This window comes from Vigna umbellata, chromosome 5, assembly GCF_029865625.1.
Source record: "Vigna umbellata cultivar VRB3 chromosome 5, Vumbellata_1.0, whole genome shotgun sequence".
Lineage (NCBI taxonomy): Eukaryota > Viridiplantae > Streptophyta > Magnoliopsida > Fabales > Fabaceae > Vigna > Vigna umbellata.
This window is the reverse complement of record NC_142169.1, coordinates 22,143,959-22,216,047: the sequence shown is the minus strand read 5'-3', so window position 1 is coordinate 22,216,047 and position 72,089 is coordinate 22,143,959. Positions and strand designations below refer to the sequence as shown.

At 29.7% G+C, this 72,089-nt stretch overlaps 5 protein-coding genes across 11 annotated transcripts in view; 3 read left to right on the top strand and 2 right to left on the bottom strand.

Moving 5' to 3' along the window:
- LOC124838494 (DET1 complexing ubiquitin ligase) overlaps positions 1-2,646 on the bottom strand; it is a 3,327-nt gene extending 681 nt beyond the window's left edge. Inside the window, exons 1-5 of one of the 5 annotated variants that reach the window (XM_088115034.1) lie at positions 2,507-2,646; positions 2,016-2,176; positions 1,849-1,948; positions 437-497; positions 32-93 (exon numbers count right to left, since the gene is read on the bottom strand). In XM_088115034.1, the coding sequence (XP_087971160.1) occupies positions 32-93; positions 437-497; positions 1,849-1,932 (207 nt within the window). In that variant the 5' untranslated portion in view covers positions 1,933-1,948; positions 2,016-2,176; positions 2,507-2,646. Of the gene's footprint in view, positions 1-31; positions 94-436; positions 498-1,848; positions 2,177-2,506 lie in introns of all 5 variants that reach the window. The other 4 variants (XM_088115033.1, XM_088115035.1, XM_088115032.1 and 1 more) reach the window with 4 other exon arrangements.
- Positions 2,647-11,598: 8,952 nt separating this feature from the next.
- Positions 11,599-14,877, top strand: LOC124838495 (transcription initiation factor IIB-like). The gene is made up of 7 exons (XM_047314112.2): positions 11,599-12,085; positions 12,180-12,204; positions 13,212-13,341; positions 13,431-13,561; positions 13,682-13,770; positions 14,336-14,412; positions 14,625-14,877. Exons 1-7 carry the CDS (start codon positions 11,733-11,735, stop codon positions 14,756-14,758), a joined length of 939 nt encoding a protein of 312 aa, XP_047170068.1. The 5' UTR covers positions 11,599-11,732; the 3' UTR covers positions 14,759-14,877.
- Positions 14,878-38,312: 23,435 nt separating this feature from the next.
- LOC124838501 (zeatin O-glucosyltransferase-like) lies at positions 38,313-40,232 on the top strand. The gene has a single exon (XM_088114753.1). The coding sequence runs from the start codon at positions 38,499-38,501 to the stop codon at positions 39,948-39,950; it is 1,452 nt and encodes a 483-aa protein (XP_087970879.1). The 5' UTR covers positions 38,313-38,498; the 3' UTR covers positions 39,951-40,232.
- Positions 40,233-51,486: 11,254 nt separating this feature from the next.
- On the bottom strand, positions 51,487-56,957 carry LOC124838498 (uncharacterized). Of its 3 annotated transcripts, XM_088091758.1 has the most exons (6): positions 56,401-56,806; positions 53,504-53,638; positions 53,265-53,396; positions 52,674-53,060; positions 52,361-52,419; positions 51,487-52,041 (listed from the first exon to the last, which is right to left on the bottom strand). In XM_088091758.1, the coding sequence occupies exons 2-6, from the start codon at positions 53,626-53,628 to the stop codon at positions 51,977-51,979; spliced, it is 768 nt and encodes a 255-aa protein (XP_087947884.1). In that variant the 5' UTR covers positions 53,629-53,638; positions 56,401-56,806; the 3' UTR covers positions 51,487-51,976. The 3 variants fall into 3 exon arrangements, with proteins under 3 accessions (XP_087947884.1, XP_087947883.1, XP_047170070.1); XM_088091757.1 differs by lacking the exons at positions 52,361-52,419; positions 56,401-56,806 and adding an exon at positions 56,813-56,957; XM_047314114.2 differs by lacking the exon at positions 52,361-52,419 and having other exon boundaries at positions 56,401-56,802.
- Positions 56,958-57,752: 795 nt separating this feature from the next.
- Positions 57,753-60,288, top strand: LOC124838500 (Mitochondrial glycoprotein family protein). Its single transcript, XM_047314118.2, has 3 exons — positions 57,753-57,996; positions 58,151-58,482; positions 59,887-60,288. Exons 1-3 carry the CDS (start codon positions 57,844-57,846, stop codon positions 60,083-60,085), a joined length of 684 nt encoding a protein of 227 aa, XP_047170074.1. The 5' UTR covers positions 57,753-57,843; the 3' UTR covers positions 60,086-60,288.
- Positions 60,289-72,089: the final 11,801 nt, after the last annotated feature.

Below are 72,089 nucleotides of genomic sequence, written 5' to 3'. Positions count from 1 at the left end.
ATATTGGAATTAACTTTTAAGAGTTACTAACCTTCTCCTCAGCATGCTGATAGATATGTCTCAGTAGGATATTTTTGGCCTCAGTACTTATCACTGTCAGAACAAATTTCAGCAACAAGTTAACAAACCCTCAGTTACCAAACATCAGTAATAATTCTACCCAAAATAAAAGAGAGACAGAAAATGAGGGATGCAAAAAAAGAAAAAATAAAAACCAGCAACAAATGTTTTTCATGTTTCTTACCTTTCTATATAAGCAAAATTTAGTGTGTGGCAAACAGAGAAAATAAAATTAAAGTAATGGGTTTAAAGCACCTAATTTGGATCCTCCTCCAAAATCATGACTAAAGGAAAATACATTTTTCAAACAGATTATTGATCAGATAAAAACAGAGCAAAGCATTGGCCCAGAAGTAGAAAAAGTTCTAGTGACTACCTTGATCAGGTGGTGGAAGGGTTCTGCTGTGAGTAGGATGGTAAGTGGCCGGTGCCATTTTCTGCATGACAATAGAAGTTTACTCTTCAGAGAGCAAATGAAAATATATGATTAGGTGATCCATAGTACACTTCAGAAAAGAAAAGAGTAACGAGATGCAAAACGGGGCATGTTTAGTTTTCAGCTGAGAGATCCCCAACGTTTATTCAAAAAGTAAAACTGAGAAAATCTCTTGCTCGATTTTCAGTTGATATCATTGCAAACTGAGTTTTGCCTCTAGTTTGAAATGGAAGATAGAGAAAGCCGTTTTACAAACTAAGTCCGTAACATAAAGTTCGTTCAGTGTGTAACATAAGGTTCATTCAAACTTAAGTTTCAAACTTCAGTCGAAGTATGCACAAAGAAGTTGTTGGCCCTAAAACTGTTTCTTTTATCCATGGCTTGATTAGAAAAAAGGAAATGAATAGTGGAATCATACTTTTATGCTTCAGCATAGGTATTAAATGAATCTAATGGTCTCCTTCATCTTTAATAGATAAATTTAATGAGTAATGCTTATTTATTTGTAATTTTGTGGATTAGCGATTCTAATAATCAATGGAAAAGAAAAGTACAACTACATTCAGCAAAAGGTATTGTAAAACAACTAAATTTGTATCAGGCTAATGGAAACTAATATATGTCTGAAAGCTGGAAAGATTTTCTTATAATATAAAGGAAAAATTACGTATAAAACTAGCCTTTCCAACTATTTAGAAAAAAAGTAAAGCAATTATTTTGAAAGAAGAATTAATTGCCACAATATTGAACAAGAAAACCAAACTTAACAGTATTATGTTTAGAGTGAAAAAAAACAACAAAAGGAAACAGAAAATCATCCCATGCTTGAAAAGTTTAAAACTTCGAAATTTATGAGTGCTTCAACCTTAGGTGAAGGACAAATTGCACAATGCCATCCTATTATGAATTAGTAATAACAATCATAACATCAAGAAATACTGTCATTTGTGATAAAAAGGAACAAACGAAAAAATGTAATGATTGCAAACACATGCTCTTCTACACTACAACTTCTCTACCATGTACCAACTTAAAACTTTAACGAACAATCTTAAAATGAAAATATAGGATTGAAATAAGCAAGTATGTCAACTAGAAGAAAATCTTATCTTGATGGCTAACAACCAAATTTTGTCCTCAAGAGACAAGTAGGTTGAGAATAAAAAACAGGGCAATTCTCTCTTCCCTAAGCATCCAACCCAAATAAACCCAAATAAATGTCTATAGATGAGACCGTAGTAAACGGAAAACTCAGAACTACAATCAGATTTCTCAGCAAGTGATAAAGCATACATTTGCATGATTGAAGAGTCATTACCAAGATTATCAATTTCTTAGACTACACAACTTACAGAAGAACTTGAAGGATCGGAAGGTCGAAGCTGACTGAAGTTGTGAGGGTCATAGGATGGCCAATTACCCAGTACAGACTCCATAGAGTGATGGTTGCTGCTACAAATTTCAGAGAGATTAAGGCGTGAAAAAAAAGAAAATGGATGAGGAAGGCAATGACACACACAACACAAATTCCCACTCGAGAAACAGCTGTTGTGGACTGAACTTCACTTCACATTTGTGCACTCATTGCAAAGGACACCACACCACTCCACACCACCTGTCCTAACTCTAAACCCAATTATTCATTCCCGCTTGCACAGGATTATATTTGTGGCTGGTAAACTGCAATTTACGAAAAAGGGGTAAGTGAATTCCAATTAAGGAAAAAGGAGAAAAATCCCTAAAAACATCAATCCAGTGCATGAAGAATAAAATTCACCAAAACTCTGAACTATCAGATTATCAATCAATACAGACTTTTAGGCTCACTAATGAACTCGTCAAAATGAAAACACACATCCAAGAACACTGAAAGCCAAAAATTGAAGATCCAGTGTTGTTTGAACGAATCAGATATTGGAAAACAGTAACAAGATAAGAAGTGAAAGCGTTAGAAATAATCCGAGTCCAAAGACAGTAGAAATATTGGTGAGTGTCTAAGCATTACATTACCCTATGAAATTCTGAATAGGGATTTCAGATCTATGGTGAATGTGGTAAAGTTATGTTATGGTTGAGAAGTGAAAGAAAAGGGTAAGGTGGGCAAAATGAAAAGCTGAAAATTGCAGCCACCATTAACGACTGATCATTAATTAAAGTAACTCATGAGTTCCTTCATATAAACCACTCATACCTAATTTTATTACAGATTTTTTAAATAACTTCACACAACAATTATTTTATAATTTTGTATTTAAATTTGATTATGAAAGATAATAATATTTATTAATATAAATTAATTTTTTTTATAAAAATATTAATTAAATGCTTTTGGTCAAAAACTGAATTAATGTAAAAGCTGAAAATTTGATGTTGCATAAAACTGAATTTCCAGTGTTATGCATTCCTGTGTTAAATACTATTTTGGTTTAATCCTGGTTCTAACTTTTGGAGGTTTGGTTCAAAATGGTCTCACCTTAAAAAGTTCAGTAAGACTCCATATTTTGTTTAAAAATGTTCAATTCGATCATTTTCATGGACGTCGTTAAAAACTTAACAGTATTGATGCCACTGTAGCCAAATCTGAGTGATGTGTTATGTTGGATGATTACGTGACACTGTGAAGTGAAGTGAGTTGGTGAAAATATTTTAAAAAAATAAAACGACTTAATTTGGGTGGTAGGTTTAAGTGTGGGTTAAAACAAAATTACCCTTATCTAAGACTGATTTAGGCATTTCTGGGTAAAACATTGTGCTGCAAGTGGTTTTGGCTGGTGATTCCTTCAAAATGAAATTGGAACAGCGTACGTGCGCGCGTGAGATAAGTGGTCCTAATCAAGGCTAATAAGTTGATGTTGTTGTATTTGGGATTAGGGTTTAATTATATTTTGTTTGATTGACGATGATTCTGTCACCGAAACTTGCTTCTCCTTCTTGTGAAAAATCAACCAGAAACAGAGAAGAAAGGGAAGACAAAGAATGATATCTCCCCCTTCCTACAAAGCCACAACAGAACCAGAAACGAAAAAGAAGAGTGTCTCCCCGTAGCGAGCTTCTCTCGCACATGACCGAAGAACACCCTCCCAAGTTGGGTTTGTTCGAGACAAGAAAAGGATTTGGGAAAAAAGTTGTTATTAGAGTTCTTTAGGTGTGAAACAAGCATTTGGGAATTAAATTTAGGGTTCAAACCTAATGCATCCAATTAGAATTCAGAAATGAATAGAAATTGATAACTAAAAGTGATTAAAAGGAAATCCCAATCCTAATTAATTATAATTAAAAGAAATACCCAAATCCCCAACCCTAATTATCTAGAACCACTTGCAGCACAATGTTTTATCCAGAAATCCCCAAATCAGTCTTATATAAAGGTAATTTTGGTTTAACCCACACTTAAACCTATCACCCAAATTAAGTCATTTTATTTTTTTAAAATATTTCCACCAACTCACTTCACTTCCCAGTGCCATGTAATCATCCAACATAACACCTCACTCAGATTTGGCCACAGTGACATCAACACCGTTAAGTTTTTAACGGCGTCCACGAAAATAACCGAATTTAACATTTTTAAACAAAATATGAGACCTTACTGAACTTTTTCAAAAGGTATGACCATTTTGAACCAAACCCCCCAAAGTTGAGACTAAATGATGTATTAAACCTATTTTAAATTAAAAATAACGCTGTTACAAAGAAATGCATAACACTGGAAATTAAATAGTATTTAAAAATACATTGTATTCCATAAAATTGATTTTAATTATTCATTTTCTATATGTATTAGCATTTTTAAACACTAACAAACGTGCATAATATTTCATTATTGATCAACACACCTTCATGATACAATAACTTAGCTTAAAAAGAGCTAAATGAGAAGAAAATAGAAAGATAACTGCCTATAGACAGAAAAACATAAAAATTGGAATAGTCAACACTTTTATCGACATTGAGATATTATGTCTAACACAACTTCAAGTTGGGTGGTGTACCTAAATGAGACTTATTTAATAATCAAATATATTTAAACTTTATTCTAGTATATATAAATCGTATTTATCAAATTTAGTATAAATATAATCAATTTTTAGTCTATGTAAAGATTTTAAATATTTGTTTTTGTATTTGAGTAATACTAAATTGTTAATGATTTATGAAAACGACATAAAAGACAACTTAACAATCCAAAAGACTCCTATTTAACAACAAATTCGGAATATTGTTCCATATAAATCTCTTTTAGTAAATCATCATTAAAAAATGCATGGTTGACATACAATTGATAAAGAGATCTTTGTTGAAGAGTTATCATGACTATAAATAATCTAATAGAAGTCATCTAGAAAAAAAAAATATATGGACGAGTCAAACATACCAGTGACAGAAGAGTGGACAAAAGAGACAACAATAATCCTGAAAGAAGAAAAAGGTGTGACATTAACGCTTTGAATCACTACTAGAAAGATACCATGCGTAAGAACTATGATGGAAATAAAAGATAACATATCTATCTCAAATATCTAATAATCTAACATATCTAACAATACCTAACTTGGATACATTTGATTCAAAAAGGTGCAGAAAATAAGACTTTAGTAAAGACATAAGCAAGCTCATGTTTTGAAGGAATATGAGAGAAAAGAATAAGGCCTTCAACGATCTTTGTACGTATGAGATGATAATCCATTTCTATGTACTTGGATCTTTCATGGAAGGGGAGATTTTCGGCCATTTGAATTGCTGATTGATTATCACATTGGATAAAGAAAGGCAGAAGAATATTCAGAGAAAGATCATCAACAATATATTTTAGCCATTGTAACTCACATGCAATTGTGGTTAAAGCTCGATATTCTGCCTCTGTGGAGCTTCTTGAAACAATGTTTTGCTTCTTGAAACAATGTTTTGCTTCTTAGATTCCAGGAAATTAAAGAATTATCATAGAAGATGCAGTATCTAGAAACATATTTCAGAATAACTTTGCAAATTTCCTAGTCTGAATTTGTGAATGCTTGGATTTTGTTAGAATTTTGAATTGGATATAAAAGACCTTTATTTGATGCATTTTTGAGATATTTTAGAATCTAGGAAGTAGCTTATGTTGGGCCTTTTGTGTTAGATACAACGGTTTACCAATTAGTTTGCGAAAGTTGGTGGAACTAGTGAGTAAGTCTCCTTCTTTGACTCTAAATCTACTGAGTAATCACCCTTCATGTTGTTCACTTTGGAGTCTCTATTTCATCATCCTTTTGTCCTTAAAAGACGCCTTAAAGTGTGGAATGAATATGCCCAGTGACATAGTTAGAATTTATTATTTTTTGTCTGAGGTATTATCTACTTTCCATCATGGTTTTGTTCTTAGAAGGTATCACATGAGAGTGGAAGGAGAAAAAATATTTAAATTGTCTTTAGTTTTGATTCCTAAACGATGTAAAACTATCAAACTTAATAGCAACCAAGAGCTAACATGTCTGCAACCAGTTAGGCTAAATTCGGAAAGAATGTCAAGACAATATTAACGTTGATTGATGACCAGATCACGCTGGGATCTTGCAACCTTAAATCCAAAAAAATACTTCAACTCACCTAGATCTTTAATATGAAACTGATCATTGAGATAAAATTTGATTTGATTAATCATGCAAAGGTTGTTTATAGTGATGACTATGTTATCGACATAGACCAATAAAGTTGTTGTGAAGGATGAATCAGTTAAAGAGTAATCAGCCATACTCTGGATGAAACCAAACTGAAAGACATAAGAGGTGAGTTTTGCATTATATTGTGACAGCTTACTTGTCTAAGACCATACAAGGACTTGTGTAATTTGCAAACAAGCTTTGGAGATGGAATGTAGAGCTAGTGAAGGTTTCATGAACACTTCTTGATTTAGTTCACCTTGTAAGAAGACATTATCAACATCAAGTTGATATAAAATCTAGCCGCCAAAGGACGTAGCAAGGAGAAAGAAGAAAACAAACGGTGGTTAAGTTAACCACATGTGAGAGTAGAAGCATAGGTCAAACAACTAAAAACATGTGGGCTAAAATAGGAGTATTATCATGTACTAATTCGTACGAAGATTCGAGATTGAGAAAAGGAGTAGGAAACTTGTTGATGCTAGGCACTGCATGTTTGAGAGTAAAAGGCCAAAAAGAGGTTGGTAAATTTGATTGAATAAACAATACACTACTAACATTTAATAGATATTGATGCTTGAGTTCAATAACATTGTTTTGTTGAGGAGTCTCAAACACAAGTCATGAAAAATACCTTTATTTGAGTAAAAATGAGTTAGGAGGAGCTCTTTGCCATTATCGGATTTGATTTTCTTGAGTTTGAAAGAAAACTGGTTTTCAATTAACTGAATTAAAGAGGGGAAAATGTTTTTAACATCATATTTTGTTTTTAAAGGGTGAATATAAGTGAAACGTGAAAAATAATCTACAATAGTCAAGAAAAACTTAAAACAATCAAAGATGCAAACAATCAAAGACAATGTCATTATTTTTAGAAAATAAATGTTTTAACATTTTTGTTTGAATTGTGACCTAGTCTTAAATGCCATAGCATGAATCTTTCAATATGCATTACAGAGGAAATGAATTTTTGAACTGCAGTATTGGAATAAGATCCACATGATTTCCAGTCATCAATAATCTGGAAGTTGGATTTCTGCATGATTAAACAGGTTAAATCATAGAAGACAATCATGCAGTCAGTGGTAGAAAGAAGTTTAGGAATAGAAACGAGATAGGCTACAAAACATCAGCGAATCTTTATTATCCCAAACAAATTTAATCCGCAAGTATATGCAGGGTGGGTGATTTTTTTGCCAATCCTAAATATACAACTCTTTCAACGGTAAAGCACCTTATTAAATTATCCACTATCCACGAATCTTATTATCCGCAAATATCAATTACTCCAAACAAATTTAATCCGCAAGTAAATGCGGGGCGGGTGATTTTTTTACTCTTTGAACGGTGAGGCACTTTATTAGTACAATCTAACCTTTCTTTGTCGAGGTTTCAATTACTTTTAATTATATTTTATATTTAATTTTTTTTCTCTGTCAAGAAGATTACCCAATTAAAAATCATTACAAAATAGAAAAATATATGTAGTTAAAAAACCTGTCTAAGTAGTTTGTAAAGTATGTAAAATTGATTAACTTTTTTGTTAAGTAGTTATGTTTTTGTTTCCGAGTCTTTAGTAAAGGCTATCCTCTCCACTACTCTCTTTTCTTAATATTCGAATGAAAATGCTAAATAAATTGTTAAAATATTTATAGTTTTAAAACTCAATTCAATAAAAAATAAATTGAATTTAGTTTAAAAAATTCAATAGAAAATACTTTTATTTATCTATTATTGCAGCATACATGTTTTAAACTAATGCATTACTTTTTCTATTTTTTTTATCATAATTTTCAATGCATTTTTTATGTGTTTTTTTAATAAAGCATGACAAAAAGTTTTTATTTTGACTTTTTTAACTCATGTCTTTATGACATTGGTAAACAAGAGTAACTATTATTAATATTAAAAGTAGAAATAAGTCAGGTTACTTGTAACATATAATATAATCATATATAATATATCTGGATTTATAATATTTTATATAAATTAAAAAAAATCTTATAAAAATTTATAATAATACAAATATATATATATATATATATATATATATATATATATATATATATATATATATATATATATATATGAATATACAACTTGCAAATGTATAGTCTCAAGTGGTTAAATTCTCCCATATGTATCATCATTATTATGTAACATACTATTATAGTAAATAGACAACCATAGACAACAAAAAAAATATAAAGATGGGCTTATTTTGTTTCTATAAACTTCTTTTTGATGCATTTCATTACAATTATTTTTTAATTAGATATTCATAATTTAATTCATCATTCACAAATCAATCACCCAATACACAACCTAATATCATTCAATTACAATTAATCATTTTTTATGATATTGACATGATTTATACTTAAAATTTTGAAATAACATGTATTGAACTAAATATGCATGAAGTCTTGTACGTTTCATGTAATATATCTACGATGGTTTAAACAAAATAATTGTTGTGCCTCTACTTGACACACATATAGTGGATTTGAAAAAAATAACTATTATGCCTTCATTTGATACATCAATACCATGACAAAGTTAATTATTTCATTACTTTATGTCACAAGACTATTTTATATCAACTTAACAAGACTTTTTTTAACTCTCACCACCTAAACTATATTCTCTATATTATAATGACTTCATAATCGAGACTCTTACTTAATACATATCTTTACATTAGATAATGCAAGAATTCTCCTTAAAATTAATCACATTCATACAACATAAGTTAACCATACTTTTCAATTACAGTTTTTATCTAAAATAAGAAAATCATCATTAGATATCCTAACATTAGACAATGCAACAATTCTTTTTAAAATTAATCAATTCATACAACACAAGTTAACCTTACTTTTCAATCACAATTTCAATCTAAAATAAGGAAATCATCACCATCAACATTAAAAACTCATTCTTTCATTCTCACTCATTCTTACTCATTCTCATCAAACTAAGAAAAACTTTTAGAGAAATCTCTAACCTTAACTAAAAAATTCACCAAATTTATCATCATTCCTTTCCATGTTTTACTATACTCTAACATTTAAAACCATATTTAATTTAATCAACATTGTAACATCTCATCAGTCATCACAAACTCGCTCAACACCCCCAACAAAAAAAGGGTGTACTACGGAAACAAAACAGAAAACTATTGCCCATTGGTGCTCAATGCTACTTTACATGCACCCAATGGTACTAGTCAACACCCAAAGACTCAAGCCTAGCACCCAACTCTTAGTGCTCACTAAAATTTAATTTACTAGTAATATATAGCTGCTCTGAGACATCATCCCATGTGAAATACTAAAATTTGATATACATATCAAATTAATCCATCTATCAGAACTATTTTACTTTCTTCTTTTAAAAAAATAGGGTTAAATATGTTTTTCGTCCCTTAAGTATCACACGATTTTGGGTTTAGTCCTTACTCAAAACTTTTGTTCCTTTTAGTTTTTTTAGTTTTAAAACTCGTATTTTTAGTCCTTAAAAAGCAACGAGGTTAGATTTCCTGTGAGGTGGCTAATGGCGAGCCACGTCAGATGTCACTTTCCCTGATAACTTTGTGTCACGTTGTTTTTTTTTCTTTTTCTCTCTTTTACTACTCTTTTTGCTAAGAACCCTAATTATTTTCAAACATAAAAAACCCCTAATCTGATTTCATAAATGATTGAAGACATGTTCGCGTAAAAGTGCTTGATGCGTGATTTGCGCGAAGTTGAACGGAGAAGACAAAGAAGCGTTAAGAGATGGAGGTTGCTTCGCACAGGTTGTTGCAGGCGTAATGGCTTGGACGAAGGTTGAAGGAGATGAGGGAGGCGTTTAATGCTTCCATGGTGCGATTAAGACGAAGGAGGTTCTCTGAATGGTGGCGCAAAGGAGGAAGATGTCTCGCGAGTTAGGGTTTCACGATTTGGATTGTTGATTTCTGGAATTTGTTATTCAGGTGCGAAGGTGCGAAGAGGTTGATGACGTGCGATTTCACGAGTGTAATTTGGGGTTTTATGATTTCTTTGCATTCGATTGGATTTTTCTTTTGTAGATTTCCATGGTGATTTCAATTTAGTGAAGGAGATTAGTGTAGGGAGATCGTTGTGATTACCCTTTTGTAGGAGTTGTTCATGGTGGACTCATGGTGATGACCATGGAAGTAATTGAATCGCGAGGGAATTAAGAAGGGGCAAAAATTGAATCGTGGGTTGAACTGATGTATGCAGAATTTGAACTTGTGCCTTTTTTAGTATCTGAACCTGATGAGTTTGTTGTTATTTGGTGGGAGAGGGAGAGATGGGTGTTGCTGCTATTGTCGGACTTTTGATTTTTGCTAAGAACCCTAATTATTTTCAAACATAAAAAAGCTCTAATCTGATTTCAAAAAATAAAAGCAACGTGACACACAAATGGTATCAGATTGACTTGTCGTTAGCCACCTCACAATGAAATCTAACACCATTATTTTTTAAGGACTAAAAATACGAGCTTTAAAAATAAAAGGACTAAAAGGAACATCTTTTTTACTTGCTTCTTTTAAAAAAATAACCTAATTTAATGAAAATCTTCCCCCTCTCTATATATATTTTCTACTTACAAAGAAATAAAATTTTAATTAGAATAAGAATTTTATATAAAACTATTGTATTAAAAGTAGAAAAAGTAGATAAAAAAAGTCTTAAAAATTAATGAAATAATAAGATTAAAAACGTAAATTAAGATTACAAATGTTTACAAATACTTCAAGAAGAATACTAATATATACACCGTATTAAATACCACATCGTTTTTCCCAAATGCCTTAAAAGATATTTATAAATGATGCAGGCAGCAATAAAAATTACACTTGTAATCTCCAACGCACTTTATAAAATATTTTCAATAAAAAATCTTAAAGGTATATAATTAAACCATTTTTTAAGTATATTAATATATTTTTGCTAACAATGAAATAAAATATTAATTAAAGTAAATAAAGTGAAAATATTATAAAATTATTATATTAGAAAAAAATAGACATAAAATCTTAAAAATAAAATACTATAATAATCCTCCTAGAAAATAAATTAAAACTTCATATTTGACTTCCATTAAAAAAGTTATTCAATATTACTACCATGAAGAGATAAACTCATGTTAACAAATATTTTGAGAAAAACATTTAATACACCATATTAAATACTATATTGTTTTGAGCAAACTGCCTTAAAAGATGGTTATAAAAATATATAGGAAATAATAAAATGACGTTTGTAATAAATGTATTGACGACATCATTAATTAACTCATAATTATTATACTATTTAATAAAGCTTACGAAGCTTATTGGCACTAATTAATTACACTATTTAACTTAATCCAATATGTGGAAAAGAGAAAGAAAGATCCAACTCAGCACGAAAATCCCATGACTTTCCTAAACCACTCTTCTTCAACAACATAACGACATAAATGCTCAATTTATTCAATTTATTTCTCTCTTTCTTTAAATCTTTGCAAGCTCTCTTCTGCAAATGCACTTCTTCTTCCTCTCAAACCTCAAAACCCCAATCCTAAAACCCTAGCGAGACAAAGCCATGTCTGACGTCTTCTGCACTGACTGCAAGAGGCAGACGGAGGTCGTCTTCGACCACTCGGCGGGGGACACCGTCTGTTCCGAGTGCGGTCTCGTCTTGGAGTCTCACTCCATTGACGAAACCTCCGAGTGGCGAACCTTCGCCAACGAGTCCGGCGACAACGACCCCGTGCGTGTTGGCGGGCCCACCAACCCGCTTCTCACTGACGGCGGCCTCTCCACCGTCATAGCCAAGCCGAACGGCGCCTCTGGCGAGTTCCTCACCTCCTCACTCGGCCGCTGGCAGAACCGCGGCTCCAACCCCGACCGCGGACTCATCGTCGCCTTCAAAAGCATCGCCACCATGTCCGATAGGTCATGCACTACGCATTATTTATTTATTTGTTTAAATTAGTTGAGAATGGTTTTTTTGTCGTATTGGCTGACGTGGCTGGCGGTGGAATTTCAGGTTGGGACTTGTTGCAACTATCAAGGTATTGCACATTATGTTCTTGATAACTTTCTTTAGTAGCTATAAACCGTTACCTTTCTTAAACCATGATCAAGAATGTGTTTGAATGTAAAATAATTCGGTTGAAAGGAGTCAAATCTAATTTTTCTGCTGAATTGTGAATCAACTTGTTTGGATTTCTTGTTGTGGAGATGCCATGGCGGCCATTCCTTCAGAAATCATCCACCACGGCATTTGCAATGGTGGCCATGGGACCGCCATTGAACAAGGTTCTTGGTAGTGTCATTCATACCCATTGGAGTAATGGATCACTTTACTTATTGTTGCAATTCGTTTGTGGCGATGCACTGGTATTTCCATTTAACGAAACGGGACTCAAGGTCATAACCATCTTCAAAATTTTGGAAACTTTTTAATCATAAAAATTGGACCCTTTATGTTAAAAATAACAGCACAATTTAACATTTGAAAGTATTACTATATATAATTTTTTTTTTCACAAAATAAAGCAAAAGTTGTGAACTTCTACCATTTGAAGCCCTTTACATCTCTCTGGCCAGAATCCAGTCTTGAAAGGTCCCACCTGCATGGGAGACATGTTCTTCTGTTACTCCTAATTTAGTCGACTTTAAATTCCTGACTTCAACAAAAGGTTAAATGCTGGACAATTGTTTAATTTTTGGAATTAAAAATGTGAATAGAGCATTTTACGGAATATCAATTGAAATTCCCTAAAAATTAGGTTACTCTCATCGAAACACGTATAAAAGTTTCTTATGTATACGAATGTGGTGAGACAAGCATGAAATTATGAGTGGTGATTTCATTTTTACTCAAAGTAAGAGGGTCGAACCATGTTTATTAATGGCAACCGATTACGTTGAATTTGACACAACAATGTTTATATTCTTTGCATTATATCAACTGCTCCTTGAAGCAGTTATTAGTTTATCTTGAGTTAAACATTGAAATTTATGGAAAATTAGTTTTTGTTCCCCTCTTATGTTATTTTTTGCATTTGATTTGAAGGATCGGGCTAATGAGATATATAAACGAGTTGAGGACCAGAAGTCTAGTAGGGGAAGAAATCAGGATGCATTATTGGCTGCTTGCCTCTACATAGCTTGTCGACAAGAGGACAAGCCTCGCACTGTAAAGGGTGCAACCTTATGTTTCTTTTGACCTTTGATGCTTCCTGATTTATCTTTTCCTAAAGTTACCTTACATGAACCTATGGATTTGAAATAGAAATTTGCTCTGTTGCCAATGGAGCTTCCAAGAAGGACATTGGCCGAGCGAAAGAATACGTAGTGAAACAACTGGGTTTGGAGAAGGGCCAATCTGTAGAGATGGGAACAATACACGCTGGGGACTTTATGGTGAGGTTTTTTAATTGTTGAAGGTTGCTTATGTTGCACGGCTAGCCAATTTAATCATTGGGTTAGCTGACGAATAAATTTTTGTTTGTTCCACTGACATTATTTCTCCTCAATCATTAGAGGCGTTTTTGTTCTAATCTCGGTATGAATAATCAAGCTGTTAAAGCCGCTCAGGAAGCTGTTCAGAAATCAGAAGAATTTGATATAAGGTCAATTTTATTTTGTCTTGTATTTTCTTTAGAGAATGATATAGTTCAGTGTTAAGGTTAGCTGCCATGTTATTTACCTTTTCATACTATTACATTATTGTTGATTATGAATTCAATAAATACCTTGGTGTCACTACTATTGAGGAATTTCAGGTGGAAAAAGTTGGCAATACTGTGACAAAAATGAACCAACCACACTAGCATAAGATTAGCGCTTTATAATTATAAGTGCTCAAGGGTTACGAGACTGGACGGGGGATATGGTTAAGGGTAGTATGCAATAGCTTTGAATTTGAACTCTTTCTCCTTTAACTAGGCAAATGATGAGTTTGTGGGTCATGAACTAATGTTAGACATATATAGGCTTGCTTTATTGTATTACACGCTTGCGTGACTCAATTTGAATTTAAAGGACAAATCATTTGCGCTGTCCTCTCACCACGAATCCATTTTAGTGTTTATTGCTTTCTTCAGCCTGTTTGATTGCACCACGAATGCATTTCCTTTTTTCATAATTTTTTTATTTATCTTGTGATAGATACTAATAGCATCTCTTAATCTGCAGGAGAAGCCCCATATCAATTGCTGCAGCAGTTATATACATTATAACTCAGCTTTCCGATGATAAAAAACCCCTCAAAGGTCAGTGCCACTTCTCCTAGGGTGAATGAAATAAGAACATTTCGACTGGTTAAATTGTCTACTCTATTTCTTATGTGATAAATTTGGAATTAAATTCGATTTCAAATAAGTTTCTAAAAGAGTATTCAAATGTATGAAGGTCTTAGTGATCATAAGAATTAGCCGCTGCGCTATTATGATATATTTGTATCTGACCTACTGTGTTAGTGCAGATATATCAGTTGCTACAGGAGTTGCAGAAGGAACCATTAGGAACTCGTACAAGGATCTTCATCCTTATGTTTTCAAAATAATACCAAATTGGTATGCAAAGGAAGAGTATTTGAAGAACTTATGCAGCCCTTAGAGAAAAAAAAAAAATTAACGACCACATTTAACAACTTAGATGCCTTTGGAATGTTCTGTCCTTATGTACTGACTGTTTTATAGTTTTAACTCAATGAAAATGCCTCTTTTTTTATGTTATTTTTACTTTTGCGTGGCATTTTTCTTATATTGTGTTTGGATGAGGTAGTTTAAAAGGATAATTAATTTATTTGAAGAATTAATTTTTTTTACACTAAAATGACTTTTTTAGATAAAGTAATTAAAAGAAATTGAAATTTAAGAAAATTTGAAAAGTATTTTAAATGAATAAAATAAAAAAGTTTCAAATACACTAAAATAATAAAAGAAATATGAAATTCTACTCCTATTCACTCTTTTTACTTTTCTCATGAAGGTTCAGTTGTGTCGGCTATCAGTGAAAACTAAAAGATAATTTAGGTCGGTCAAGATTAAAGGTGAGGTTTAGATTGAAGTTTGAGTTGAGTAAGGAAAAATTGAAGTTCTTGATAGGTTGGTTGAGGCCATAAGTCTTGATGGGTCGACCAAGTTGAATGTAGAGGTGAGTTCACTCGAGATGACAATCTAGACGTAACAAATCAGGTTAAAGACGGTTTGACCTGGGTTAAAGGACGAGACAAGTCAATTTGGGTAAGGATAAGATGGTTCAAGTCAAGTTGATGGTCGAGTCAATTTAGCTCGGATTAAAGGTTGTCCCGGGTTGAAGATCGTTTTTATTCAACCTAGGCTAGAGGTTGAGTTCATTTGCATCAAATTGAATGTTGAGTTGATTTGGACTACGCCGAACGTAGAGTCAATTCAATCATTTCAAAGGTCGACCTTGTTCGGCCTAGGTTGAAGTTCAAGCCAATTTGAATCGAACTAAAGATCGAGAATATTCTACCCAAACCGAAGGTTGTGTTGATTCCACCAAGGTTGAAGGTAAAAAAGATTTGGGGCGAAGGTCAAGACGAATCGACTTGGGCTATAGGTTAAGTTAAGTCATCCTTGTTTGAAGTACAAGTCGATTCACCCCAAGCTGAAGGTCGAACTAATTTGGCCTAGACTAAAGGTCAAACTAAATCAGCCAAAGATAAAGGTTCAAGCAATTAAGGTCGGATTGAATATCAACTCGATTTCAGGCCAAAAGTTGAGACGATTCAGCCCAAGCAAAATGTTAAGCTAATTCTAGTAAGGCTGAAGTTCGAGCCGATTCAGTATAAGCTTATTCAGCCCGAGCCAAATATTTAACAATTTTTTCTCGAGCCAAAAGACATGCCGATTCATACTGAATCAAAGGTCGAAGTGATTTGGCCCAAGTCAAGGGTCGAGTTGAATAATTTCAAGCCCAAGGGTTGAGTTGGTTCTTCTTAAGCTGAAGGTTGAGCTGATTAGACCTAAACCAAAGGTTAAACCAATTCAGTATAGGTTGAAGCTTTTACTAATTCGGTCGGGATTGAAGGTTAAGGCGAATCAGCTAGTGCCAAAGTTCAAACAAATTTGAGTCGAACTGAAAGTCGTGCCAATTGTGCTTGGGAGGTCGTGACGATTTAGTTCAGGTTGAAGGTTAAGACGAATCGACCTAGACTTAAGGTCGAGCTTATTCGGCCTGAGCAAAAGGTCAATCCAATTTTGGCAAGGCCAAAGGTTGAGCTGATTTCGCCAATGTCGAAGGTTGACCCAATTCGTGTTTAATAGAAGGTTAAGCTGATTTTATCTCAGGCTGACAGTCGAGAGGACTCGTCCCGAGCCATAGGTCAAGCCGATTTGGCCAAAGCTTAAGGTCTAGCTAATTCGACTGAGGTCAAATGTTGATCTGATTTGGTACGATATGAATGACGAGATGAGTTGGCCCTAAACGAAGGTTGAGATGTGTTTATTGGGTCGAAGGGCGTGATGAATCAATCCAGCTTGTAAGTTGCGATGACTAGGCTTGGATTGATTTTTAATAAGTAGACTTTAAGCCTAACTCAACCTTACAAAATCAACTTGTAATGTTAGGTTTTCACTCACTTATATATTGTGAATTGACATTATCTTTAGTCGATGTGAAACTTCCAACACACCCTCCTCACGTTGAGACATATATGTATCGTGCGCGAGATTAGAAGTTAACGGGTGGTCTGATAGCTTGTGGAAGGATAGACCTAACAAACATCAAATTCCGCTAGTATAGACTCTAACTCGTGGTTATAATACCATGCTAAGAAATGAATGTTAAGCTTAACTCAACCTTACAAAATCAACTTGTAAGTTGATGTTTGCACTCAATTATCTATTGTGAATTGATTTTATCTCTAGTCGATGTGAAACTTCCAATAATGACAATCTATACAAGTCAGCTCGAGTTGAAGGTGAAGTCGAGTCATCCTAGGTTAAAGGTCGAGAAGACTCATCCTAAGTTGTAAAAAAACTTGTCCCAAGCCCACGATCAAGACAACTAGAGATTAGTCAACTTAAGCTAAAAGTTAGGCTAAGTTGTCTTTGGCTGAAGGTTAAACTCAGTTATAGAAATGTTCTTATGGAATCAAATATACTCTCTAGACACTTTAAGCTCCAACTGTAAGGGTCTTCGTCCTTTCGAGGGTACTCATCCTCTCCATTTCAAATAGGGATTGTGTCTGTAGAAGACATTCTAATGCTCAAGTTAAGCAAGTGCGTTAGATGGTAATAAAAGTTGTAATAATTGAACATCATTAATTTACCTCGTGTATTGTGATATTTATACCATTTTTATGGGCTTCTTACCTAGGTTGGTCTGATTCATGCAACTAATCACCTTGATTAGTCTTTAGTTAATTAAGGTGCTTAATTATACATTAATCAAAACCTTAAGTCAACTTAGTCAACGTTTTATAGATGTCGGTTCTAATTGGTCGCCATGTATGTAGACAAACTACCTTGATGCTAGGTCATAACACGAGAGTCGAGTATACCTAGGCATGAGTAGCCAAGGGGTACTTAAATGTGTAAGGAATACTTTCTGGTTAATCGATATGTAATCGACCAAACTTTCCTGTGACCATATCTGATAAAGAATCTTCAAGTGGTACGAATTTGAGGACAAATATTCTCTTTAAGAAGGAGAGTATGTTTAAAGACTATCTCTTGAACATATATGATAAGAACTTTTCAAAGGATCTATGGTAAGGTCAAAGATCAAAACTTGTCTCCTTGAATCTTATAATGATCCATGAAGGAGGGAACTTAAAGAACATAAAGATCATGAGCACAATCGAAAAATAATTTAGGAAATTAAATAAATGTTAATTTTATTTTAATTTTACAAAATGTTAAATTTGTTGGACAAACCAATTTGTGTTTGATGGACGAGCGAGCCTCGTTGGGCGAGCAAGTCTCGCTAGGCGAAAGTATGTGTTTGTAATTTTTCTTTTCTATTATTTTTATGTGTTTTGGGTTTTGGACTTTATTTTATCATTTTTAGGTTTTCTTAAACTTATGTGCCTATATATAGAGATATCAAAAGTTGATGTAGACACTTTTGAGTCATATTATATGCATTTGCATTCTTTAAGGGAGGATTCTCTTGGTTCTTAGATTAGAACTTTGATTCCTATAAAAAATTAACATCTTTATAGCGAATATTCATTTGACTTATCAATTATCTAGATTGTGGTGTTCCTATCCTTGTCTTATTTCTTATTTTTCTCTGATTTGTTTTTATTGTGTCTTTTTAGGATTCAAACTAAAAAGCGATTGTGCTTTTTCCTAGACAGAATCGTATCAATACCATAAGGATTGAGTGTACTATATGTCCTTAGACACATATCATACATTAGCCGGCCCCTACTCGTTGCATTTGCCGATATAGTGTTGTCGTGTAGTTGTTCAAAGAAAGTTTGAATTTCTTTGGTTAGCTGATCTTATGGGTATATTAGCCCCTAACCTCAAGAAGCAAAGTGAGGAAGAGGTTATAATCATGAAGTGTCAAGTCTGATGAGATGGAGAAGATAAGAAGTTTTTAGGCTGCACAAAAAATGACACGATATTGAGAAGGTGACAAGTCGCAACCCATAGCCTTAAGATATATGGAGATCTAATGGTTGAAATAAGAGGTTGGAAGGTTTTTGGCTGCAAAATCAATGACAAGTGCTCTGGTCGCGACGCTATAAGTGATAAATATTGTTCTCTTCCAAGAGACTTTGCAACACTCGACAACTTTCACAATTCATAAATCAATTAGACACAAAAATCAAAAAACACAAGAAACTCTTTTTTGTATTTTTATCAAACAGTTGGTGAGGAAGGAAATGTAACATAAATTGTTTACAATTTGTTGAGACTAGAGTTCAACCACTTCATTTTCATGCATTAGTAATCATCTCAATTCCATATTCATGTCAAAATCAATTCACAAGCATACTCAAATCCTATCCTTAGTGACTTTGAGCCTATGATAACTTATCAAGTTTCAATCATCTAAATCCTCAACAAGCAACCATGCATTAAGTTCAAGATTCTAAGATTACTAAAGAATCAAGTTCTATTCCTAAATACAAACATCTATTAGGCATTCAATTTCAAGTTAGATTATAAAGATATTTCCCAACACCTCAAGAATCACAAATCAAATATAGGAACAATCCACTTCAATCATGAAACATGGAAATTGAATAGTAAGATGAATGGGAAAAACATATATCATTAATAACACAAACGTACACAAGAGTTCCATGTTTTACAACTAATCTCAACAAATAAGAATAATCCTCCATGGTGGAGAACTTAGGGTTCTATGAATTGAAGAGATAGGGAAGAAATGGAAACCAAAGATAAGATGCAAGCCCATTTCCAAGGTTCTTGTAAGCTTCTCCATGCTTCAATTGTGCCTCCCATCACCTCAACACCTTTAATTCGTAGCTCTTCTCCCTCATCAACCCTAAGAAGGGGAAAATACCATGGATGAATATTGAGGACCCAAGGAGGTGTGAGAGAACTTTCCAGAATCCCAACAACCTCTAAAGGCCTCTCTCAATACCCTATTTTGACATGTCAACGATGAGCAGCTCATTGTCATATCAGTACCGCTCAATGTCATATTAGTTAAAACGTGAAATGGACTCTCATTCAAATCACCGCTCAGTGCCATTTTACACCGCTTAACGCCATTGTTGCAGGATTAGGTACCTGAATGATGTACTCGACTTGTTCCAAAGTTACACATTTGAATAAAGACCGACTATAGCCAATTCCTAATAGCTCGTTGCTAACTGATGTATAGTGGGTAACTTTCCTCTCCTATCTTTTGTCTTCCCCCTAAAGGGGAACTCTAGTCTTAAGGTAGGCAATGAAAGGTATCATCTAAGCTTTCTATTTGTGTTACACTTGCCTGCATTATTCCACCCTTTCAGTGGATGGTGAAAATAACACATGTTGCAACAATGACCTTTATCATTCCTTCTTCTTAGTGCTTGTTAATTGAGAAAGAACATTGGCCCTCATCTTGTCTCCTTTAGAAACATGTTCAAGCTTCACTTCGATAAAGTCTTCTATTATGGTTTTAACTAGGTGGTAGTACTGGAGCAATATGACGTCCTTCACTTGATATTTTTCTTTTAAACAACCTAGTGTAAGTCGGGACTCTGTGCGATAGATTACTCTGTTAGCTCCTACTTCTTTGGCTAAATTAAGTATGACTATGATGGCCTCATACTGGGTCTTAGTGTTAGTCATTTTAAAGTTAAAGTGCAACAACTTCCTTATCAACATCTTCAATGACCGCTATATAAACCAATATGGGTTGAGTCGTGTTTGACTTTTACAGGATTGATGAAGACATCAAAATTTGCTTAGTTTGGTCAAATTGATCTTGACATTAGTTGTCCTAAACAAATTATGTAGACTTCTTTAACAGCCCATCTTGTTCGTCAACCTTGGAAGGAAACACAATATGGTTGTTAGCCTTATATAATTTTATAATTTCAAAATTTCATAATTTTATATATTATTTTTTAATTTTATATTTTTATAATTTTTTGTTTTATAATTTATTAATTTAATATTTTCTAACTTTGGAATTTTATATTTTATAATTTTATAATTTTATTTTCAAAATTTTAAATTTTGTAGTTTTAATTAGCTTTTAAAGAATTTGGTTAAATACTATAAATCTTTGAGTCATTATCAATGTCTATTCTAGAAAAGTATTGTGTAACTCGATGACATAATTAATAGAAAAATCTAACTACAAGATTCGATTGAAAAATTTTAAAATTTTGAAAACTTAAAAGAAGATTTTTTAAATTTATCGCACTCAACACTTAATTAAACTTTTTTATTTATATCTTTCTTAAACCTTTGTTACTTACTTATATCATTTGTTAGTAGACACATATTTTAGATATTCGAACGCACGAGTAGTCACTTCATACGCATAAATGCATCATGTGCATACTTTGTTCCATGCTACTCGGATTGAAATCATAACATCAGAATAATATTGATAAATAACTTTTGGTAAAAATAATATATTTAAATTAAATATAATTATAATATAAAATTATTAAAGTTTCTTTTTTCAGTTTTTAGGCAGTGTAAATGAAATTTTCTTGTTATATCATTTTTAACACTATCACTTATTCTTAATTTTATTTTTGAAGAAAAAGTTTAAAGAATAATACATCTCATGACGGAGGTTGAGATTATCTTCATCACTTTTAAGTTTTACCTGGTGATAATACGTATCTCTAATTTTCATTCTTGAAATGAAAAAGAAAAAATAAGAAATTCCTAAATCTTTATTTACGTCTCTCTCATTTCTCATTCTTTTTAACACTTTTTTTTATCTCTCTCACTTCAACATTTTCTCTGTCATCCTTACAGTAGTCTTAACTGAAACAAAAAAAAAAAAGAAATACTCACATAACCCTAATTCATCTTCCTCACTTATCCAATTAGTTTCTCTCTCATATTCATCCTCTCTCGTCTTCATCATCTCTCACATCCACACACAACAACCAACGACACCACAATTTGTTGTTCTTGCTCTATTTGTTCATTTATTTTCCACTTTAATAACAAAATAATTGATGATGTAGATTTCTGATTGAATGATTGTGTTATATATCTTTTCCCTTCTCATTGTTATTAAATTTGTAAAAAACTAAAGTCTACAATAATTTTAATAATTTCAAAACTAAAAAAAAAACAAGAAATCCCTTACGAAAAGACGTTAGCATCAACCCATAATAGTTGCAAAAAATTTAGTTTCTTCATACCAATTTTGATAAAATCATAGAAATGAAAGGAGTAGAAGTTAAACTATGAGCGTGATGGTAACACAGGTCCCCCAAGCCCGAGCCTATCATGGCAGACGAAAAGATTTGTAATGGGCCTTATGTTGTTCAATCTCTTTTAAAGTAGCCACGACCCTAGCCGCTCGTTTGGTTGGCCTCTAGACGATTCGGTTGAACGATTAACGATTTTCAAAATTTTAAGGATGCCAATCGAAATTCACAAAGTCTTGTTCCAACCAAAATTCGCAGAGTTTGATGCAGTGAGTTGTTAAATATGGCTTGATCCAACAGTTGAGGATGAATGATGGAGAGGTCCCATTTTGCTATAAATACAAGTGTACCTCGCTTGTCATTTTCACCTTTGCCTTCAACTTTTCTTTACCAATCGATTGTCCAAGTCTTCTTTGTCTTTCAAGTAAATATGTTGACTATTGATTTGTCATGATCTTAAGAGTTTGTGGGGAGGGACGACTGAGGGTATGCTGATGACACATTATCATCATCGGTGCCATTATCGGTTTCTTCTTCGATTTTAGAATCAATCGAGCAAGAGTCAAATTCAGTTGACAATGTAAATACTAATAAGGTTGTTTAAGCTGTTTTTCTTGAGCTAATTTTGGCATTAAAAATTGATGTGGCCAATTAGCACCTCCCGATATGATGTCAATATTTTTTTTTTACATTAAAGGCCAAAAATAATAAACATCAAAGCCCATTTTTATACCAGTAAAAGAGTCCAAATGTTATCCTTTACTCCAAATCTCTTATATTAGTTCATCCAATATCTTTCAGAGAACGTCTACAAAAAGATGTTTTGATATTAAAGTATGTTCGATGTTTGACATTTCAGATATTAATGTCATAATAAATGTAATCACCTACCTCTTTATATCTCAAACCTATATTTATAGTTTTGGAAATAAGTCTTTGATTAACAATTAATGACATAATTCTAACCAATAAGTTGTAATGATTCTTTGCTTTAAATTAATTTACATTAGAGTTAATTTCCTTGCCAACGTCCATACAGTACATTATATATTATAACATTATATATTATAAATTAAAAAAAAATGTATATTAAAAGTTACAATTATATAAAAGAAAGTTGTAGCAGTAATAAATTTAGTATAATATTGGAATTATTACACGTGTAATAAATATAGGACGGGACCATATCAATTGACAATAGGTATCAATTGAAGTTGCTTTTTGTACGAAATAAATTGCATGTATGGTTGTTCTTTAGATGTCTAGTCTCTAATTGAATAGCTTAAGAGCAAAGAGTGCATAATGACAATGATGTTCTAATTCTCGACATATAGGATTGAAAGGATTCTTTAAACTCTTGCTAGGGCTGTGTGAACCATTAATATTTATTTTCCTGAATTCACCTATCAATTATTTCCCATCACCCACATATAATGTTCCAAATCTAGCTAACACTTAGCACCTTTCAATACCTATAATATTAATCTAGAATAATATCAAAATATCATTTAAAACTTAAGGTTAAATATAATATTATATATATATATATATATATATATATATATATATATATTATCTTTATTAGTGTATGTAGATATTTTTTTAGTGATAGTATGAAGAAGGAGTTACCAAATTTTAGACATATCGTAAATATATTTAATGTTGAAATAATACTTGTTAAGTTTTAAAATGCGAGTTTGAGTCTCTAATTGGATAAAAACAGTTAAGAATGTGTAAAAGAATTTATAAATTAATTATTTTAAAGATTTTTTTTATTAAATATGATATATTAATGTTTGATTTATTCATGATTTATCGTATTACATTCGTAAATATTTTTATTATAAAAAGGTTAACCACAACTATAATAATAATAATATTTTTACTATTATAATAATAATAATAATTATTATTATTATTATTAGTGTGGTGATGCTGAAGCATAATTTTTATCCAAATTTTCGTGCTAGAATGGAATCTCCCACTCTAGTAGGAATTTGTCAATTCAATCATATGCGGATAGGTAACATGATGAGCTTTATTGCTTCTCAAAAATACTATAAATCTATGTAAAGAAAATATTCTATGATCATAAAAGTATAAATGCTAAAGGTGTATTCAATTACGATTTTTTAAAATAAAAAATCAAAAGAACTCTTTATAAATAATATAAATGAGTTTTGAATCGATGTATTTTGAATTTTTAAGGAAGAATATAAACTTGGGTAATATTTAGTTCTTACTTTTATAACATATAAAAATATTGTTGGTTCTTTAAAATGAATTTTAATAATAGCATTTTTTAATCAGTAAAATATTATAAATAAGTATTTTAATCCACACAATATAGTATCTCCTAAAGCCTCTTTCTTTTTGCTATTGGTTCAAGCTTTTCATTCTTCTGTCAAACATTATCCATCATTATCCTTTCACCAAACATTCATGTGCATGTGTAGCACCAGAATGACATGAAGGTAAAATTGAAAAAAATAAATAAATAGTATCTTATATTAGTCATAACAATTGAAAAATTAAAATGGTTCTGTTTTCCTTATCTTTTACTTTTATTTGCTAGAATTTGACTAAAATAAAACATTTTTTATTGATGTTTTAAAAAAAATACAGTATTGTATTTAACTTTAAGTCTAAAAAGGTTTGAAAAGATATATCAAAAGTTAAAGAAAAAGGTGAACGTGCAACTAACTAACGTACATGTGGGGAATAGCCAAGTGGAGACATCTGCAACACTGCAAATGAAAAGCAACACTTTTACTTCACAATATAAAGGACACACGTGCCTTGTAAATAAGGGATCACAACGCTCGGGGTTTGGATACGAATAATACTTATTATTCAGTCCGCTTACGTGGGTATTGTTTAAAAAGCATCCACAAATATTTTAAAACTAAGTAGATATATACAAAAGAAAATATTTTATACATTTTAAAAATAAAATTTAAATAAAATTACAAAATATATGTATATATATAATATAATATAAATTAAATTAAATATAAATTAAAATTTAATTTTAATTAAATTTAATATAATTTTATTTTATTTTATTTTAATTAAATTTAATTAAAAAATATATAAATTTTTATTTTATTTTTGCGGATAACGGGTACCTGCAAATCGGATAATATATTATTCGTATCCAACCCGTTTAAAAGCGGGTATTAAAATATCCATTATCCGTTATCTACAAATAATAAATATTCGAAAATAATAATTATTCACTGCAGATTTTATCCACGCATACCAGTGTTCGCGAATTTTAATAAAACTGTCAATGTTACTTGGATGGAGTGCAAAATTCTGCAAAAGTGCAAAATTCTGCAAAAGTATATAAGAGAAGTAATGAAAGTGAATAAAGGTTGCACAATTTTCAAGTAGATTTTAAATAAAAATCCCACAAAACTTGGAAAAATTGCTCCATTAACACTTTTGTATGCCAAAATTATTCTTAATTATTTGAATGTATTATAAATGATGGATTAAAATCTGAAAAGAAGACCATACGAGGAACTGGAGTGGACCACAATAGGTTGTACTTGTATTGTTTGATTGGATAATGGATAAAACGAATGCTCAATTTTCACATTTCAACTCCTTTACACATGGACAATCATAATTTCTGGACCATATCAAAAGTATGTTCAAAAGTTTGTCCAACATTTCGTGCAATTAAGTTATTCTTATCTTATCTCATTCTTTTTTGCTAAATATTTTAACAAACAAAATGAATGGATGAAATCTGAAAGAAAACGAAAGATATTGGTTAGGGTTGCTTTTACTTTTCAATATAGAAGAAAAAAGAAGGAAAAAATAAAATTATATATAAATGTATGTATAAACAAGAGAAACAAGTCATGAATAATAAGATGTAGATTTCACTATATTGGGCTTCTTTATTCACACGAAGGTTTGATTAAATTAGAGAATATAAAGAGTAATTTTGAAGGAGTGGAAAAACAAGGTAATGAAGAAAAAGTAAAAAAAAAATATGAAAGTGTTTGGATTGGAAGAAAGTGAAAAAAAAATTAGTGGAAAGTGAAATGAAAGTTTGTAATGGTTAGGATTGACGTGATAGAAGAAAATATATAAAAATAATTAAAATGATATTTATATTAGAATATATTAAAATAAATTATCAACATTTAAATAAATTAGTTTTATTTTATGAATGATTTTAATATTTTTATTTTAATTATAAAATTATAAAACTAAAAACTATAAAATTATAAAATAATAAAATTATAAAATAACGATATAGTAAATTATAAAATTATAAATTTATAACTATCTAATGCAATAAAATAGTCATATCACTTAGTTATCAGCCACATCATTCAATTAGTAACCATATTACAAATTTAGTAGAAAAAATACATAACAAAAATTTTATATCAGTTATTTTCAACCTATTACATTAGTTAAATAATTGATGTAGATGCTAACAATGTAGAAAGTACAAAACCTATTACTTCGGTTAATAATAAATGTAAAATATATCTTTATTATATCAATTATTACTATAAATCAATGTCAAATAATAGTGATAAATTTCACACAAATTTTTCATACATAACATTAATTTCTAGTCATAATTGATGTAGTATTTTTTTTATGAGATACTAGATTAAATGTCCATAGAATCAATGTTATATATGTGGTCTGTAGAAAATATAACATCGGTTATGACTATAATCAATGTTATATGTTGATTTTTTTAATAAAATTTACATTTTACATAAAACTCAACCTTCAATCAGTTGTGTTTTTGTACCAAATTCAAAAGAAAAATTAACAAAATTTAATAAATTAAAACACAATACCAACCAACTATATTACAAAACAATGTCTAAATATCACATGAATTAAAACACAAGACCAGACAACTATATGATAAAGTAATGAATAACTATCCTTCAAAACATTCTTCTTGATAACAAGTTAGATGTTTCTCATTCTTATCAAAAATTGGGCTACCCTTTATTTATTTCTTTAATTATGTCAATGTCCAATGTGCTCTAATTTTTGTTAATAATATCATATGAAACATTTGTAATTGATTTTATGTATCTATTTATATTGACTTAATACCTACTCTAAGAGTCAATAATACCAACACGAGTTATGACTCACATCGAATGCATAACATAATAATCACGTTCATAACTTCCATATTGTCTATTTTACTAAAATATGAAATTAAAATGTAAAACAAAAAGATTTTAATAGTTTGATTGGAGTACTAAATGTATATTTTATCAACGTAAATTATGTGACCAGGAAGTGGATTTACCATCTAAGATATTGCATACATTAGCACTAAAAAAATCATTATTAGTAATTACTATACGTTATATGATGTAAAATAATAATGCACATTTGAACTAAAACATACCTTGTACCACAACTTTCATGTCTACAATTGGCTTTTTATGTAATAAATAACCACACCATATTATTATTAGTCGAACAAATAAGCATCAGTAGTCAATGAGACCTAATATATATGAATTTCTTGGTGGTGTTAGTTTACTTACGCATCATAAAAAAGCACCATTTAAATCTTCTTTTGGGATTGTTGAATAAACAAATGAATTAATAACAACTAACATAAAAAAAATGTATATAATCTTTAAGTATTCAATTTAATAGTAATAAGTTTAGAAAATATTAAGAATGATACATCATAAATCATTTAATATTGTAAACAATTTATTGTTAGTTTTGATAAAAATTAAAAAGTAAGAAACTACTTAAATATGTTTATATGAGAAATATTATATGTGTGAGAGAAAAATATACATCAAGATTTTGTACAACAAAATTAAATGACTATCTTATATACTTTAAAAATATATTTAGTCAGTCTAAAAAAATTAAATATATTTAGTTAGTCAAGGATTTTAACAGCCTATATTGCTGCGTAATTTTTCTATATAAACAAACAATCAAGTTTATTGAATTTTTTTATAAAATATATTTAGTCTGATTAAAATGTTTGTATATAGTTATTTGACAAATAAAAAATACTTAGATTTGCAACAAATTATGAGTTAATTATATTTTTTCTTGTATTCAAAATGAATATTTTTTTCTAAAAAAAATTCATGGGTTGACCCTAACTCATAGGACTTTTGTAGATATTTTGGTCTTGTGAACTTTTTCTATGGAGGATTTTTTGGTCCTGTAAATTTTTCTGATCTAACATCATTGGTCAATGTCAAACTGTATTAAGAAAGCCAAATTTATGGGTCTAATAACCACTAAATACATTAGCTACCACCAAAGTACTTACATTTAGACATAACATTAACTTAACAAAGGTAAGTGATTATAATACATATGTAACCATTGAGCATCCTTTCATGGGCTAACTTCATCTACATATAAAACTACAAATACAAAGGCAAAAGTCATGGATAACTTACGAGCAATTTGTTGCTTTCTTAGCATGGCATGGGGGAATCTTACTGTCTCAGGAAGGAAAAGGGAAAGCCCATCAAGATCTAGAGAATATAGAGAAGTTAATGTCACTCATGCTAATGGAGATGATGACATGAGATATCCGTGAGAAAACATTGAATTTGTGATAGACATTAAGCATTATGAATATATTGGTGGAGTTTAAGGGACTTTTGGAACAAGATGGATACTTGGTTTATGTTTTGTGTTTCATTTATTGCTTTTAATATTTTTTTTTGAACTATTTAGTTTGATTTGATACTATTTGGTTTTTATTTTAGTAGTCTTTTTAGTTTTAACTTAGTACTCTCTTTAGTTCTTTTGTTTGATTTTAGTTCATCTTGAATGGTTTGAAAAGAAGTAAACTTTTAACTTTTGTTTGATTCTAGATTAGATTTTAAGCAAATTAAGTAAGTCAAAATTGAATATCAATACCACCCTATGAAATAAGACTTGATAGACAAATTTAATATAAGTGGAAGTATCAATTTAAAATACAATAAAATTATCATTGTTAACATGAGATATTAGAAACAACACAAAAATTAGAAACAAAGCAACACAAAAATTAAAAGTGAAAAGAAGTATTATTCATCTTTGAAAAACCTGATCCATATTAAAGGAAGATGTTGATTTACTACTTAACCAAAATGAGTGGAATTTTATCGATGTTTGTGTGTTAATAAATTTCACTAAAATTAAAATTATTGAATTTGTTTTTGTTGAAACTTTATTACCCTATTAAATAGACCACTACAATGATATATTTTGATAGTTCAAATTGCAACATATTAGAAAATCAAATTATACTATTCATAATACGTGTAAATTTCACTAGATGATTAAGAATAGAGTATGTCTTTCACTATTTATTTAAGTATAATATTTAGTAAGTATAATCTTTATTTTCTCCTACATAGTTTAAGAATAAACTTTTAAAGGTGAGAATAGAGATGATAAAAAAAAATTCCATACATATTTATAGTTTAATAATGAATCTATAGATGTTAAAATAAGGATGACAAAAAAATATGTATACGTGGATATTCGTAAATAAAATCCACGAAAGATAATTAGTATTTCTGAATATTTATTATTTACGAGTTACGAATAGCAGATATTAATATCCGCTTATAAACAGATCAGGTACAGATATTATTCTATCCGTATATATGAGTATCTACTACCTGCAAAAAATAAATAAAAATATATATTTTATTAAATTTAATTTAATTAAAATAAAAATTAATTTATATTTTGTTAGGTTAAATTTAATTAAAACTAAAGTTTAATTTATATTATATTTTATACATTTCTTTTATAATTTTATTTAAATTTTATTTTAAAAATTTATAAAAATGTATTTTTTAAAATATTTTTAAGTATTTACGGGTAATTATAGATTTTAAAATATCTGTAAATGTTTTTTAAACAGGTATTCACATGAATAGCAGAACGGATGAATTTTTTTTATTGGTCGATTAACGGATAAACGTTATTTGTATCGACCCATTATCATTAAGTGAGATTCAAACACTTGAAAAAATTATCATACTATCATTTTGTTTGTGTAAATGTATAGAAAGACGTGATTTGTCAATAGTTACAAATTTTACAGTGTGTGTATGAAACTAAAAAAAATAGTAAATTTCGGGATTTATGTAAAAGGTATCATAACAAGAGATGAAGATAATATCTACGAGGTCATTCAAAACATGAGTTATAATGTATTATCATATCATCCTTTCAGTTGTGTAAATGAATGAAAAAAATGTTTTTGTCAATGGTTACAAATTGTACACTTATACAAGAAGCAAGAGGAAAAAGTAGTAAATTTTGAGACTTATGTAAAAGGTATTAGCAATTTTTTTCTTTTTACAACCAGTAGGTACTACTAACTGGAGAAGGAAATAATAAAGTACTCATGATGAAAAAATTGCGAGCCACGAGTATGATTTTTTTCCCTTTTATCAAATCAAGCAGATTTCTCCTAAAAGGAATAGATGGTATTATTATATTTAACCATGTGATTTTGACTTATTCAGAAATATTATGTTTAAGTGGTTCACATGATAAATGTACACAATTAGTTATACATATCTAGAGATTGCAGATTTGAATAGTTGTTGAGTTGGTCTCTAAAAAATTTAAAAAATGTTGATTTTTGTCAATAATTTTATTACTAGATGAACGAATTCCCACGTTATATCTTTGACATTTTTCTATTTCTTAAATATCTTTCTAAATGAGGTGCAAATCAATATAATACTAATCAACTTGAAATATATTAAAAAGAAAATATATTCATAAAAACTTTTAATGAACTCTCTAAGGTGAAGTTGGCAAAGTTAGATTACAAAATTCGATATAGACTTAATTCGACATATGAAGAAGCTACACATGATCTGTCTATCAATGGGTACTAAAAATGATTTTGACACGATTTAAAAACAAAATTATAAAAGTAAAGTATACTTTCTTAACTTTATTAAATTTAATTTTAATTTTATAGTTAATATATAAATTATAATATGTGTTTTTTTTCAAAATATAATATTATTAATATTTAAATATCATTATTATTTCATAAAATGAAGTAAATTAACCTAGGTCCATTAATTTAAATACTTGATTAATTTAAATCACAATTTTTCCATCACTCCTTTTCAGAAGCAAATAATTGGATGGAGCATATTTTATATTTTGACAGTTGTCAAGAAACTTATAAATGAATCAAAATTCACGTGAGGGTCTTCTCTCCTTTTCCAAACCCTTAAATTTGGATGTGTTACAGAGAAAGTATTAATAACATATTCTGATTCTCACAATTTTATTTTCGTTTGATCGAGAGTTTATTTATATTAAATATAGCCGAAAAATGAATATGAGGTAATTTTTTTTATGGAAAATTTAATGTTAATTGGATAAACATAAATATTGTAGTATAAAAATATTAAATAAAAATTTATAAATTTTGATAATAAAAAACATATAAAATATTAATACAATTATTTAATATATTAATTATACCAACATGTATATTTACATAACAATTGAAACTACTAAAGTTGTTCAAAACTAAAGAGCTTCTAACAAAATGTCTAAACTTATAAGTCTTCATCTTCCGGCAAAGATATATCAACACCTAACTCTTTCTCTACTCATACCAAGATGTGATAATTGCAAAAGAGAAATAACCTTCAAAAGAAAATAAAAGCAGGATAAACTAATTTTTAAAGAAAAACTTCATAAAACAAATTAAGCATATCACATATTAGTCTAACATTTATAAAGTACTATAATTCATATAAACATACATACAGTTGACTCTAAACTCAATTATCCGGATATATGTTTTGACATAGGGCTTTATTATAGATGTGCACTATTAATAGTATTTATGCTCTGTAGAGTCATAAACACAAAGGGTTATTACTCTACTACTCACGAGGTTAATCTTTCATGCTTAAAACTAAAAGTTCACGGTAAAGACCTCTTGCAATTCTCTCCCCCACCATATTAATCTCTATATGAGTTAAATGGACAGTATATCAGGATACCTACTTTCTAAATTGTCATATGTCAAGCATACATTAAACATCACAAAAAAAATAGAACTTCTCCTTGAAATTCTCCCAAGAACCATATCACATGTAAGCATATAAAAGGTTCTCATATACATTCATGTAGTCATTATACTCAACAACAAAAATTATGAATGATACTAGTCAATATCAAACACCCAAAGGAATAAGCCAAAACAATTATATAAATTGATGCTTAGGGTGGCTCTTAGTGCGAAACCTCTCGCACAAAGGTGATGCTCAACAATATTGTCACCCAACGCTAGACCTTTTGCAAAAGGAGGTGTTCAATGACAACTCTAACACTTAGCATCATTCTTCTCACGAAATGACTTGCCCAGTGACACCATTTTTTCGCTCAATGACTTGGAATTAAAAATGGTTCAGACTTGTAGTGAAAATCGGTGCTCAACGGTGCCTTGTCACCATTTAATGCCAGACCATTCGCAAAACTGCAGTAGGAAAAGTGGGTACTCAACGGTTTGGAGAAAAATTGCTTACAGACTTGCACAATCAATCTTATGCTCAACGCCACACTAGTACTACTCACCACCATATCAAAAACAGTAAAATTTTCTGTGATTTGGGGAACCAGAGACCTGTTGAGATGATCAAATTCACATTTTTGACTTATTAGTTCAAAAATAGTTTTCAAGGTCAGAATGCATAGCAAGTTAATCAAATGGTCAAGTTCTCAGTTCCCTAAATTACCACAGTTTAAACACAAAACAACATTCAATTCAATTAACTAACCATATCATTCAATTCAGCACAAACAACAATCATATTCAACATACCAATTTCAATAAGCAATATTCAACTCACACACATTAAAACATCTAGCTTCCGTCACCTGATAGATAACCAAACAACTTTAAGGGTCCTATGACAACTCAACAAGCACAAGAAACTTTATCTACTCCTACGAACAACAGAAACATGATTAGGGCATATTGTTAGGACTAGTAAGTAAAGAGTCTTATAGAAGACTCAAGTCTCACACACAAGTTAGAACCGCTCACATGCATAGAAAAACTCACAGACAAAGGAAAAAAGTAGAAACAAACTTGCACTTTTGTAGAAATTGATCTAATAGAGTTGAAGATCTCACCTCAAGGATTACTCAAGCAGTCTTTGATAGAATTTCTAAAATAAATAACTCTAGTAAAAAGAAGTTTAAATAGATGGTGTGATTTTAAATCAATACTCATTTATAAAAAAATCTATTTATACTTTTAAACTTTTAAATCAATACGATTTTGTATATCCTTTACAAGTATAAATGTTTTTTTTATTTTTTATATTAAATATAGAAACAAAAATAAATATGTTATATATGTCTCGTTTCTATCTTAAATTATTGAAATACTTTTAATATCTTACGTAATCTATAAAATTTAGTATTGGTATTAGCTTTTCTTTAATCACAACTTGTTTTAAGAATAATCAATATTTATTTCTTTATACAATCATTTTAATTTTATTAATTTATTATTTGATAATTATATCATTATAACTTTTTTTATATTTAACATTAAGGAAAAAGAAGATGTGTATTTTCTAACCTTGATAATATCGTGTTTTTTTTATAAATTTTATTTTTATAAAAACTATTTTTTAATAAATATCTAGTATAGTAGAAGACGAAACAAAAAGTTCATTCTCATTAGATATTAATGTAAAATTCCAATTTTAGTATCTTATAACTAATAAAATAAGGTGCTATAAAATTGATAAAACAAAATAGATAGTCACAAACTATAAATATATTATATTAATACAGTTATCGAAAAATAAACTATACTAATAAAACATATATTTGAACCAACTAAAGAACACTATTACACAACTATGAAGAAATATTCTACAACATCATTATTCTCTATTAGAGATGCGTCAACTCCTATCCCTCACGTGTGATCATCATAAAAAAAACAAACAACATACAACAGACAACAAGGTAAGCTAAGTGCAGAAGAGTTTTCATAAACAATGAAATCACATTAGATAAAACCTAAACATGAATTAAATGCAATAAAGAATATACATAAACAACTGACACTAAAATCAATTATCCGGATATATGTCTTTGACATTGGGTTTCATGGTAGCTGTTCACTTGCAGTAGTATTTGTACTCTATAGAGTCATAAACAAAGAGGTTATCACCCCACTACTCACAAGGTTAGTCCCCTTCGCACTTAGGACCAAACTAGTGTCCTAGACTATGACCTCCTACGATTCTTACCACATACCTCATTCTACTCTATTTAAGTGTGAATAATTATTAGAGTTCAGGATACCTCCTTGTTGAACCTCTAATGTCAATGCATACACAAAATACATCACCATAAAGAATTGCTTCTTGAAATTCTCACAACACCATTACCACATGTATCCACAACCATGTTCTCATTCATAATACATATTAAACATACATCATATCCATAGTAATCCATTTTAAACAAAACAAAGCAATTAGAAAATCAAAACTTACACTTTGGCACTCATAAGTGGCCCTTAACGTAAAACCTCTCACAAAAGAGAGCACTTAATGAAGAGCCTGGCACTCAACACCAAACCTTTTGGAGAAGGTGACACTCAACGGTAGTCGTGGTGCTCAACGTTATTCTTCTCACAAAACGTCTCGCTCAGTGACATCATTTTGTTGCTTAATGACCTAGAATTAAATTGTTCGACACCTATAGTGAAAAGTGGCGTTCAAGGTTGTTTTGTCATCGCTTAGCGTCAGAGCATTCAGAAATCGGTGCTTAGCGCCAGAGCATTCGACTAACACTTAGTGGTCTGGAGTCAAAGTGTTCTCAGACCTGCACAAGGAATCGACACATAGTGTCATATGGTAATCGCTTAATGTTATACCAGAATGCAGTATAATCAATTATATTATTTGTGGAAAAAAAGAACCTTTTCAGAGGATCAAATTTGTAATCTTTACTTAATGCTTGGTTCAAAAATAGTTTTCAATGTAAAATGCATACCAATTTACTCAAATGATCAGATCCTAAGTTCTTCAATTTAACACCAATTAAGACAAAGCAAACAACACAAAAACATAGTAAGATTTCAGCAACTCAAACATCAAATCACAATTCAACATATACACATCAACCAAATGTGCATTTTACCATATTTATCACATCTATAACTTTAAAACAAAGCAATTAATTTTTCTTACCACATAGATGATCAAACAACTCGATATACTTAAGAATGCCCTCTAAAGCGCAAGAAGCTTTATCTACCCTTATGAACAACAAAAACGCGATCAAGACATACCATTAGAACCAGTGATTAGCAAAGACTCTTAAAGATGACATAGACGTCACATGCAACTCTAAATAGTTCGCATGTAAAGGAAGACAAAATAGACCATAAAGAGGAGTAGAAAACCAACTTACTCTATGAGAGAAACTGATCATATGGAAGTGATGAACTCGCCTTAAAGATCACTCTAATGGTCTCGGATTTTCAAACTGACAAGCAGATAATGATAACCCTTAAAGAGAAGTCAAAGAACACTATAAAAATTGTTTGTAAAAGTATTGTGCCTTTTAAAATATGAAACTCATTCATAAAAGATCATTTATATTACAATATTTTAATATTAAAATAATTGAATCTCATTATTTTAAACAAGTATTAGTTTTCAAATGTTATTTACGATGATATATAGGATGAAAATAAATTTTTATTTTTGAAAGAATCAAACTTAAATATGAGGATGAGAATAAATTTTTATTTCATAGATAAAAATAAAATAGTCAAACTCATACCCATCCTCATTATTAATATTAAATTCCCTTTATTATATTTATTTCAACGTCACATTGAAAGGCAACATAATGCATAAATTTTTTTAATTTCTTGATAATTTTAGGACTAAGAATGGCCACATGCAATTAATTGTATTCTAGCTTGTGGAGTTTACCATGGAAAAAAAAATCTAACAAAAGTACATATTAAAAATTACATCTTAATTAGTACTTTATTTTTCCAAACTAAAATACTTCATTTTTATTTTCTCCTTAAATCGAACAACTAATATTACTACTTTTATTAAAGGGTTAAATATGTTTTTAGTTCCTAAACTATTGGTCGTTTCTGGTTTTTGTCCCTCTTTCAAAGTAAGGTACAATTTGGTCCTCATTCTTTTCGAAACGTTCGTTTTAGTCCTCGGAATTTTTGGTTTTAATCCTCATTTGTTGCTAAATGAGGACCAAATTTTTAAACAGTGTTTAGTTTTCGAGGACTAAAACGAACGTTTCGAAAAGAATGAGGACCAAATTGTACCTTACTTTGAAAGAGGGACGAAAACCAGAAACGACCAATAGTTTAGGAACTAAAAACATATTTAACCCTTTATTAAATTATATATATGTGTGTGTCTATTTGTTATCTGTTCCAAAATGGTATAAAACTTGAAATCTCATTGGTTCATCAAATAAACAGTACAAATAGATACATCTGATTCTAAAGCCATAAACATTTGTCCCAAAAGGTACATGAGAAAGCACATGGGACTTAGTCACAACCAACAAAGGTGAAAAGATATGGAAAGGCATCTTTAAATGTGATTAAACTCGAGGTGTATGGAATACAGATGGTCCAACTCAAAATATCAAATAAAAATTTACTCTTAAACTCTGTAAAATAAATTACATATTATACAAGGACTAAAATAAAAATTATCATATCTTATAAAGACTAAAGAGGAGATTTTAAATTTTACAATATGAAAAGTAAAATAATTAAGCACCAAAAAATCACAAGCCCATTTTAGGAGAATTTTTTTTAATAAAGAACAGATTAAAGTTTATTTAAGTAATCTGTTAGATTATAAGAACAAAATTATTAATAATATTAATAAAGGTTTTGTATGAATAATTCTGTAGAAAATGAAAAAGAAAGAAATGTAATTAATGTGAAATTGTTATGTGGGGTTGGTATTTGAAGTAACCCACTGTACCATTCCAAAAAAGAAAGTATCCAACTACCAATTGGGACATAAATTAATATGGGATGAGTCAGATACAGCTTACACCACTGTTGGGCATTATTATTACAATGGACCATAACCAAGTAAAAAATAAAAACGAGAGAACGAGGTTGTTCTTTATTACTATTTATTGTTTTTTTATGTTCACCCTTATCAAAGATGGTAATGGAGGCTGGCGCACTCGAGTTAGACTCGACTCACACTTTGTCCATAAGATAGGATTGATATGCTGAAGATACTAGTCTGTTTCGCATTCGAATTGTTCTGACTCGTGGCTCTATCCGCATACTTACATTTAAATTTTTTCTTAACTAATGTCAAATTTTATATTTTACAAAATTTCTTTTTGTTTTTCACTTATATGTATCGGTTGAATAGTTTTTGTAAATTTTATATTTGATTCAGGAGTCATAACAAAACAAAATGGTTAAAACTTTATATTATTACATTCTCATCAAACTTAAAAAATTATATATAAAGTGATTGAGACCGATAAGTAAATGTATTGTTACAAGACAAGGAGAAATCATGAATGAAACTCTATGTTGTGCTTCGTGAGAGAAAAAAAGAATGCAAAAAAAAACAAGAAACACATAACAAAGAATGAGTGAGTGAGACGCATTTGGAGAAAAAATTAGAGTTTTGAAAAAATTAGACATAACAAAAAAAAAAAAAATATATATATATATATATATATATATATATATATATATATATATATATATATATATATATATATATATATATATTGGTAAATTTTCTTTGTTTAAATATAATCAATGTTAAATAATTTTATAGGTTTTTTCAGTTCACTTTAAGAAATAATTGTAAAGTAGCAAAGGTAGTTATACCGGTATCAGGTTGGTCTCACCATCAAAGATAATGCACATCTATTTATTAGTTAATGTGACTATGAGATATTCTATGTATAGATGTGGTCATAATTAATATTGTGGTTTGATATATAAGTTATGGTTGATTTTGACTTCTTACAAGAAACGATTCATTCTAATTTCCTCAACTAATTAATTTTCCTTTTTGAATTTTGAAGTGTAATACTGTTATGAAAAGTAAACGAGTGAGAAAGGATATCTACAAACAAGATAATAATTTTCAAACTTTCATTTAATACAATTAGACATATATAAAGATAGAATCATTGAATAAATTAAAATTAGTTTTTAAAATTAAAAATAAAACATCATCTTCACTTTAAAAATTTTAGCTCACACCCAAAAATCCATCAATCACTTTATTACAACGAAATGCGGGACGCGTGTTCAGGCTTGGAATCTAACCCATATATGGTAAGGAATTTGTATGGAAAAAAGTGGTGGCCAACATTGGGTTTTGCTCTCTATAAATAGCAAAGAGAAACTAGGTGCTAAGAAGCATTGAAAACAGTTTTTATTTAGTTACCTACTTTACCACCTCTTCTATGGTTTCTTCTAGCTTTGAAAGTTCTCCCATGGCTTCCAACTACACAAGCAACAAAAAAAAGCACAACAATGGCATCTTCCATCCACCCACCCCAGTGGTGATGGTGGTGGTCCCTTTCCCTGCACAGGGCCACCTGAACCAGCTCCTCCACCTCTCTCGCCTCATCTTGGCTCACAACATCCCTCTCCACTTCGTCGGTTCTCCCACACACAACCGCCAAGCCATGGTTCGAGCTCAAGGCTGGGATCCAAACTCCTTTCCCCACATTCACATTCACGACTTCAATGTTCCTCCTTTTCCCTCCCCTCCCCCGAACCCCAATGCCCCAACCAAATTCCCTTCCCACCTTCTTCCCTCCTTTCAGGCCTCCGCAAGCCTCCGTGGACCTGTTTTTTCACTCTTGCAGTCTCTCTCCCTTGTGGCCAAGAGGGTCGTCGTCATCTACGACTCTCTCATGGCTTCCGTGGTGCAAGATGCCATCCATGTCTCCAACTGCGAGACCTACACTTTCCACAGCGTCTCCGCCTTCACCATGTTCTTGTACTTTTGGGACGTAATGGGGAAGCCTCCGGTGAAAAAAATGTCCCACCTAGTCCCCGAAGTTCCCACCCTTGAAGGCTGCTTCACCACCCAGTTCCTTGATTTCATCACCTCTCAGTATGTGTTCCACAAGTTCAGCAAAGGGATCATATACAACACCACAAGGGCACTTGAGGGACCTTACATGGAGCTGATCGAGAGGATCATCAGCAGCAAGAACCACTGGGCTCTGGGGCCATTCAACCCCTTGTCCATTGAGAAGAGTGAAAAAAGGCAGCACTTTTGCATTGAGTGGCTTGACAAACAAGAGGAGAGGTCAGTGATGTATGTTTCCTTTGGGACAACAACAAGCTTCTCCCAGGAACAAATCAATGAGGTTGCAACTGGGTTGGAGAAGAGCAAGCAAAAGTTCATTTGGGTGTTGAGGGATGCTGACAAGGGAGATGTTTTCAAGCATGGTGGTGATGAACTTGTTCTCCCAAAGGGGTTTGAAGAGAGAGTGAAAGGCATTGGGTTGGTGGTGAGAGAGTGGGCACCCCAATTGGAGATCCTTAGCCACACTTCAACTGGGGGGTTCATGAGTCACTGTGGATGGAACTCTTGCATGGAGAGCATTTCCATGGGGGTGCCAATAGCAGCATGGCCTATGCACTCTGACCAACCTAGGAATAGAGTTTTGGTGACTGATGTGCTTAAGGTTGGAGTGGTGGTGAAGGAATGGGACCACAGAGATGAGTTGGTGACAGCATCAGCTGTTGAGAATGCCGTAAGAAAATTGATGGCAACAAAGGAGGGTAATGAGATGAGACAAAGGGCAATAGACCTCAAAAATGTCATCCTCAAATCCAGGGATGAAGGAGGAGTTTCTCGGATGGAATTTGATGATTTCATTGCTCACGTCACTCGATAGGTGTTCTTTTCATCCAAATCCACTCTATCTTACGTCTTCACACTCTTTCATAAATAGCGAGAAATAAGTATATATTGGGAGTAGTTGGAGCATTTAGAATAGAATAATAACATTTTCACATAAACATCATTTTCCTCGAAAATATATATCGTGTGAATGCAAAGATAGGATTCCTACCTTTGTATTTCCGAACTACTGTTTTCTCGTGTCTAGATTTGTATTGACACCGAGATTAATTACATTTATAAAATATCAATATCAGCATGTTTGCTTTTAGTTTTACATGAGTGTGTGTCAGGAAGAGCTTGATTCTGGAATTATCAATGTGAGAGTTTGAAATAAGGTTATGTTTGTATATTGTGATTGAGACTTTGTTAAATGTTGAATGTTACCGGTATTATATAGACTTGAAATATGAGCAGAAGAATGACTTTTTAGCAGAGAAGAAACCACGTGAAATACATGAATTGTATTACAAGCATTGCTCACGTACAATGAACTACTGAAAGAATAGTACAGATGAAAACACATGAAAATAAATCATTATGACAGGTTTTGGTGGGAGTTTGAAAAATTGACCATATGCCCTTCAATTAGTCTATTTTTGAATGACATGCCTTTTGCATCAGTTTACAAGAGTTGAAGGGCATATAATCTATCCAGAAATCTATCTTTAGTGTTGTATCGGTATGGAAGTCGAAAATCACACCTTGAAAAATTTAGTTGTCACTTCTTTTAATTTCGTTTCACTTTTTTTTTTTTATGTTTTATCGAGTTTATTTGATAGAGTTTAAATTCGAGCGGTAAATACTTACTAAAGACACTCTTACGTTCAAGTTAGTTTTAAGTTATTGATTAGTTATCGAAGTTAAGTTTTAAATGTCCAATAAATGCAACAATTTATTTCTTTATCTTACTTCTGTATTTATAAGTTTTAAAGTGGACTTTTTATTAGGATTGACCCAATCGTGACTCAATATCATCTAAATATGTTTTTACCTTATTAATCAAGAAATGAGATCCTTGGACCGAATAATCAAATGATTAGTGTTTGATTGTTTGATTTACCTAGTTATGGCTTTTTTTGGAATTGACTTCCTATATAGTTGATCGACTAATAGGCGTAAAACAGTTTTTCTAGTGTCTTATCATCTATTTACGTTATTTTATAGGCTTAATACTCTATTTTGTCCCCAGTTTCGCTGGACAATGTCAAATTAGTCCATCCTTTAAAACGTGCGTCAATTACGTCCCTACTTAATAAAATTTATATCAATGAAATCCCTTCCGTTAAATTCGTACAAACGGCGTTAATAGAAGAGTGAGAAAAATAATTAACGCCGTTTGTACGGATTTAACGGAAGGGATTTCATTGATATAAATTTTATTAAGTAGGGACGTAATTGACGCACGTTTTAAATGATGGACTAATTTGACATTGTCGAGCGAAACTGGGGACAAAATAGGGTATTAAACCTATTTTATATTAGGTAACTATGGCTTTTTTTCTTTCGTGGTGTGGAAATCTTTCTTTTTTTTCACTAAAATTATAGTTTCTTTTTATCGATTTAAGTTAATTTAAAAATATATAGATGAATTTAGATAAATAGTTATTGAACTGACCAACTTACACTGACTTGTTTTTGTTTTACAGATTCAAGTAATAGTTTTTGTTTGAAATTGTCACTTAAGTTCTTAAAGGAAAAAGTGAATTCACTTCTCGATTTAAAAAAAACTTCTTTCTTTTTGTAATGTACTTTTAAAAAAGTTAAGTTTATCCTGTGTAAACTAATTCTAATTATATAAATTTAAGTTATTGATGTAATTACTTAAAAGCACCAAATTTATATATATTTTTCAATTGTAGTGTTATTTTTAAATGTATTGTTTAGATATTTAATTATTTTAAGATGTATTTATTTGTTTTTTAGATGATAATTTTTTTTTAATCTGGGCTTAGGTTGATTATTTTATCATGATGAGTTTTGTTAATGTAATTTAAAAAACAGACCAAAAGTAAAATAAATTATGGCAAATATTTAAAATTACGTTAAATAACGTAAGTGTAGATAATATTTTAGAATAAATCAAATTGAAAATAGTGAATAAAATAATTATTAATATATAAATTCCAGTTATTTATGTCATTAACTAAATTATTTATGTAATTTATTAATTTAAAGTATTCAATGTGTTAATGTTTCATGTAAATCTTTTTTTAAGGGTGTTATTGTTTCATGCAAATCTTTTTCTTTGTATCTTACTTAGTGATGTTTATATAATAACTCGTAAGTCAATGGTTGGACGCACGTAAGGTACATGGAGTGTTTTCCAAGTACATCCTTGGTTGGACACCTATAAGGTACTTAAAGTATTTTTCAAGTAAGTTTATGGTTGGACATTCATGCTCGAATTTATTGAATAGTCACATATGTTAATGCTTATGCTCAAATTTACCGAGTAGTTACATATTTAGGCATTGGACACAAATTTACTTAGTAGTCGCAAGTTTGGACGTTATTTATGTACTTATGAAACATGTGGAATTTATACATGTAGTGTGCCTTGTTAAAACCTTGTCCTATAAAACCTATTTTAGGAAAATTTTGAACGAAGGAAAGGAGTATACACTTTTTTGCATCGTTATGCTATAAAATAGTAAAGTAAAAGTTAAATGCTTAAGTTATCAAGGGCCTCATCCCGTGTTATATTCAGCTCAATAGTGTGTGTTTTGGAATATTTCTCATGCCACATACATCATCTCATACATCACACATAAAATTCGTCTTTGTTTTGAGATATTTTTTATGCCACAGGTCTCATCCCGGACTTCTCATATAAAATTTACCTCGATCAATTTATTATCTATATGTGTAGAGTTCCTACATTTTTGTGGTCTGAATTTGCCTTGCATAAAATATTACCAGTGGACTAATCCAATTTGGACATAGAGTATAATTGTTGATCATCTATATAATCATCGTCATGTTTTATTTCTCATATGAGAAACAATTTGCGTATGTGGTCAGCATTATCATGCTTCTTGATCTGAATTCTGAGTGTAGACTTTTGGTAGTTGAGTTAAGTCTTTAATTTTGACCAAGAATCTAGATCGATGTCATCTTAGTCCTCCCTATGTAGTGTTGTTATCTCTAGTCAAAGGTATTGCTCATTGTCTTTGCTTGATACCAGAAGTTGCAAAGCCTTTGATGAAGGGGCATTATGAGGAATTTCAAGTTTATCTATTCTTGCTTCTCTAAGCTTAAGCTTGTTCTTTTACTCACATGTTGTAACGTTGTGCAACTCTTTGGTTTGCTACCTTTCTCACATTCGAGACTCTTCTCATCTTTCATGTATAAGTTTAGATCAAGTTAGCAGTCCTCCTTGTTGCGTTCCTCGTCAAAGTGTTGTCTTATCAAACATTAGCCGCGAGTAATTCCATTTTCTTATAAGGAAGGTTTTGGTTAAGCTTTGGGCTTTTAATGAAGGATTTTGTAAGTTCATAATGGTACCATCTAAATTTCCATCTACAAGACATAAACGTTTCTAGAGGAAAATATTGTTGAAAGTGTATTAAGTAGACTCTTAGAAAAAAGAGATGGATCATAAATAAACAAACTTAAGAACATTATCTTTCATAGCTAGATAATCAACTATTAGATAAATAATTATTATATCAAAATATCTTAGGAATATAAGAGAATATCATAATAAGTTAGATAATCCATTATTATATCATAATATCTTGGGAATATATTAGAATATCATAAGTTAGATAATCAATTATTATATCATAAATATATTGGAAATATTAGAGAATATTAGTTTTTGTCAAAGCTATGTGTTGTTTTTCATGCTTTATGAAATAATTATCGGATGATTTTTGAGCTTATGTGTTGCTTTTAATGCTTTTAAAATAATTCTTGGATGAATTTTCATTTGAGCTTATGAGTTGTTTTTAAGACTTCCTCATCCCAATTGGAAGTGAGATGGGAGCATTGTTGGGAGTCACCAGGGAGAATCTAACGGTGATGTGGCAGTATTGGATGCAAGGATGGCTCTAACCAATTGCAAAAACGATTTCACTTTCATCCTTTGGACCAAAGTGCTCCTTGACTCGCTTCTTTTTAATGTGACCATCATTGAAACTTTTAGCACTTATTGAGGCAAGTGTTATCAAAGCAAAGGAAACAATTGTTTTGAAACTACTATCCACAAATTTTGAATAAAATGTTAATAATAAATTTTCAATGTAGAAAAGAGATGGAATGTATAGATAACACTCCTAAAAGATATTAAAAAGTTTTGATTATAAATGCTTATGATGGTATAGTAAGATTATTGTCAATAGCAATGCATAAAATGCAGAGGCGAAATAAAGTTTTATCTCAGTCTATGGTGATTGTTAAATGTTTTATTACCAAAATTTGATCAAGTTTGATCTAGGTGGGTGACTTGATTGCTTATGAGTATTTGAGCTTCAAGTCTCTAAAAGAGGGAAGTCCACTTGTAAAGACTTTGACTCTCAAGTCAATAAAAAGTATGGGAGAGTATAAAAGTACAAAATGAATATTAAGTTAAAGTACTCCATGTACTATCATGTATTTATTGGCTCTCTAAGTTTCTAATATGTAAAGAATGATAATAAATAAGATAAATTCAAAGTATAACAATAAATAAATAAATATAATAACTGGATTTAGTGTATTATAACTTAAGTTCGATCTATATTATCATAAATATCATTTTCTCTAATTTTAGGAATATTCATATTTTATAGATATTTTTCTCTTAATATCTTATTCAATGAATCATTTTGATCAAACAATAATATTATATTTTTTTAATTAGGTATATTATTAATAAGTAAATTCTAGCTATTAACATATAAATTCCACTTATTAATGTCATCAATTAAATTATTCATGTAATTAATTAATTTAAAAGTAGTCAACACTGTATACATTTATTTTATTGTATTGTCATTGTCATGTTGGAAATGAAATCTGGAATTGAAATAAATCATGGCACAAATCTAAATTAATTTTACACTAAAAATGTAAAATATTATAATATACATAGACCTTCATTTCATGTTATTATATAAATGTGCTTTATAGTTGGCATTTTTTATTTTATTGTGTTTTCATTATCATGTAAATTGGAAATGAAATATGGAATTGAAATAAATCATGGCACAAATTTAAATTAATTTTACATTAAAAATGTAAAATATTATAAATAGGACCTTCATTCCATGTTTATAAATGTGGTTTATAGTTGGCATTTTTTATTTTACTGTTTTCACAAATTAGTATTATGAACGTGAGTTATAGTTGACCTTCTTGGTTGTTGTCTTGGAATATTAGATCTAGGATTTAAATTTCGTACCAATTAGTTTAATTTTTATAGGTGCGTCATTTAACTTTTATCATATAGCTATTGTTTATCGACCAAGTTGATTTATTCAGTTTTTAATATTAAATTTAATTTGGAATTTTTTCGATCAATTGTATCTTTATATTGTATTTTTTTTCTTTTCAAATGTTGTTTTTATAAGGTAATTATAGTAAAACTTTTCCGTCTTCAAAATTGAGTTTCTATGATAGCACCTCTTGTTTCTATTAGATTTGGATTAACTATTTGAACATAATATTGATATACCAGGAAAACGAACATGATCAACAGGAAAAGTTTTACTCTTTAAAATTATAACACTAAAAAAAATTACTAATTATTGATGAATAAAATTTGTTTGTAAAAACAATAATTTATTAATAATTTAAGTTTATTGATAAATTATCAATAACAACAAATTTTGCGATAAAATATTTGTTGATAAACTGTATTGATAGATTAGAACATTCAGTGATAATTATTGATAAATTTTGACTCTCAGTAATATTATTTAGTAAATATAGTGATTGAGTCTTCTTTTTTATTCTATTTTTTCTTTCTCTTCTTCTATTTTTTCTTTCTTCCTATTTTCTTCCTTCTCCTCTTACCTCTCCTTTTTCCTCTCTTCATTTTCTTCTTCCTCCCACTTCCTTCTCCACTCCTCTTCCATCTTTTCATTGTAATCGTGTTCACATGTTATTTGTTGTTGCACTTTCGTCACCTATTCTTCTATTCATCTTCTTTTTTTTTTCTCTTCATTCTCTTCTTTTTCTTTTCTTTCACTAATTTTCACTTAATTTATAAAATAAACTCATTAGACTTAGTGAAAAATTTAACACTCATTTTACTAAGTGAAACATATGTTAGTAAAAAGAATTATAAATTACATTTAAATTTTAAAACACAACACATTATTATCATCGATGACACACAAATTTGATCAAAACTTAAACAAAAAAGTTTTGACATTATTTTGTCAATAAACAAATTCATCCGTAATAATAATTATAAGTTATAGATGAAATTAACTAATAAAAATATTATTTTGTATATATTATAATTTATTAGTAATTAAAATTATAAAATTCAATAATAAAATTTGTCATTAAATTTTATTTTACCGATAATTTTATTTTTCTTAATAAATTTCATAACTAACTGTAGAAATTCTTGTAATATAAGATTTAGAAATCTATGAATACATTTTTTTTATTTCTCTTTTTCCACAGCCATAATTATTCCAATTATATTTTTAATTATTTCTTAGAGATATGCGCCATGGAGAGTATAAATATCTAATTTATCCATGCAAATAATGTATTATAAAAAAGTATTTTTCAGTTGTGAATTATTCTTTATTTTTTCTTTTTTCTCTCATCTCTTTCATTTATCTTTATGAATTGAAATTGGATTTATTTGTCCAATATTGTTTAAGGAAAGTATTGTTCTTTCAATATTCTGTCTGGACTGACTATTCAGAACAACCCATTTTTGAATAAAAAAAAAATATAATTATTCTCCTATTGTTAAAGTTACTGATTCTAAGCCATGCCCGTCTTTAGCTACTTTTTCATATATCATATTCAGTTTTCTGTTTGATTAAGTTTCTCTTATTTGAGGTATACTTTCTTTTATTCAAATCTGTCACTTATCCTTACGAAGATATGTAGATTGTTGGATAACTCGGAATCGTGTGTCACTAACCTTCAATCCAAATATGTGGTTGTGTCCTACGCTTATTTTATTCATTTTTCTTAAGTTACTTTTCAAAAAGTCAAATAAAATCCAATACGTGATTATGTGCAGTTTATACAATGAGTGTTCTTTTTTAAAAAGTTATATAATCTAAAAAATCGTCTTTTAAAATTAACAGTGTATTTAAAATAGTAAAACTTGACTATTTTAATAATAAAAAGTTTAAAATGTAAATAAAACTTTTATAAATGAATTTTATTATTTTAAAAAATTTAAAAATATTCATTCTTTTTTATAAATTTTTTTCTTAAAACTTTTTTTCTTCTCTTTAGATTTTTTGATATCTTGCCTATTTATTTAAACATTAGAGATGTTTGTGTGATCTTTATATAGTCAATTCTCAATTTCTGATTAATTAATTTCTTAATTTAAGTAAGTTTGTTTTTTTTGTCTCTTTTATAAATTCAAGTTGGTTCTTCCTATGCATGTGGACAAAATCTTGCTTGTGTGCTTCTTTAGAATCATTTATAAGATTCTTTATTGATCAATCGTTCTAATGACATACATTGATTCATGTTTATGTTGTTCCTTGGGACAAATAAGGTTTCTTATGCATTTCAAGGTGTTATTATTGTCTTGAGTTGTTTGAACTGTTATTAAAGATAAGGGAAGCTTGTTGCTTTAGTGTGTGAGTTTGAGAAATCTAATGTTTTTTCATGTTGATTGAATCTAATTGGTATGTATGCTTGAATTGAATTGTATAGTTTTGAGGATTTATTCATATTTGATTGTTGTTAGGGTTTGTGTGACTGAGAGAACTTATGATCTCAATAATTAAGCAAATTGGTATAAGTTTTTAATGTGTAAAAATTGTTTTGAACTAATTCACTAAGAAATGGGTGCCATTGATTGGGTCCTAGTTCACTTAAAATCACAAAATATGTTTGTTATTAGTTGATATAGTGTTGAAAGATGTTGTACGGGCATTGAGCGCTAGCTTCCTCTATGAACATTTTAGCTCCAGGACGTTGAGCGCCAAAAAGTGTCATTGAGTGGTCAATTTTGTAAATGCTTTGGTGTTTAGCGATGATAATTTTAATGTATCATTGACATATGGTATTAAATACAAGGATATTCTGACACTCCAATAACCATTCATACTCAAGTAGAATTGAATGTGTTATGTCGAGAAGAATAGTAGAAGGTTCAAGTATATCAATTTTGTTTGTTCCTAAATGCAAAGGAGATTAACTTTGTGTGTGGTTGGGTGATAACCTTGAAGCTATGACTCTAAAGAGCCTAGAAACCAACACATGTGTAAACCTCTCGTGAGTTTTGATGTCAAGGGCATGTATTCAGATAATTAAGTTTAGTGTCAATTGTTGTGTGAAATTGTATAATTGATGGTATCTTATTTATGTTTAGCTAGTATTTGATATAGTTAAATATCTTATATATAATAAATTTTTTGTTCATTAACTTACTATGTATCTTTTGCTTTTTGTTGTTTTTTTGCGATAATCACTTTATGGTGTGAATAGATAGTGAGGTAAATGATAGTACTTTTTTTGTGGAAGGCAAAAATGCAACGAAATAGTTTTATAATTTTATATAAATTTGGTATAAAAGTATTTCTATATTGAAAAACTCAAATTATTGTAATTGGTGTGTATATATGTTATATTATTATAATGGATAAATATATTAATATGATATACCTTTCTAATTATCTGTTTTATTTTATTAATTTTATAATATTTTATTTAATAGTTTTATACTATTAAATAGATATTACATTCTAAATTATATATCATGAAAATAAATTTAACTCAGTGTTAAAAATTTAAATCTATTTATATATTATAATTTAAGTATACTATTAAACAAGGTAAGGTTTCTCACATGCCTTTTTATATTATTAAATATTTTTTATGTAGAATTAGAGAATATTGACTTTTAATAAACTATAATGTCGTAAAATATAGTTTAGAAAATTATATTTTAAATTTAATTTAACCTAAAAAATTGATATAAATAAAATAAAATTTATACTTTTATATATATATATATATATATATATATATTATAATTTGGTAATATTTTTGACATAATAAGACAATAAAAATCGTCAAAACTTGTTAGATGCATGATTTTGTCAAAATTGAATCCAAGACACAATCATCTAATATAATGTGATTAAGACGTCTCATTCTTTCCGAAAATAGATTTTCTTTTTATCTTTTTATTTTTCAGCCTTTAACTAAATAATTAATGTTTCAAATTAAAAAATTTTACAAGAATAATTATAACTTAATTTATAATTATTCATAATATAAAAGAAAATATTATAATACATTTGTACTCTTAAATAAAATAATATTAAATTTTTAATGTTTTAAACTAAATTTTTATTTGAACTAAAAGAAAAAGGCGATGGATAAAAACGAATTGAAAATAATAATCTTTTCCATAAAATTATTGACGGATAAGCTCATCGAAGTCAATTTGCTTTATCATCCTTATCTACAACTTTCAAGAACCCAACTACTTGAAGGTGATTACAAAGAACAGCACAATTTAGTTGTTATCCTCATGCAACTATTTGTTTTCTTTTTTTTAATTATACTGATATCACAAAACCTTTTAATTTAAAATAGTTAAAAAATTATTAAAAAAAAGACAAAATTTGTAGGAACTCCGCGAGTAATTTAATGTGTACATGAAATGAAACCATTAACAAGATTCACAGTTGAATCACAAATAAAATAAAAGGTAGCAATACATTCATAAACTTTCATAAAGACTTCTAGAATGTTGACATTGGTGGTGATTTCTTCGAAAATCCACTGATCTTGAAAAATCAGCCTCAACACTGAAGCGCTTTTGAGTATCTTGTCTATGGAATTATCTTGACCTTCTTCAAGACTAAATCTTATTTTTCTGATCGGGTTTTCTTTTTGTATTTTTAATTTTTCTTTCTGTATTTCTAAATTTTTTAACTGACCTTAGACTGTATGATTGGGTAAAAAAAAATCTCTTTTTATATTTACTCAACTCTTTTTTTTTTCAAACCTTTTTCCTAATCCACCCTACTCCATACATTCCACGCAAGCTTGTGCCACGAACAAGAAGAAGAAAGATACACATTTACATTTATTAAATTTATATATTTGGGATAAAGAGTGTATTTATATGTGTTTTGTTGTATTGGATGTCAAAATTTGTAGCTGAACATGAATAGAAACCAAATTTAAGAATTTAGGATTACAGATTTGGGAATATAGGATTGAATAAATTTTCAAATCTAGTTATAGGGTACTAGATTTAGGTTGAATACGAATTTTGAAATTTAGTTAATTTTTAAAAAAAATTATTTTTAATAGCTTATGATTTTGTTATTTTTTTTAATTTTATTTATTTTTTATGTTATAGAAATGGTAAGTGCTTCTACATATCGGGTTGATAATTCCACACAAGGTAAAGCTAGAAGGAGACTCTAATCATCTACTATAGAATAGGTTATGATGTTAAAGCTAGATAAACTACAACTTTAGTTGGTCCTGATGTTTAGAGGATGTTATATTGAACAACACACGGATGTTGTTCATTGAGAAGATGAAGGGGTTGGATATCCTAAAGGTCCAGTAGACACTAGATGAAGGGGTTAGTAATGCTTTTATTTTCTTTATGTTTAATGACTTGTTTAAATTTTATATTCAATTTTTTTTTTTATGTTTAATCGACACTGAACCCCTTTGTTTTATTGTTGTTTAACTCAGATGTAAGAAATTTTGGACAGAAATGTGTTCACATTTTATGGATTTATCTACACCATTAAGTTTGTTTATATACAATGCTGAATTTGAATTTAAGTTTGCAAATAGAACATGAAAACATGGTAAAAACCAGAAACTTTACTTGAACTGATTAATAAGTTGTTTTGCAGAGATTATTTACAGGCAATGATATATAACAGACATTTAGTGTATATAAGATGGAAACAACAAAACAATATCTTTTATCTATTTGAAAATTCCTCATAAAATTCTCTTTAAAAAACTTCACTCGGTGAATAATATAAACTTTTGCTAAACTGCAGAAACATTTATGTATAAATTAGGAGAATAATAATAAGCATATATAGGTGGTATAAATATCTGTCATGTATTATTGTACTCAATACTTAAAAGACATCAATTATTCATATACAAATTAATTTTTTTTCATATTAAAAAAGAACTCATGAACTGGTCCTAACCCACCAAGTTTGTTGGTATTTTGAGTCTGTAAACTTTTTTAACGTAGGATTTTTTTTGTCCTTTGAACTTTTTTTATCCTAACTCATGTAAGTTAGGACCAAAGCTCATGTAGGTTAGGATCTAATTAAAAGGTCTCCTCAACCATATGGATTTCTCTAATAGTGTACATAGCATATGGATTTCAATAATTCAAAAACCACTGTAGCAAGCCCATAGAATTTTCTACAAGTTCAAATAGAAATTATAATAATCAATTGAGTGATGTATAAAATATCCTATTTGATAGTCTAATCACATGTACTCTTGTAATTTTACATCATCTATCTAACAGAGAACTTTCCTTGTCCTCTATAGCCCATATGTAAACAGAGGCGTGTATGGCTAAGCCCATGCTTTAGATTCTGGCTATGGTCAACAATAGCATGCTCTCCCTGCAGAATCATAATCAATTTGACTAGAGTCAGGCATTAGTTGTGATCACTAAGCCCATTCTACATTGGATCCTATAATAAGCTATAACTTTACAACAAACCCATTCTCTTGTTACACCCCTTAGTTTCCTTTGCCCCCAGCTCAGAGTAGAAGCGTTGGTACCAGAACTTCAGGGTAGAACAGAAAGATCCACCTTGTCAAAGGAAAAGAAACTGACCCTTCCCTCCGTGACCAGGCAGATTTTCAAAGGAATGCCACCACATTGCTTCTCAAGGACTTCAATCTCTGTTCTAGACGGTGGATGACCCCTAACAGAAGATACACGATTGAATAGATTTCCATCAACAGGTAATAAAAAAAGAAATAAAAAACTAAGGACAAATTTGTTTGGCTATTAATTAGCGGGGGACAAATAATCAATGTCGATCATTTCCAGTTCCTTTTTTCTAAAATAAATAACTATAATTGGTAAATATCTACAACAGTTACTTGCTCACTTGTTCCCCAGGAATTAGAACTATTCATCCAAGTTTCAGCTGGCCATCAGCTTCTCATGGATGTATTGAAGTGTATTTAACAGAGAACAAATATCTTTCGATATGAAATTGCATTTTCCTATGGCAATACCTTTAAATCCTATAAGAGAACAGACTGCGGCAATGTCTTCATCAATTCCTAGTGGTTTACTGTGAGAAATAACATGGCCACATTACAAACCTCCGACCTTACAACACACACGGCACAAAATAAAGCAGCATGTTTGAGCCAGTATTAATTCCTCCGATTTTCAATGGGGGAATGCAAAAAATTAGGCCATAATATGCTTGAATTCCTTAGTCACGTTCTCAATTAGTCCATTTATAAACAACAGAAAGATCACTAACCAATTAAATTTATGAATCTAAAGTAATCATACTGATGCATGAGGTATGGTTATTACCTAGATAAGTACAGTAAAAAACTTGGATCACCAGGGGAAGACTTTCTAAATCGGCTGTTCGGAAGATAAACATCAAAATCTGGCCTCAAATCATTTACTCGCAACTCAGAAAATAATCTTTGGACAGAGCCCATGTCTATTAGTTCTTTGCTTTCTTCTGCTATTTCAAGAGCAGCAGGTCTATGGGAACTTTTAATACTCTTCAAACTCCAAAGAACACCATGCCGCACAATTATGTAACCAAGAGACTTGAGGTGCCTGTAAACCTCAAACAGCTCCCAACAACATCCACTCTTCCCGCCAGCAACCTTTTCATACATTTCTGCGAGAGATATGCTTCTACCACTACTTTCTAATAGCTGTAAGGCTCCTAGTTCCATAAGATACCTGCCATATCAGCCTTTACATAAGCAGGAATTTGAAAACAGCTCACAATTTCAATACATACTTTTTTTTCACATGCAAACAAGTGTATTGCCTAGTTACAAAGTTTATTATTCACAGAAAGCTAAGGCTTCAAGAAGTATGTGACTCTTCCCTATTTCTGAATGTCAACAAAAGATATGTATAAAAAGATTGCAAATCACCTACAAAGTCTCCTCAATTGAAGAATAAATCTTGCCACTACGAACTATTCCAGTTGTTATCCACATTTTTCCATTTTTCTCAATGACTTCTCCCATTCCCATTTCTTCATTCCAAATGCTTTTGGATTTCACGTTCCTGGTAAATGAAATGAAAAAATCTTCACTTTGAAAATCAAACTTGAGCAGGGGGAAAAGAGATATCCTAACTAGTTCGTACTAATTTACAATGTAAAGATGTTTGACCTGAACTGCAACTTAGGTATAGAACCAGATGAAAAGCCGAGCTCCTCTTCATCACTTGCATTTTGGAAATAGACCTCGTCATCACCATCTTCACTTGAAGAACATCCCCATGTATTGTCTTCCATAGCTCAAAAGCTGTAATTAAAAATATAAACCGATTGATCAGTTGTTAGGATTGTTGGCAGCAATGTTAAAATAATCACTAAATCATATCATTATACGATAATCACATGGCAAAAATATAAATAAACCAAGAAGCACCCATTTATGTCAAAGCAAGTTGGTTGTGCCGTTGAAACTATTCATCTACAAAAATCAACACACATAACCTCACATGTTCGAAAACAGATGATAACAAACAAATCGAACAAAAATAAATGAAAAATAAAAGAAGAACATGAATGGCATAAAACCATAAGATGCAGGCAACACAATCTAATAGGATACGCACAAATTGAAGGATTAAAACTACTAAAATGGCATAAAAGGTCGTATCTAAACAAAGCTGCACTAATAAAACCCTTGCCGCAAGAGAAGAAGGAGAACAATAATAAAAGGGCATTAGAAATGATTTACTGGACCCCATGATGGGTGTCAAAATGTTCCAGCCAAAAATACCTCAGTATGATTCTAGGGCATTCAAATTGAGTCCCTTTGTTCATAGTGTAAGGTGTATTTTATAAGCCCTAGTTAGTTGTTCTATTATCTCCCAGTCTTAACTAATATTATTTAATCTTTAGAATTTGTATTTTTCTTAACCAACTCAAAGTACCACAAATAGATATTTCCTTGATTTTTGCCTAATATTCTTAATATTTTTATTGGATCCTTATGTTAGTAATTATTAGGTCCTATAACCAACCTGTTAGATAAGTTAATGACCCTTTTATAAAATCAGTACTCGCCCTATAACTGAGACTCACTATCTCAAACGGACCACATGAAAAGGAAACTCATCTACATGACTAAAATGGAAACAAGTGTAAAGGATAAAATATATTTGTTGAAGATCTCATAGTCTAGAAATATGGCTCAAATAAAATATATAAGCGCAAACATCACCTTCGGAGTCGATTTTGAGGTTGTTATACGCTTAAAATGTAACACCCCTAATTTTGAGAGTCACGAAAATGAGCCAAAATTTAAAATTTCCTCGAGTCGAAAATAAATTGAAAATTTTATTATAAGAACACTTAAATCAAGCACATCAAGTACTAAAGAAATTGTCAAGATAAAGTTTGAGAATTTCAAAGAAACATAATTTACTATAACTTCAAACATAATTGTCCATATCTTAATTTAAAACATCATTCCCAGAAATTTCTAAAACATCATTATAAAATTTCCATAGTGGATCCCCCTCTCGTCAATTAGCGGCTCCAGAATTATATGTAATCCTATTTGGGTTTCCGTATATGTTATATGATCATTGCACAAGTACACGCAAACAAGCAAATAGAAATGTATGGGTGAGCTAATGTTTAAAACATATACACCAATAGTATATCATATACAGCTTCCAACAGAGCTAATAACCATCCCTCATAAAGTTCAACATTACAAAACAACTAAATCAATTTCAATTCATTTCTCATAATTTACGCATTGGACACTGGAGGGTCTTAGGAATAAAATTTCAATTTAGCATAATCAACTGGCATCATTAACCAAATCTTTGACAATCACCTCTATAGAAACTATCATATGACAACACACATTTATATATACATTCTTGATCCTGTACCCGAGTTCAATCTAAAAGTGCATGCGCGCGCGCACACACACACACGTGCGTGTGCGTGCGCGTGTGCGTGCGCGTGCGCGTGTGCGTGTGCGTGCGCGTGTGTTGTGTGTGTGTGTCTATATATATATATATAACACCAAGATCCAAACCAACAATCTAACTACCCATACCAAAATTTACTTCCAGTGCTATTAATTATTTGGACAAGTTATTTTATAGCAAAAACAATCACCATTATGAAACTATAAAGGATACCATCAGAAACATCATAGAAATATCTAACGTACTATCCCTGTACTCATTCTAACCATTTTTAATTCACTTTGAATTCATAATCAATTAGCTATTCTACAATACATCCATCCTTATTTCTAGTACAATCTTGATTAGTCGAACGTTTAGATTAAAACAGAGTGACACACCTTCAAAATACATAATTCCCACTTTCACAAATATAACGCTTAATTATAGTTCAAGCCCAGATCGAAGATATTTCAATTGACTAGACTAGTTTCTAATCACAATCAATTCAAGAGCTTTATAATATTTAAGCATTACATTCTACAAACTAAACATATATGATATATTCAAACTATTACAAAGTTCACGAATAAGAATCCAAAGATAAACTCATTCCAGGTTTCACAGCATCATTATCAATTTAATATCTAATCAGAATTAAACCAAGGTTTTCAGAATGTTAATACATCCAAATAGTCATATTCAACAAGCACTATTTGAAATACATTTTAATTCCACCTTAAAGGCATACCAAAATAACTATAATTACAAAACAACCATCCATAGACCAGTGAAAGCTTGATTAACTCAGATCGAAACCCAAAACAATATTAAATGTAAATTTCCAGCACTTCAAGATTCAAACAGCCAACCAAAACATACCAATATTATTTTTCGGAACCTAATTTCACACACACAATGCTATGAAAAAAAACAACTCAAGTCACCAATTACGAATTTCAACATGATATGCCACAATTAAATCCCAGCCACCACATTCTACCAATTACACATATATCGTATTCGAACCAAAACCACACAGTATTCACAAATCAATAGCCTAGAAGAAAACCCAGAATTTTTCCAGATTATCAAACACTTAAACAATCAAATACAAATTAACTCCCCATACCTTGGTCGTTCCTTCCTCACTGAATTCATCTTCTCCCCCTTTCGTCAAGTTTGTTTCGCTCTCCCACGCTCAACTCGCACCCTTACTCTCTCAGTCACTCTTAGATGCTAAAGCACTTGTTGTTTCGTGCTCTACCCTTACCCCTATGGCTCCTTTTATAGGTTTCACCGATACCCTCACCATAGACACTCGAAAACCTAAAATTACTCTCCCCAATCTCGGATTCCGCCTCCAATAAGGCGCCTTTAACGTCAACCTCTATAACCCCTTTCTCCAGTTAGTTTCTCACCAGAGCATTGATTTCTATTTTACTCCCTCTCACCCCAATCTCACTCTGACCCTCCCGGTTTTATTTGTGGAAGGAAGAAGAAGAGAAATAAGGAACAGAGAAGATAAAGAAAAAGAAACTAACCTGTAAGCCACTCTTCGCCCACGATTTCAAAAACAAACCAAAATAAATAAATAAATAAGTAAAGTTGCAACAAAAAGACTACTCATTTATTTTTTCGCCTATCATCTTAGTTTCACATTTTTAATTCAAATGATTAATTATTTCATACCACCAAAAACATGTACACAATAAGTTTACCATCATACATTCTATCCTAATTATCCACCTAGTATTAAAATAAATCTTAACTCAAAATATTTCAATTACTAACTTATAACTTATACCTAGGCTTATTAAAATCATCATGTCTTACATAAAAGCCATTTTCTAATAATATTAAAAATGTTTAAACTAAGGAATATTAGTATATTATAACCTCCATTTTAAAGAAATAAGAAAGAGAGTGAAGAAAAAGGCACGCTTCTCAGGTAGCAGTGTTCTACCTGCTTGTTTTTTATTTTCAAGTAACAATGATATATAGTCTTTGGAAAATGATACTTGAACAACCATTTTTGACAACATTTAGACACGCGCACACGTGTCAAAATCTGAGTGGTCCATTTTCATTTAATTTTTCCAACTGGACCATTCAGATTTTGACACGTGTGTGCGTGTCTAAATATTGTCAAAAATAGTTGTTCAAGTGTCATTTTCCATAGTCTTTTTGTGTAAAATGTTAGAAGAGCTTTTCAGAGCTTCACTACTGGAAAAAGCTTCGCTCCTAGTAATAGAATAGTTTGAGAAAAATTTAATTTCAAATGTTCAGTATTTTAATAATTTAACATGTTTAAAATGCCCATACAAATTCAAAAATTTCAGAAAAAATATATATTTAAACCGCTTGTTCTATTTTAGAAATTTTTGAATTCATAAAAATGTTACCCTATTAAATTTTCGTTTTTAAAGTAAAAATAAATAAATAAATTTACTTTTTTCCCTAAAACTTAAAAAAGAAAAAATTAGGAAAGATTTGCTGTACCTCCTGAGGTTAGAAAGAACGTTCGAAACAAACGAGAAAACACCCTGGAATATCACAAGGCGGTTGGGGAAAGATGATGCTGTTGGGAAGGGTTAGAGAGGTGAAGCAGAGTGTGGTACATCTTCGTCATCTATGCCACAACCCACAGAGATATATTCAAGATCTCGAACTGCTCAAGTGCTTCAAATCCGAGATTCAGTTCGAGCTTTCTTCCAATCATTTTCAGGTTCTCTCGCTCTTTCTTTTCCTTCCATGTCATGTTCTTTCATCACTTCTTCCATTTCACTTCAAAACACTCTACATCTTGAATCGCCACACCCATGACAGTTAAAAAACAAAAGGGGGTCTTTTGAGTTACTCGTGCATTTCCATGGGTGCAGAATGCTCAAACTGGTTCCTTAGGGGACTTTGTGATGGAACCTGACTCACTCAGTTCCAAAGATGTCGTTTTGCGAAGAAAATTCGATTCTGGTGAGGAAGTTGCAGTTTCTGCTATTCTGGGGCCTCCTAACTACGAGGAAGACACCGTTTTTCCAAGAGATGCTTTTATGAAAGTGTGTGTGAAAAAACCAACATTAAGCTCCATTTTGCAGTTTGACTGTGGAGTTCATGAAGAAACTGATAAGGGCTCTGATTTTGACATATATAATGCTTATTATCTCAGATCACCTACATTTCTCAAGCCTTCCAATTACAGAGGTCCCTTATTCAGGTAAGCTGATACTGGCCATTGTTCCTTACAATTATTATCTATGTTAAAACAATTTTGGTTTTCCTGTTTGAGGGGAAGTTGATTTGTATTGGCTTTACAATTTTGTGGTGGATATATTTAGTGCTGGAGATTTGCTTCAATGAACAAAGAGTACAATTTGTGCTATAGATTAGAGTAAATGACAAATTCAACCCCTAAAATTGTCATTTTAGTCCTTCTATAATTAACAAAGCCCAAAACCCCCGGGAAGTATGAATCTTTTCATCTGAGTCCCTAGATTTAACCAGTTCTGTCTCTTTTTATTCTTTAACAATTTTAGTATAATCAATTAAGTCACATATCTAGCACTAATTGTATCTGAGTAATTACAGCTTTGGGGAACTTTTTGAGAATTTATTTTGTTCAAGAGACTAATGTAAGACTATGTTCAACAACTTCAGAAACTAAAGTGTCTATTTACTTCATAGATTGTAACTCCAAATTTAACCCAGGCCTACACATTTGACATGCTTGGTTATGATCATTTGATGTTTTCAAAATCTCCAGAGATTATTTCAATCTGCCCATTTATTTGCACATTGCATTCTGAATCTTGATGGCTCATTTTTCTTGTTCGTTTATGCTGCTAGTGTTATTGTCATAGAATGAATGTACTCTTATAGCTTATAGTGTGTTTGGCAACCAGTTTGATTGGTGTTAAACTGAGGTTTTGAACATTCGAATGCCAAGATGTTAAAAGCATGCGAATGTTAGATTACCATTTTTTATCTTGGCTTCATATCCAAGACTCCTCTACCTAATGTCTATTGCATACATCCTTCGTGAACCTTGAGTGTTGACATACCTATTCATATGGCTTTAATGTTTAGATGGCATGCTATAGTCCTGTTGGATTAGATATGCATTTCCACAGGGTTACTCATCTTGATTGGATTAGATATTACAAATACATTTTCACAGAGTTACTCATCTTGATTCTGTTTCTTACTGGCAACTGTGCAAGACCGTGTTCAACTACTTTTTTTAAGTAGCATTAGAAACAAAAATTCATTTACCAAAATTTGTTAGATTTTTAACATATTAAAGTTATTTTAACTGTTAGTGTATGCTTTTTGGTTACTCATCTTCTTAACTGCATAGGCTTGTAACTTGATATAACTAAGCCTGTGAAAATTTAAACTATATGTTAATATTAAACTTTAGAACTTCTTTTCATGCTCTTTAGAAAGTTAAATTCGCTAGATTAGCAAACATGCATTTCCTTGTTGCTTTTATGACTTATCAAATCATCACCAGAAGTTGGTTTTACCAGTATCATCATTTCAAATTCTAGTAAATCATTCATAAATTACATTGGTCTTTTTACTAATACTTGTTCATTGTCTTGTGTATATCCATGTGAAGCACATTGGATAATGAGTTGCAACATGCACTCAAGGAATACCTGATAGTCAAGGGCATTGGCGTAAGCCTGACAAACTTTCTTCTCCACTACCTACACAAAAGAGAGCAAGAGCAGTATGTGAACTGGTTGAAGAAAGGTGAAGCAGCATTTTCATCAACAGAAGGGTCTTTGAGGCAATCTGTGGAGGCGTTGCAATAGTGTCAATTTTGGAACTTGATAACTTTTACTGATATTTTAGTCAAATGGTTTTGAGAATTGGGATAATAATAATAATGATTAGGATGTCAAACAAGTGGCTGATTTTTACAGTATAGAATTTCTTTTCTAAATGGTACGTACCTGAACTTTTGAAGCTGGAATATCTTCTATACAAGTTAAGTGGTTAAATTGTTTTTTGGTTACAGGGTCAACTTTATCTATTTTATCTTTCTATTTTCTTCTATTAATGTTTATGCAAAATTGATCTAAATTGGTCCCAAATAGAGTTCACCAAATCTTAAAGTTGATTTATTTATTTATTTTCCAAACATTTTCCAGTTTCTGTGCCTATGACATGCAGTGTTCTTTGGAAAGTTCTTTCAGAAGCACATTTTGTGTCCAGAAAGCTTGTTCTAAAAAATTCATTCTGGAAATCCTATTTTGAAAGATATTATTATATAAGTTATAGAAAGTTTGTTTTGAAAATTTTATATTGGAAAGCTTGTTCTAGAACATTTCATGCGTTATAGAAATTCCATGCCGAAAATCATGTTTCAAAAATTCCTTCTAGAAATCCCGTTTTGAAAATTTTAGAAAGCTTGTTTCAAAAGATTTTAATAATAGATAATTTGGAAGTAACTTTTTTAGAAAGGGTAAAATGATTATTTTGAAAAGTATGAGATTGCAAGAATAAAAACCTTTCACAATTGTTTGAAATTAAAATTTTCACAATCCTTTAAATCCAAGTTTTAATAGTTAATCTTCTTATTGAATTATAATACGGGTTTGTCTTTCATAAATTTGTGAGTTCTACAGTGATTGTATAACAAAAATCATTAAATGTTTCGGTGACAAATTTTTTGTTAAATGTATTAGACTTACAACACAAACTAGGTTCAAAATTGTTACTGCATTCCGCTTTTCTAATAGATTTTAGATTATATAATTTAAAAGATATTTTTGGGATGTATTCAAAAATTAAATTTTAAAAATTATATTTCAAAATTTAAAAATACTATTCAAGTTGCATAATTTAAAATACATTCAAAAAATACATTATAGAATATTTTAAAAAACTCTTTTTCATCCATCTTCTTCATTTAATTGTCTTCAATTCTCAAAATCTGCTAATTTCTTCTCCTCTGTTTCAAACCCCAGTCACACTCTTCCACACACCTTCACTTTCCCATTTACTTCTTTCATGGACCACACAGACCATGCTACTTCTTCCATCAATTCATCTTTTCTCTAATTTTCCTCCTCTTCTCCAAATCGTCCTCAACCCAACTCATCCCTCTCCCCTTTCATCTTTTTGCATTTTTCTCCATGGCCATATATTTTACTGTTCTTCATAAAAATGTTATTAATTTTCTGTTTTACATAATATTTGACCCACTCATATAAAGAATATTTGTTTTGAAATTTCTTCCCTCAAGAAGCATAGCATTTTCTGTCTTACATAATATTTTACCGACTCATATAACAATATTTATTTTGAAATTTCTTCCCTCAAGCATAGCATTAAAACTATCAAGGAGAAAGATTTTAATAACTTTATTTTATTTACTTAAATTAATTAAATAATAAGTTTTATAAATTAATTTTAATAAAAAATATTCATAATTTTATAATTTATAATTTTTAAATACAAATATATTAAAAAAATTATAACAAAAATATATAATTAAAACAATAATTAAAATTAAATTTTAAATTAAAATTGACAAACAAAACTAAACTGATAAAAAAAATTATAAAAATAAACTTAACCACAAATTCATCCAATACAAACAGATTTTGAATCAAATGCCCGCTGCTATGAATGCCTCTCTAGAGTTCCTTTTGGATGCAATGGTAAGTTGGCCCAATTGGAGTGGTGGTTCCAATGACAAGAGCCTGAAAAGTAATTTGGGATTTATAGATTTGATAAAAAAAATTAACAAGTATAATTATTTTACATTTATTTGAGATTATTCTTTTATTTTTATTTTTTAAAATATAAAAATTTATTTATTTATAATTATTTTATTTTTGTCAGGTGTATTAAATGAAGGTTTAATATATATTACGGTCTCCTAGTTTATTGTTTTTGTTCAAAGTAGTATCTTGTTTTTTAGTTGTTTACGGTGGTCCCATGTTTAATAAAAATAGTTCAAATTGGTCATTTTTTTGCTGACTAGATTTAAAACGCTAATAGTGAATGACCTATACAGTTTTTCATTACCTGAAAATATATGTCAATTGACGTGGAAATGTTAAAAGTTAAAGTTATTGGGTAAAAGGAAATTACAATTAGGATTGGAAGGAATTTGCGAATTGGGGTTGAAATTCGTCTTCAATTTAGGTTTTTGGTTTGTTGAACTTTCAATTGGAAGAACATAGGTCAGGTAAGTGGCTTTAACCTAATGTTGTTGTTGTTGGATTGGGGGTTAGGGTTTAATTTGGTGTTGAATCTGTTAATTTTGTTAAATGTATTATTTTGTTTGATTAGGCATGAGTTTCGTGGTATAAATTTTGTAATTATCTTGTTTTGTAAAAGCTTGAATTTGTAATTGTTTTGTAATTATCTGTAATTCGTTGTCAGTTTGGGGTAAAAATGGTTAAAGTTGTCACATTTTGAGGGTTTATAGTAGTCCCGGTTATTTTGTGCAACAAGTATTGGTCAAGATCTAGGTTCACATGTAAGGCAGTGTCTAATACACTTGATAACAACACGAGTGAAGCTTTCAACAACGCTATTGTTTATGCTAGAGGAAACCCATTATCACTATGCTGGAAGACATCAGACTTTGTCTCATGAAATGATGGACCACCAACAGAACCAAGGTGGCATCTATCGATTTTTCTATTTGCCCAAAGATTAAAAAGAGACTCGTCAAAGAATCTAATCATCAAAATATTGGATCCCAAGGTAATAATCTATTGATCCTCTTCATTTATCTTCACGTACATTTCTCATGCTATTGAATCTAATTTATCAAGATGAATGTCATTCATTGTTGTCATGCTATTGCAGCAATGAAGTACTCAAATTTAGACCCACAAAATTATGTTCCAAGTTTGCTCAGAAGATCCACATATGAAGAGGCATATGCCTCCATCATTTATCCTGTGAACGACCACCTGCTATAGGAAACAACAAGCTTGACAGATGTACTCCCACCATTTAAGAGGAAGTTGTCTGGGAGGCCAAAGACAAAACGAAGGTTGGAGTAGGCATGGAAGCTAACTAAGGATGAGACCCAAATGAGTGTTTGTGGTCATAGAACACCACTTTAAAAAGTTACAGGACATCTTATTTGAAGATCTACCCTGTTACTCACCAAAATAACTTCAAAGTCAATATTAACTATCATACATAAATCCAATAGATATAATGTGAAAAGGGTATTCATAAAACCTTGTAATGACGACATCCCCCAAAATTGTCTATTAGCATTCTTTGTAGTTCTGGTCATTTTGGTTATATGAATATTACCATAGTTTCAAATAGGATTATCCCACCTCCCCTCCAACCACCACCATGTGAGGAATGAGAAATTTATTTGCCCCATGTATTGGAACAAGAAGAACAATCTTAGGAAGAAGTCATACCTCTATCGCCATAAGGACTTTGCTCAATATAGGGAACAACTTCCACAAATCCTAACCCTCTTCACATACGAACCCTGACCCTCCTTTCCTTTAACATAATAAATTAAAGTTTTAACATTTTCAACATCGATTGACATAACGTAGCTACATAATAAAAAAGCTGGACATTATCATTTACTATTGGCTAAGGTAAACATTATACTCTCAATGTTTTAAACATCTTCGATGAAAAAGATCAAATTAAACTACTTTTACAAAACATAAAAACAACTTAAAGATTACTTTAAATACAACCAACCACTCAAACCAAAATAAATATTAAACCATGTAAAATTTTGTCTTTCAAGCATAAATAAAATGCAACAAGTAACAAATCTCACAAATCCCTTGCCTTAAGTGTGAAATCATTGTTACACTTATATCCATGCAAATTATAGAATACTTAATTATATTTTTAACCACTAAAACTTAAAATAAATTTATTATACATATGGTAAAATAAAAAATAAAAAAGAATCATCTCAGTTTTTTATTGCGCTTTCAATAACGTTTGTAGTGTTTTCCTAAACCGTAAATTTAAGAGATTAGAACTTTTTTTAAAATTCGAATAATTAAATATTTTTTTAGAAACCAAATTTCAATTTATCTCATATTTTAGAAACTAAAATTATAGTTATTTCTTTAGAGTATTTGAACTCTAAAGAGAATGCCTGAGATAATGTTTTCCACAAGTCAGTCTCCCAAATTATGTTTTTTTATCTCATAAAAACACTTAATTTTTTGCTTCCCATGTTTTTACCGTTTTTTTGTTCTAAGTTTATCTAATTGTCATCAGATAGACAACATAATGGAAGAAAATAGACCATAAATTCAGTCAAATTTATTGTTGTGCTGTCATTAGATTAATTCCACTAAATTATATGACCAAACTTAATAGCATCGTAATATTTATTTAAAATTATAAAACTATATAATCAAAACTTCTCAAATAAGAAAAAATAATAATAAGATTGACATATATTATAAAAATAAAAAATAAAAAATGATAGTGTCAAATAAATATAAAATATTTAAATATGTGAAATTATCATTTTTCAATCAGAAACTAATTTTATAAAAACTTATAGATTTTAAAAAATTAATAATAGAAAATATGTTAAAAAAAGTGGAAAATGTCTGTGGACTATGTGAATTGTATGAAAGGACGGTTAGAAAAATAGCAAGAGAAAAGAAAAAGTATAGTGTCATGTACGTTAGAAAATCTTGTTCTCATAAAAATAGAGTTAGATTTGTTTTACAGAAGAAAACAAAAAGAGGAATTATTAATTTTGAGAAAGATTTATAATTAAATTTCAATTTCAATTGTTAACATAAATTCGGTAATTGAATTTATGAAAAACGAATTACAAATTTTGTATATAAAGTTTTCCATTTGAAAATTGTGTGATGAAAAAGCATAGACATCAAAGAAAAAAAAGCTAACTCCAGTATCACACACTACTTTACAATGAAATACACCAATAAGCACTATATCTTTTGGTTTTAAAATTGATAACTCAAAGATCCCCTTTATATACATATTTCATTGTCAAACTCCTTAATAAATTAAGCTGGGGTTAAATATGTTTTTAGTCCCTAAACTATTGCCCGTTTCTGGTTTTCGTCCCTCTTTCAAAGTAAGGTACAATTTGGTCCTCATTTTTTTCGAAACGTTCGTTTTAGTCCTCGAAAACTAAACCCTGTTTAAAAATTTGGTACGTTCGTTTTAGTCCTCGAAAACTAAACACTGTTTAAAAATTTGGTCCTCATTTAGCAACAAATGAGGACTAAAACCAAAATTTCGAGTACTAAAACGAACGTTTTGAAAAGAATGAGGACCAAATTGTACCTTACTTTGAAAGATGGACGAAAACCAGAAACGACCAATAGTTTAGGGACTAAAAACATATTTAAGCCAATTAAGCTGAATCTCCTTTATATATATATATATATATATATATATATATATATATATATATATATATATATATATATATATATATATATATATATATATATATATATATATTTCCTAAGCATATTATTTTGAAGTATGGATTTTAATTAAATTTCTCTTTATTAATTTTGGAAAATGAAATATACTTTAATTTGTAAATTTATTTCATAGTTCCAAAATTATAATTTAACTTATATTACTTATTCTATTGTTTAATATGTCGATTAAAAACTTTAAATAATTAATATTCAATACAAGAAAATTCATAAATAATGACTACTTTTAATGATAAAAATATATTTATAGACTAATTTTCTAATTAGAAACTAATTTATTTTTTTTAATCAAAACCTTGTAACTAATATTAGTGAATAATTTAGATATCAATTAATAATAAAAACTATTCTAGTTACTAATTTAAATATTAATTATAATTTTTGATTTATAATAGTATATATTTTAGCTACTAATAATTTTTAATTTTTAAATTAGTATCCAAATTGGTCAACTAATTATTTCTAGTTTCTACATATAGATACTAAATTGAAATTTATTATGTTCCAAAATTTTCATATATTTGAATTTAAAAAATTTAAAGATAAATGAATATAATTATTTCATGTTAAATAACGTTTTATTTCACATTTGAATTGAGATAAATAACTTAAAATATTATTTGACACATTAAAAAAATTTAATACTATTCAATTAAAAGAATTATATCTGTTATTTTTTAAGTTCAGAACCAAGATATATGAAAGTTTAACCTATGAACGAAATTTAATTTTTTTTTTTAAGTTTAGAAATTATAAAAATATTTAACTTTAAAGAATCTAAAATTTTTAAATATTTAATAGAAAAAAACATGAATTTAATTAGAAATTTCATATTTGTAAATGATTTCAAATATAATGAAGTTTTTTTTTTCTTTTTTTCACATACTATATATGGATGGAACTCTTGATTATATGCTAGACAAGGTTATCATAGCATGTTGAAAACATATTGAAAGATGGAGCATAATTATATTGTCAATGTCCATGGTGTAATGTCACAGCACTTTCCAGCACCATACGCCATTGCTGGTTTTGTTGATTTGTCATTTCCTAGAGAGTGGATTGTGGTGGGAAAGATGACTCTTAATGCCACTCAAGGGTTACTCAACGAATGTTCAAACGAAAACAAAGACAAAAAATTCTGTGAAAGGAATGAATGCTATTCAAGATAAAGGAGACTGACATAGTTTGTTGTGGTCATGAACAATTTCTCTTGGTAGAGTCTCGAGTAATTTTAACCTTTCTTTTCTTATTCTTCTTATTTGCCTATTTTCTTTGTGCTTGATGGTGCTTTTAGTATGCATTATTAGAGTAGCCATGAAAAAAAAATCACATTATGAAATAGTAATTTATAGTAATTTAGCAAACTCTGTGAATTATTAATATATAATATATAAGGAGTATATTCTCATTTAGTATCTGTATTTTTTGCTTCCATTTTGTTCTTAATTTGTTTTATTTTTAATATATGAAAATAAAAATTATTTATTAATGGAAACATGTCCACGCATGAATTATCATTTTTTTATGAAAAAATAATAAAAATATTATTTTTATAATAATTATTAAAAAAATATTATTAAATTATAAAAAAGTCCATAAAAAATACTTATAAATTAAATATAACTAGTTTTTATAATTTTATTAAAGATAGTTCTTATTTGTTTTATAGATAAGTTTTCTTTTGTAAATAAGTATTTTAATTTAAAAGAAATTTTTTAAATAATAAAATGGTAAGAATACAAATAATTATAGTTTATTAATGTTAAAGATTATTATATAATAGTAATAAAGATATATTATTCATCTTATCCAACTATTTCATAATAATTTTTTTCTCTTTACGTAAAATTGTTGTATATATTATGTACTATCTCATTTAATATTATAATTATAAAAATAATAATCAATTCTAAATAAGATAAAAATATAATTATATATTATAGTCATTCATAAAGTATATACTAAGTATAAAAAGTTATATATACATACTAAAGAGAATTAGAATTTTTAAAAGAAGAAACTTTATATATGATAGAATGTAACTATATTATGACATCTCTTGTCCTACTGTACCATATCAACTAGAACATAATTATTTGTATACAACATTAAGGTGATAATCGCAAATAAGAGAAAACAAACACACACCCAACAAAAAAAGAAATTGTAAGTTAAAGTATTATAAGAATTTTCATATACAATTAAATTAAATTAGATAAAAATTAATCATGGATTAAATACAACAATCATATAGATATACATAAGCAAATGACACTAGACTCAATTATCCGGATACAAACCTATGACATTGGGTCTCGCCACTTGTAGTAGTATTTATATGCTTTGTAGAGTCATAAACAAAGGGTTATTACCCTGCTATTCACAAGGTTAGTCCACTTTGCACCTAGGACCTAACTAGTGTCCGTAGACTAAGACTTCCTACTACTCTTACCACATAACTCATTCCATTTTATTTGAGTGTGAATGGTTATTAGAGTTTAGGATACCTCCTTGTTGAGCCCCTAATGTCAATGCATACATAACACATCACCACAAATATTTTTTCCTTAAAATTATTATAATATCATTACTACACATAACCACAACCTTGTTCTCAATCCATAATATATACACAAGCACCACGATAAATCTCAAATCTATAATAAACATTCATAGAATCCAACATAAATTATTTCAAACAGACAAAGAATAAGAAAAGTCACAAAAACAACATATTGACACTCAACGCAGAAACTCTCGCAAAAAGAGCACTCAGCGCCAGAGCTTTCGCACTTTCTCTTGCTTAGCAAGATGCTTTGATCGCTCTATGACATAGTGAGAAAGAACTTCAAACTTGCAGTGGTAACTAGCACTCAATGGTACAAGGCCACCACTCAGCGCCAGAGCATTCATAAAAATGGTCTATCAGCGGTGAATAAGTGGCGTTCAACGGTCTAGAGCTTAAATAGTCCCAAAACCTTCACTGCCAAATTGGTGCTCAGCACCACACAAGCATCTCTCAATGCCATATCAGAAATCTAAAAGTTTCAACATTGCGAATTAAGAAACCAAGGACCTGTTCAAAGGACCGAATTGGTATTATTAACTCAATGAATGGTTCAAAAACAAGTTTAGGTGTAATAGTGAATACTAATTCACCCAAATGACCATATTCTCAATTCTCTATCTCGGCACCAATTTCAATCAAAACATGCAACATTCCAATACCAAACATAGCAACAAGTACCAAATCATCAATTTGAGACCAATTCAATCATGCACCACAATGCGTCAAAATATCAACAACATCAAAAAGTGATAGTTAACTCCTCTTACCTAACAAATGACCAAAACGTTCTAGAAAGCTTAAAACAACTCCAAAAACAACTTTTCCTTATTCTGACCTCTTAACTCAACTACTTTTGTAAAACTTGTGATATCCAATCCCAAGAATTTGTTCTTGAAACTCCCTTAATCCCAAAACGTCGCTTATGAATTCAAACACCTTTCTCCATCCTTTGAAATAAAAAACTTTGATCTTCTAACTCTAAAACTTCAACACACTACTTATCCATATCTTTAAGGTAAAAAAAATTTCTCAAAAGCCTAAACCAATACTCACAAAGGTAAACAAGTCAAGTTATCCTTGAATTTGTATTCATATACCACTATAGAACACTTAAAACTATCATAGAGGCAAGAACATGACAAGAATCACTATAGAAAACAAAACTCGAACCACAACTTTTTCTTTACTTAAACCTTTAGAATTAAGAAAGAAAAACCAAAACACTCTAGAAAGCTTAAAACGGGCTCTAAAAACATAGGAAGCTCTATTTGTTCCTCTGAACAACATAAACACGATTAGGGTACACCGACAGAATCATTGATCAATAAAGATAAAAAATAATGATTCAAAAGACAAATGCAAGTTGAGTGAGGTCCCCATACAACTGATACAAGAAAAGACCAAGAAAAAAGAGTTGAAACTCAATTTACTCAAATAGAGAAGTTAGAAAACTCTAAAAAAGTTGTTTCTAGATAGATATTGTGTTTTAAAATAATAAATTTTGTTCATAACAAAACTATTTATATTAAAACTTTGTAATATTAAAATAGTCGAGTCTCACTTTTTAAATCATTACTACTTTTAAAAAAACAATTTTTAGGTCTTGACATGTTACTTTTAAAACAATATTTTAAAATTATTATTATTATACATTAAACATATAAAATAATAATACATATTTTTTATTTAAATAAATGTATAAAATGAAATTAATATAAATATTAAATTTTAATTTATTAAAATAAAATTGTATAATGAAAAAAATGAATTTATGTTTCAGCTAATAATTCATAACAATAATAATAATAATTAGAAATATGTTTGATTTGTAAAAGATATAATTAAAATATTAATATCTTTTAAATAAAAGAGTAATATGTTAGTTATACTAATTGTTTATTTGTTGGTAAATAATTCAATAAGAATAATATGTTTTTACTTAATTTTGGGGAAAAAATTGGCAAAAAATTATTATGAAAAAACTCAATTTATTATAATATTACTTTTTAAAAAGTCGTATTTGAAATCGAACCTTAGCCAATAGTATCCGGTTCCAACTTTCTATTTACAATGTAATATTAAAATACTCATATATAACTCCACAATCAAGATTAACTTGTTCATTAGTTATTTTAATCACTTAATATTCAATATAATATGATAATTTTGTCTAAAAATGTTGAATGATTTAAAATGTATTCATGGAGGCCTTTCATTTCTTAAAATCTATAACTAATATTATTTTTCTAATCTTTGATATTATTTAGTTTGTAGTTAGAGATGATAATGGAGAGATCCGTCTTATTTTGACCTGTTTTATATTTGGCTTGTAAAAAACAAGTTAGATTGATTATTTTTTCTAGTTCACCATATATAATATTTGATCAACCAACCTCATTCAACTCATTTTAAAAATAAGTAATATTTATAATTTCTAATTTTTAAGTGCAAACTTTTGTTAAAAATTGTATAATATGTTTAGAACTAAAACAATATCAAAAACCAAATTTTAAATAATTAAAATTGTCAAATAAAACTAAAAACTTATGAAAGATTCTCTCGAAATCAAAATTAATTAATAAAAAATACACACAATACTCATATTACTTGACACTTCATAAATTATGAGTGCATTTTGAAATAAATTCACCAACCTGCTCAATTGTTGTCTACTAAACAACCTTATGTGGAACAAGAGATCAAAATAGTGAGTTGGGTAAACAAGTTCTTTTAATTGATTTATAGTATTCTTATTATCATCACTTTAATAATGAGTTAAAGACAATGAGAAATTTAATTAAAAACTTAATTGAATTCAAAGCATCTTAATGATCAATAAATACATAGTTTTACCTTTGAAAAAAAAAATAGCATGTTTATTTGGTTAAATATTCTCATTGCCACCCCATAGTGAAATACTATTTTCTTTTTCATAAGTGTATGGAACCTTGTATACCTTTTGCCAATCAATCTAAGAAACTATGAGTGGAAACCAACCACTAACATTATTTATTACTATTTTGAATAAAAATAACCATAAAACTTGTTTGCTATAATTTAAAACAGTGTTAGTTATATGAAAAAGAAAATATCTTTAAAAGAATTTATTACGATCTTTTAATGATAATCTAAATACTGATTATAATTCAAAGAGTTATGTCTTCTCACACGTCATTTATTTGCTTAAAATTTAATGGCTAAGATTTCTTTATAATTATTTTCTTCATATAACATTATTAAACAATTTTTTTACAACATAATGAAATAGCTTTTTATAAGAGTTTTTTTTTTCATTTAAGAAATAGTTTGGATTTTTTTTTTCTTACCCTATTGATTAATAATGAATCAAGCCAACTATGGTATTCATTAAGTAATCACATCAAAGAGGGTGAATGGTTCAGACAGCGTAAACGAAAAGGCAAAACACAAAAATAGTGGAACCAATGAACTAAAACTGTGTTTCTTTTAATACGAGGAGAAAAAGAATAGATTTGCCACACATTTCTCAGATTCTTGGTCAGCCATGAAATATCATGATAAATGCCAAATGGTACAACGTGGTGAATCATGCCGAAAATTATTATAGTCTATAGATTTTTCTGTGGAAAAAAAGAGAGAAAAAGTTAGTCTATGATATAGTGAAAAAGTATGGTCTTTCTATGCTTTTAGCTTTATAAAATATGTTCACTTTAGGAATGATTTTGAGAAAAAAAAAAAATAGTGGATGGATTTGAAGAAATTTGAGAATAAATTAAATGTTATTTTTTTTAAAGAATTTGTAGATGA

Excerpts from the sequence above, each read along its gene's own strand:
- LOC124838495 (XM_047314112.2), top strand. The coding sequence starts at position 11,733 with ATGTCTGACGTCTTCTGCACTGACTGCAAGAGGCAGACGGAGGTCGTC. Across the intron at positions 12,086-12,179 it reads ATCGCCACCATGTCCGATAG|GTTGGGACTTGTTGCAACTA; the intron begins GTCATGCACTAC and ends GTGGAATTTCAG. Across the intron at positions 14,413-14,624 it reads TGATAAAAAACCCCTCAAAG|ATATATCAGTTGCTACAGGA; the intron begins GTCAGTGCCACT and ends GTGTTAGTGCAG.
- LOC124838501 (XM_088114753.1), top strand. The coding sequence starts at position 38,499 with ATGGTTTCTTCTAGCTTTGAAAGTTCTCCCATGGCTTCCAACTACACA.
- LOC124838498 (XM_088091757.1), bottom strand. The coding sequence starts at position 53,628 with ATGGAAGACAATACATGGGGATGTTCTTCAAGTGAAGATGGTGATGAC. Across the intron at positions 53,061-53,264 it reads TCTTCAATTGAGGAGACTTT|GTATCTTATGGAACTAGGAG; the intron begins GTAGGTGATTTG and ends CTGATATGGCAG. Across the intron at positions 52,042-52,673 it reads TTTTTACTGTACTTATCTAG|GGGTCATCCACCGTCTAGAA; the intron begins GTAATAACCATA and ends ATCTTCTGTTAG.
- LOC124838500 (XM_047314118.2), top strand. The coding sequence starts at position 57,844 with ATGATGCTGTTGGGAAGGGTTAGAGAGGTGAAGCAGAGTGTGGTACAT. Across the intron at positions 57,997-58,150 it reads TTTCTTCCAATCATTTTCAG|AATGCTCAAACTGGTTCCTT; the intron begins GTTCTCTCGCTC and ends CCATGGGTGCAG. Across the intron at positions 58,483-59,886 it reads TACAGAGGTCCCTTATTCAG|CACATTGGATAATGAGTTGC; the intron begins GTAAGCTGATAC and ends ATCCATGTGAAG.